Source organism: Ambystoma mexicanum, chromosome 1q (assembly GCF_040938575.1).
Source record: "Ambystoma mexicanum isolate Mex_15411 chromosome 1q, UKY_AmexF1_1, whole genome shotgun sequence".
In the NCBI taxonomy this organism is placed as follows: domain Eukaryota; kingdom Metazoa; phylum Chordata; class Amphibia; order Caudata; family Ambystomatidae; genus Ambystoma; species Ambystoma mexicanum.
The window spans coordinates 1,321,898,825-1,321,970,913 of NC_090922.1; positions in this window are offsets into that span (position 1 = coordinate 1,321,898,825).

Here is a 72,089-nt window from a genome sequence, read left to right on the forward strand (position 1 = left end):
TATGGGGGGGTATGAAATTTGAGGAGGAAGCCAGGAGACTGAGGATCAAAAATAAATACAGGAACTGGCTTAAAAGAAGGGGCATCTCACACAACCCTGGGGTGGCAACAGATATTTGCCACATTATGTGTGAAAATAAATTCTACTTCAATTTGGCAATTGCTATCAAAGGCAAAATGTATTCATTTTTCTGCTGATAAATGGTTGAGTTTCCTCAGAGCAAAATGTTTCCAAGCATCCATTACCGCAGGAGATAATGAGGCGGGGGGGGGGGGCATGGCTCTTGCCCTTTGAAAATTGGCTCTGCCAAAATCTTTAAGGCCATTATCAAACTAAAGAGTTCAAGAGCACCGGGCCCTAATGCCTTGTCTGGGGCGAGATTTTCGAGATGTTATTTAAGAAAGTTTGTAATGAGGGAGTGGTTCCAGACCTATGGCGTCAGGCAATTTTACTCCCTGTGTACAAAAAATGGGAAAGAGAGAGGCCAGAAAATGGTAGGCTTCTCTCTCTCCTCGATGTCACTGGGAAGCTGTTTGCTACTTTTGTTTTGGCCGCCCTACAAAACTGGGTTACGAGCCATAATATACTACGCCTTACACAGGCAGGATTTAGACCAGGATCGAACCGCACGCATAACTTCAAGGTTATAGACAAAATGATTTAGGAAGCAGCAACAAGAGGTAATTCAGCTATATCCCTCATATTTGTTGATTTCAGCACAGCTTTTGATTCAGTAAACCGGGAAATATTGTGGCATAAGTTGAGAACCTTGGGCTTCACCATTTGGATTGTGAACCTACTTATTATTCTGCATACTGATACCGGTGTCCAAGTGCGGCAGGATGATGCTTCAACACTCTCCCCGAGGGTTGACATAAACATGAGGTTCAAGCAAGGATGTGTCTTCGCCCCCCACTGTTCAACCTGTATTTGTCTGACCTTCCCTCTCTAATGGTCACTGATAGCAGCTGTTCTGCCAAAGTAGGAGATTCTTCTATTCCTAGCATTTTACATGCTGATGATCTAGTTGTGGTAGATCGCACCATAGCAGGGGTCAAATCCAAATATAAAGCCCTGACTCACTACGTTAGGAAAAATCCGCTGGCAATCAATATAAATAAGACTCAAATGATGGTAATTTTAGGTGGAAAGGTACATAGGGTCCGATTGGAAACGGAATTGGGACCCATTGAATATGTTGAGAGCTATGTTTATCTAGGCGTGGAGCTATCTGCTGGGGGTAGCTATTATGTTATCAAACTAAAAAAGCGTAAGGCCTGCCAATTGATATAAGCCATAAACCACATTTCGAAAACTACTGTAGGGTTTTCCCTCAAAGGAATAATCAAATTATACAATCATTGTTTTGCCCCTGCTGCACTATATGGCCTTGAGGCTTTGGCTATGGAAGACCTAAAGTGGCTTGATGCCCTTGAGGGAAACTTCTGGAGGAAATTATTGGTACTTCCCCAGTCTACATCGATGGCTTATTTGAGACTGAAACTGGGACTGATTTCCTTGAGAATGCAGTCTACGGCCTCATTACGAGTCCGGCGGTAACCGAGGCAGTAAAACTGCCTGGTTACCGCCGGACTCGTATTCCCATTCCGCCTCCGTGATTCCCGGAATTACCGGGGCATTACAACCCCGGTGACCTGGGAATTCCGGAGGCGGAATGGTGTAAATCCCCATTCCCATTGAGTCCCATAGGACTCAATGGGAATGGGGATCATGGAAACACCGGCACCATCTCGTGATGGTGCCAGTGTTTCCTCGTCCGCCTGCAGGCAGGCGGCGTTAAACCTGCCAGGTCAGACCTGGCGGGATTGACGCCTCCGCCTGCAGGAGTCTTGATCACCTGGTATGGAAACAACGGTGGCGGCGGGTTTACCTCCACCGTTATTTCCATACCGGGTGACTTGTAATGAGGCCCTATGACTCGTCGTGGACTGTTATACATAAAATCAAGGTCTAAACCTAAATGCCCTTTATTGAGTATACTTGAGTGTGCCTCTGTAGCAAATTATAGGGCTAAAACAAGAACCCCAGATGACCAGTGTCTTAATGAAAAATGTTTTCGTGAAATTTACTGGGTACCTGATTTTGAACGCGTACTGATTTCTAAAGCTAAAAACCATATTTAAGAAAAAGACGGAAAAACACGATTGGTTAAATAACTAGCTACATTTGGAAATGCTCCACAATCACATTTTCATGATGGGAATTGCCCATGAATATTTACAGACACAGCAGTACCTGTTTAAGTGCCTTAACTAAAAACAACTCTCTCTGCTTGTGACTCGGGCGTCTATACAAAAATGCCCAGAGAATCTCAAATCTCTCGCATCTGTAAAAGACCAGACAAACTGGAAAGCCCACGGCATGTTCTAACCCAATGCGAGAAACCAGAGTCAAGATATATGTGTTCACTGGGTCAATTTGTAGGTGAATATGACGCCATCAAGTCTGATCTATTTCCTAAACACAGACTCAGATGCCGTCCACATTGCATTGTTCAATCTATGAACACAGATTAACCCTTTACTTGTGGACTAATTTTAAATTTAATATGCAAGTAACTATGGGCTCAGATTAATCAAATCCATTCTGCACGCACTAAATTATCACGCTACTGTTGAACTCAATTGGAACTATTTCGTGTGTATTGGGGAGAAATCAACTAATCAATCATGTTCTTCAGGGTATTTCAAATAAAGTTGACTGACTAGATACCCATCTGTTGTTGTGTCATTGGCTGATGAGATAAGATCTATGAGATAAGACCTATGGGAGTCCACTGACACATTCTGTGAATCCAAAACCTGTCTACCTTCTGTCTATTATTTTAAGCCTTTAAATATTTTACCACTTTTGTATATAGATAGATTGACTTACATTTCAAAATGTTTAAGTATGCTATTGTGTATGTATTTGCAGAAGTTCATTTATGATCTAAAAACAAATACAGATTATTATTATTATGATTATTATGAATATTATTAATAATAATAATAATACTTTAGACATGTGATACATATGTATTGGATTCAAAACTGCTCGTAATCAGCCTAAGATTACTCTGATCCCGGGGCTGTATTTTTGTTTTTTTCCTGATAGATGGAGATGTGCCTGGTACTCACCGAGGAGCATTGTACAACACCGTGCCACGTGAAACTGCACTTGTGATCAACACTGCAATGGTACTGGAAGAGCAGTATTTGTAATAAAAGTTCAAGGGAAGTGGGGGTTGCCCATAGATGGATCTGGGGTCATATTGTCTACCTGTAGTACACAGGAAAAAGCTTATTTGGAAAAGATGTTTAAGCCCACATAGGAAGATCAATATGCAGACCTACATCTTGATCTCCAGGGTGTACAAGACCTGATACAAGATGTTGCTGAGCACACAGCATCTGTGGAAGAAAGTGATGTGGCCAGGCCAATATATGAAGCGTCATTGTTATGAAAATGCCTAAGGCTGTCCAAGAACACTGCAGTGCTCAGTAAATACCTCAAGTTTTGAGTATCAAGGCCAGGGGGATTTTGTAATTTATTTATTTTTGTATTTATAAAGCGCACACAACCAAACAGGTATCCCAGCACTAAGCTTGGGGGACGGGGGAAGGGTGACAGAGAAAAGACCATGCTGAATGGAGAGGGCTGGAGGAGTTACACTCACAAAGTGCATGAAGAGCACCCAATGGATAGGGTGAGTGAAGTTGCATGGTAAAGGGTCAAGTTAAAGTCAGTTAAACAGGCAGGCTTTCAGCTGTTTCCTGAATGGCCAGTACCGTGGCTCACACCGCAGGTAGGTGGGAAGGATTATTCTAGATGCAGGGAGCTGAGACTAGGAAGCTCGCGCCTCCTGCTCTGCTAGGTTTAAAGCGCAGAGTAGACAGTAGATTGCAGTAGGGCAGTCTTGTGTGTCTCAAAGACTTTGGGCCTCATTACAACCCTGGCGTTAAGGGGTTAACGGCGTCGTAAAAGGCTGCGGCGCCATTAAAACCTTAACGCCCGATTCACACTTTAACGCCTGCTTTTTGCAGGCGTTAAAGTCCAACCCGCTAAGGGGCCTTGGTGCTAATTACGGCACCGTAATTTACGGTGCCGTAATTAGCGCCTTCCCCATTCCCATTGAGCCCTATGGGCCAAAAATGGGAATGGGGAAGGGGCCATGGTGAATGGAGATTTACCACCCCGCCAACCTTGGAATGGGGCGGTAAATCCGCCATCCACCATGGCGGAATCCGGCATGGACCATGGTGCTAATAGCACCATGGGGTTGTAATGAGGCCCTTTGTCTTAGAAATCTTTTGCGAGAGGTAAGTAGGCGCAGTGTTGGTGAGACAACGGTGCGTGATGGACAAGATTTTGAAGTTAATCCTCTCTTTGATAGGAAGCCAGTGTGCTGCTTTTCTCTGGGTAGTGATCTGATTTCGTTTTGATAGGCCCAGTGCAGTATGGGTGGCATTCTTCTGGATGGACTGGAAATTAGGAGAATGTCCTTCAGTTGCTCACCTGGGCTTTAAGGATGTGGTTGATGCAATAGAGATGTTAGTGGGGCCACATATAGGTTGATGGGAGCAGCAAGCAAGGGATTGTCTAACCACAGAGCCTAATATGAAGATGACCTTAAGGGCCAGAAGGCATACTTGGGGGCGGGGGCCTTTCAGGAGCTTGGAGTTAATAACAAACAGTTTGATCAGGAGATCAGGAGGGATTTACAGATTCCATACATTTGGGGAATGTAGCACACTAATCAGCTAAGTAGTCTCATGCCATGCCTGCCACCTTCAATAAGTCCACATATGCCACCTTCCATGCTAGGACTTATATGGTCATATTTTAAATGGGAGATATGACATCAGAAGCCTCACTATGCAATGTGGAAAACCAGAATTGATAAAGGTAATCGCATTGGACCATTTATGAGCACAGCACAAACGGCTAGTCTGTATCCCCTGTTTTCACAGCCCAGAAAACCATTTGGAATTTCACACCTCCTAAATCATGTATGCTGGAATTCACCGGAAAACTGCCTGTTCAATAGCACAACAATGAAAGTTCGTTTGACGGTGTGAACAAAGTGGGAGTTCAGGGACAAAACAACAGAAATACATATAATAAATAGATGACTTACAAAGGTAGCATTGACCTAAGGGGCAATTGCTTCAATCTTTAGAGAGTAGTGTACAAATATACACAATTACAATCTTACACAACACTAGAGGGTGTGTCAGGGTCTGGTAGTGGGCATGTGGATGGCATTCTTTTGCCTTTGCCTTTGCTGTGACATCAGAACTTCAGAAAATGATTTCCAGCTTAATTGTATCTGTTGAAAGTCCATAACCCTTTGACTGGCTCCTGTCTTGAATGTGTCTTGTTTGTTGCTGTGTATATATGTCAGGAAAAGGTAGTGGATGTGATTAATTACATAGGTTGGTTTAAGCAATGTATTACCTTGTATTCATGTAAATTCATTTTATATATTTTATTATAATGAATTGCTATAATTCCTTCAGTTTTATGAATTACATTTATAATAAACTAATTGACTGACTCATCTGCTTCACAGTGGTTGTTCTCCAAAGGTCTATACTTGGTCAACTTATCTTCACACTCGCCACCTCCACACATGGCAAATGCCTTGATCCTCTGGTAAATCCAACATTTTCTCCACCATTATCTGCCTTGGGGTGACATTGAGGTGCCTCATGCTTAACTTTACCAAGATTTAATTTACCTCCCAAACCTCTTCCCGTTATCTTTTCCCCCTTTTCACCTCCTTCTCCCAAGGCTACCAACCTTGGGGCCCTGTTTGACACTAAACTAAATCTCCAGGAGTCAGATACCTCCACATCACCAGTTGTCAGGTTAAGCCTCTTGAACTTTCATAAGGTGTATCCTCCCATCAATTACAACTTTTATGAAACTTTTATTACCACTCTGTTCATCAGCGGCCTTGACTACTGCTCCACCTGGGACTTCCTATCTACTCTTTTCTCCATCATATTAAAATATGCAACTCTGCAACTTACATTCTGTACATCCACTGTTGCTCACCCCTACACCACTACAACTTCACACAGACTTCACCTCATCGCATACCCTTTGACCTCATGCCCTACTCCATCTGACAGATCACAACCTACCTGCCCGATGCCTGTGCTGGCCCTTCGTCTAATTCTTCATCCTCCTTGTACCCCAGTAATGGAAATCCCTAACCTGGAAGTGCAAAACAAAAACTCTCTCCTGGCAGACATATAGGTGGTTGGGCCTTAGCCCCAATGTTGGGTGGTTGGGAGCACACTGAAGCTTGAGCACAGAATGTGTTATTAAACAATAGTACATCTAAATGACCAGGTCCTTACACAGAAATTACACCTGTGATTAATCCAATGGAGTTACCACAGATTATCCGCCGGTAATCTCCTCCCATGTGACCAGGGGGAGAATCACATTGGAGAAGACAACTACTGGGGAGATGTCATGACTTAATTTGATGAGACATGTTATCCCCCTTTGTCCATGAGGAAAACCCCCTCATACCTAATACCCAAATGTCCTATTGCTATGTATCTGTTTCCACCCTGCAGGGAAAGTAGAGAAACCTTTCCCCAACATAATTCAGACCAACATTCCATTCTAAAAACCACAAGCACCAATTGCCCTTCAAATAAAACTAATTTGTCATATGGAACCATTGAGAAAATACATCAAAATGCTTGACATCAGTTAACGTCAATGGACTCTAATTCCAACAACGATCGAAGTACTGCGACAAGGAGGATGATGCAGAGGAGCCTCATGCTCCGTGGGAATTGTAGTTGTTTTCCATAAGAAACACTTGTGTATGAGCGTGATATAAATAAAATATCATATTATTTCATATCAAGCCCTGTTTCACAGGACATTATGGAGATTCAACTATGCAAAGGATGTCGATAGAGTCAAGCTGCTTGAGAGAGGATGTTACGTCTCCTCCAGAGGCATGTGGAAGCTGGAGGCACAAGCTGGGCTGGTGGAGCAGAAGTGCTTGCCAGAAGAGAAGGGAAGGATCGCTGCTAGAGCAAGTCATGCTGTGGAGCTGGCAGGAACCACGAGAGGGTCCCTAGGTGCTTGGCAGCTCAGAGAAGCTGTGTTGCCCTTACCAGAGCCTGAGAGGAAGCAGGTGTGCAGGAGTGGAGCCACAAGGAGAGAGCAGGAGCGATGCTGGAGCAGTCCAGAGTGGGAAGTAACTGGCAGAGCTGCCCCGCATATGTGTGAGCAAGTTCGAAGACACCACACAGCACCAGTGAGTCAGCCCAAGCAAAGTTGGGCCCCAGGGAATTTCGGCAACCGCACCAGACACTGTTTGAATATTGTAAAGTTGAAGAAACAGAAGTAAAGAGAAGATTGTTTAAGGATAAAACGAACATAGAACAAAGATGAATACCAATAATGTGGTGAAAGTTTGAAACAAACAATGAAGCAGAACGATGTACCATATCAAGGAGGGCATACACAATTTTGAGTATAAAGAGAATAATAGAAGTCCTAACAAGAGTTTATCAGGCAAGTGAAGTGCATGAATGCAATTTTGAATGTAAAGAGAAATCAAGAGAAGTGCTGACAAGAGTATATCAGGCAAATGAAGTGCAAGATAAGTCCTAGCTGGATATATACCAGGCAGTTGAAGTTTAAGAGAAATCATGGCAGGAGTGTATACCAGGAAGTGGCAAGTGTATAAGAAGTCCTGGCAGGAGAGTACACCAGGCAAGTGTAAGTGCATGAAGAGTCCTGACAGGTGAGTTTACCAGGCAAATTGACAAACTATAAAGAATGTCAAGACAAGAAAGTTGTTGTTGAACAAAGAAGGAACTTTTGTTAAAGAAGGACTTTACAGCTAAACATATTTTTATCTAACAGATTGTTATGGGCCAAGAAAGACACAAAGAACTGTTTGACCAAGCTACTTTGGTTATACCATTGGAGAATCCAGGGGAAGGGAAGCCCCCCTGGAATTAAAGTCATTTAATCTTGGAGAACATTTGCATTGAAGCTATTCTATTTTTATTTATGAACACTTTTTGCAAATTCCATGTTAAAGATATTTTCCTTTTCACTTTGTTATTTTGTTTGCAGTGTGAGGCACAGGATAGAATGTTTGGACACAAGGACGTCTTTTGATTTCTGACATCCTGACACAGACAGTTTCTTAGTTTATGGTTTTAGGTTGGGAAACTCCTCTAATGCAGGGTCATAGAGGCATTTTCCCAACCCCTTGCAGTTAAATAAAAGTATTTAACCAAAATCTTGACAACTTTGTGTCCGGATTTCAGTTCTGTCCCCTCACATGCCAGAACCTCAGTTAAGTCTCTGGGTTCCCAGCTCCTCTGCCAGGATCCTTGCATTGCTTGTTTAAAGGGCTTCTTTATGTCCTATCACAGAGAGTGTGCTTCCAAGTGTGTTTGTTTTCATCTGCTGTAGAGGAACGGCAGAGAAAGCAAGGTGTCAGGACCAACTGTGAAATCAGGTAGGGAGGGGTCCTTAGGTATTCTTGCTGAACAGGGAAAATGCTTCCAGGAGAAATTAGCATTATTTCAAACCATGTAGACTCATTATGTTTAGCGTAGACATGCAGAAGTTCAAGTCCCTCAGAATAACTCTGTAAGAGCAGTTCTAAACATCTCTAAAAAAGAACACAATTCGACAGCCAGTCGAAACATCCACTGGCTCCCAGTCCAAGAATACATCATGTTCAAAATGCTAGCATTGACCAACAAATGTATCTCAAACACTGCCCATCCCTACCTGTCGCAAATAATTTCCAAGGCCCAATCCTCCAGACCTACCCGGGCTGCCTACTTGCATTTACTTGATGTATCGAGCTAACGGTGCCAGAAAGCAGGGGGAGCAGATTCCAGGTGATCGCGGCCAAACGCTGCAACACCCCCCCATTACCCTTAAGGTCTAATGACTCCTTTTGGTCCTTTTTCAAAGGCCTCAAAACCTCGTTCTTTTCACAAGACCCACAAATTTAACGGAACATTCCCAATTCGACAAATCTTGATACCAAGCTGGTTCAGAAACATAGTTCTAGATAGCTTACACGTATCAATTATTATAACCATTGTAATCATTGACTTTAATTAATTTACTCCCTATGTCTGTAACCTTCATATAAACCAACACCCATATGCCCCGAATTTGGTGCGCTTTATAAATGTCAAAATAAATAAAATAAATAAATAAAGAAGCAAAGTTTAGTAAAAGTTGCATTACAGTTTTGCTAATGAACAGTTATAGATGACTTTATGGATGACTTCTTTCACCTTTCATTGTGCAAGTCTGGGCTTCGGCTAAGCTATCAGTTGTTTTGAAACACGGAAGAACAATGTAGTCACTGTAGCTTCTCGCCTGTGATCCAGTGGTCTGGGCTGCTTTCCAGTGACTGTTTTATTTATGTAAATAGTACCCGATGTTCTACTAAACAATACACAATGCTCTACAGAACGACAATGGACTGCAACGGAAGCGTGATGCTGCTTTTGGTGATGCCAGATGTGACATGAGGAACATCGTTAACAAAGTGATGAATGTGCTTGCAGAACATGAAGATAAATGTGCTCTCTGCGCATGTAGAAAAAAAAACTTTTGTTTAACATATTCCCAGGGAATATCATGAATAAACAAGCTATAAACAATGAAAAGCCAGGTTTTGGGAGGGGAGCTCGGAACTGTTCAGAGATTCAGGAGAAACGCCATCAGGCTGTAGGCAGATATGAGGGCCGAAAGCAGACTGAATATACCTTCCCCATTTGATGTAAGATGTTCCTATTTCATGTACCTTTCCCCTTTATTTCTGCTGAGGCTCAGAAAGCTTTTTCTTTTTTTTCTTTTTGTTTTTTCAGAGAACTACTCTTTTTAATTGAGCTGTATGCGGAAGCACTCCTACCTATAGCAGTCTGGTCAATACCCTAGGAATTATTTTAATCAGATTTGACTTATGTTTGAAGCATGGTCATATTCAGTTTACACCAAATCTTTTGTTAGGCTGTTTTACAGTTATTAAGAGACTATGGGGCCTCATTATGAGCTTTGCAGTATCTCAGCAGTAAATCCGCTGATATACCACCAAACGGATTTACTGTTACTGCAAGTTGTTCTGGCAGAATTAGCACTAGATTACAAATGGTGGTGGTAGTCCTCATTTATGGAGACCATAGGACTCCATGAGGATTGGGGCGGGAATTACCACTGGTAGTAATTCCACTAGTGTTAATTCTGCAGAAATGGCATTGTTTGGCTTTGAAGTAGCAGTAGTACCTCCAGCATTTTGCTGGAAGTTATTCCTCGGCCTTACCTCAAAACCCATAGTTCGGCCATGCAGTAATGCTGTGGTAACTCAGTTACCATTGCATTACCACAGTTTTTGGCCACACTTCCGACCTCATAATGGTTTGAAGGTATTTTTACTATTGAATTACTTTTTAGATTTTTGGGATTTTGGATTGTACGCACAGTAAACTTTCTTCCAACCCCAGGTTTCAGGAATTTAGCTTTCACCTCTCTTCTTATTATTATCACAGGAGACTGTAGTGAGTATGAGAGATGGTTTTACCCATTTTCAATATCACATTGGGAAAGAGGAGAGGTATTGAGAAGGCTGTTTATTTCATGATGCTGTTTAGTCGAAATTGATGAGCATACACATGCTTATAATGAGCTATTATGTTTTGGAATGGTTGACTCATCTTGAGTAGAGCAATGCTAGAAAATGATACTGTTCATTTCTAACCTATTTCATATGAAGTGTTTAATGTGTTGTCACAGTAATAGGGGCAATTCTGTTGTGTTACTTATTCATCTTAGTGAAAAGAAATGCTCTTTGCAGGCGAGTGTGAGAGCATTCATTGAGTATTCTTTATTGAGAATCAGTTCTTGAGCAAGTGCGGCAAAGTGCAGCCTAGCACTAACATTTTGGATGTGGTGTTTGACTCTGAACCAACATTTCAGTTCTGTTTTCTTTTTTTGTGCTGAAAAGTGAACATAGCTGTACCTGGACACAGATGAATAGGGCTGCTTAAGGACTACTATCATCACTGTGTTCTACACAGGAGTTTTGGCGGGGGCAGCTGCAAGTTCGGGACCACCTTCATCCACACCAGTCTGCCGAGAAGCCGAGCAAAGTGCAATTGGACAGTGAGGTTAGAGGTTCTTGATACTGTAAGAGCTGATTGAGATTACGGAGAATGGCTGGTTCATATAACTTGCATAGCAGAAAGTTAATTTTGACAGAAAGAACTTCTAACGAGACCTTTATTTGGGTTTGTAATACCATTAACAATAAACATAAACAGTGCCATATGTGATAACAAACGGTACTGTCTGTGCATCTAAGGAGAATCTAGTGCAAGCGCTTGTGACTTATATTCCCAAAAGTACTAGTGATAAGATTTTATCACTGTCCGAAGTCATGTCCCACCAAGAAGAGACAGACATCTCTTTGGTGCATTCTAATTTAGATTTGGATTGTGAAAGTGGCAAGCAAAATTCCTGTCAGACTCGTTTAGGGGGCTTGGTACGACAAAACTCTGGTTTAGCTAAAAATATTAATTACACCACAATAGTGCAGGATCAGCAGAAAAGGGGCTCATCTTTTTCGTTTTTAAGAGCCCTAAATTATTCGGCTAGCCGTACCATATATGATGTTCATATGGTTTTACAGTCCCTTCTGGCGTTACACGAGAATACAAAGAGAGACTTAGAAATCCACTCTGAAATGCTGCAAAGTATTCTTGCAATTTGTCAGTGGCTTGAATCCACAGTTATGCTGGAGAATGACTCTGCCATTGGTAATTTCAGGAGAAAATTGACATAATTGAAAGTGAAAATGCCCTTCTACTTTAGCCAGAACTTAACCATCCAGAAACTGTGGAGTGAACGTGTTGAATTACCACTACATGCTGAAATGCAGCAGGTGAGCCAGGGAATAGCATCCACAGTTTCTAATCTAAATATTGGAGTTAAACACAGAGAAACAGAGTTACAAAATGTGCTTACTAGGCGATTAGATAAAATCGGTGCTGATCACAAGAAACGAGCAAAACTTCATTGGTTAATACTAATATGTCGCCCAGCTCCATTTGCTCCATATATCATGAATAGAACTAGTCTACTTGCAATATGTGAGGAGGTTAGTACACTCCAGGACATAACATCTGCAGACGTTGAACAGGTTGAATTTGTCCAGCACAATGATAGTTCTATCGTTAGAGTATGGCTTCACTCGAATCTAGTTAGAAATGCCTTATGGCAAGCACGGATGGACATCTTTGCTCTGGGCTTTGTCCTGGCAAGAGATCCTTTTGTCTTTGACTCTGAAGGGAAGTTAACTTTCAAAAATAATCTGAACAAGTCAGGAATGCTTCAATTGCAGAAGAGTACAATTGGTGAAGTAAACTCCATCACCAGCAACCTCCAAAACCTGACTCTGAAACAAGCACCAACACATAACCCCGACTCATAACTAACAAATGATAAGAGAATGGTTCAAATTTCAATGATCAGTTGGAACACTTGTGGTCACTCCCACTTGTTAGGTAGTAGTGCAGGTTTTCTTGCCTCACATGACATGATTATTTTACAAGAAACGTGGCTAGTAGAACAACCTACCTGGGAAGGCCACACTATTGTTTATCATGCTTCAAAAACTGCCTCTCGTGGTCGACCTTCTGCTGGTCTTCTAGTAGCGATCAAGAATCATAAAAACTGTCTGTTATCTTGGTGGGCTGCTCCAAATATTTACCTTTTGTTGACCAAGCTCATTTGTCCAGTTGCGATTGTGTCAATTTTGAACATCTATCGCAACCCGAAAGGGTTAGCGGATGAGGTCTTTCTTAGCGATCTAGAATGTCTGTTTAATCTTATTTCTGAATCATCTGACATAACAAATATTATTGTAACGGGTGATTTGAATCTGCAACTATAACCCATCAATAATCCCAAATATAATCTATCCTGTCTCAAATGGCACCTACTTATGAAGGAGCGGGGGCTCCTCATGTGCAATGGGTCTCTTAGGGGAGATATTCCTCCTCAAATGACCTGGCAAAGAGGGAAAAGTGCTTCAATTATTGATTACACTTTTGTAGATCGCAGTATGTTTAATGCAAATATGAGGTTCAACATACTACCATGAGTTTCAATTCACAATATGCTGAATCTAATATGGTTGTCTGAAGTCCAAGCAAGCAACGAACGTGCCTAATATGGAATCTCCAGACTTTTAGAGCATTTCACCAAAACGTGGAGAGTTCCTGTTACGATGTTAAAGCTGTCCCTGGTGATTACACTTGTTTTTTACACAGTTATCAACAAAAAGTACAGTCATCATCCAATGTACAATTCAAACCTCGGCATGAATATGATGTGATGGTTCAATTTAAAAGTTGGTATTACTCTATAACTGTGAAAACAAACCCGAACGCATTCGCACACTTTCTTGTCAGTATAAAAACTGGCTATGTTCACACCAAATCCAACTGTAAAGATACAGTTTGATGAATCCATGTTGGCTAGCATTTTGCGCAAAAACACAGCACAAATTTGGACTATGATTTACTCTTCTAATAATATGTCACAAAAATCTGTCCAAGTTAACGGTGTCAATGGCTCTCATTCTGACTCAGGCGTTAAGGGGTTTACGGCGCCGTAAACGGCGCCGACCCTTAACGCCTGATTACAAGGTTCCCTTTGCGGGATGGCTTTTAACGGCTGCTTTTTTGCAGCCCTTAAAATCCATGCCGCAAAGGGACCTTGGCGATAATTACGGCACCGTAATTTACGGTGCCGTAATTATCGCCTTTCCCCATTCCCATTATGCCCTATGGGGCGAAAATGGGAATGGGGAAGGGTAAAATGGGAAATGGGGATTTGAAAAATGTGTAAAAATCCGCCAACCACCATGGCGTAAACATAGTTTACGCCATGGTGGTAAGGGTACGACCCAGGCGGTAACTTACCGCCTGGGTCGTAATGAGGACCAATGAGATGGAATGGGTTGCACACTTTTCCAACATGTATCAAAAACCGATGGGGGTCAACTCATATACCACCCTAGATTGCTCTAACTATGAGGGACTATCCATGGAGGAAGAAGATATTTTATTTTATATACTAAAACTGAACAACTCCCGTGCGCCTGGCCCGGATGGGCTAAGTAAGTTTGTCTTCAAACAATATCCATTACTTTGGTCTAAAATTCTACACACCATCTTAAGCCAAACTATTTCCAGCCAACAGCTACCTTCCTTCTGGCGATCTGCAGTAATAGTTCCAATCTTCAAGAGGGGTGACAGGGCTATGGCGAGTAATTACAGACCAATCTCCCTATTAGACGCACCTGGAATTTTTCAAAATTCATACTTAGGGATTTCAATAGGTGGACTTTAGAAACGGGACTAAGAGATCCTCTGCAAACGGGTTTCATGGCCGGTATGGGTACTGGTGTGAATCTCATGACACTTACATCTATAATCACACTGCACCAATCCAAAAAGCTAGCCGTATATACTACCGTTGTAGATTTACACAATGCGATCGGGAGAATTACTGATTCACAAGTTAATTCACCAGGGTTGTCCACTCTATTTAATTTCCTTAATTAAAGACCTGCATACAAACAACTCAATCTAAGACTCTCGGTGGATGGTAAATTATCAACCCTGATACCAACACATAGAGGGGTGAGACAAGGGTGTACCTTGGCTTCGGCCATATTTAACTTCTTTATTTCTGATGTGGGGAGTGCATTTACTAACATCTTAACTGACCTTCCTAAGTTGGCAAATAAACCAATACCCTTTCTAATGTATGCCGATGATCTGATCTTAATGTCGAAGACTCCAAAGGGGCTCCAGAGAGCCTTGAATTCTCTTGCAGATTATACCCAGGTGAAATACTTGTCCATCAATCTTGAGAAGACTAAGGTCATGCTGTTTAATCCATCTAGAAAACATGGCTATAAGTCTGGCGTTTGGACTCCTATGGGGACTAAATTACAAGTAGTACAAACCTATACTTATCTAGGAGTGCAAATAGTAAGTTATGGAGGTGTGCTTCTGTATGGTCAATTGTTATCTCATAAAGTTACCACGGCCATACAACAGACCAAGATTATACTACGCAAGTATGGCAGTTTACAGTTGCCCCTGCTTTGACATATTATCATCAAAAAACAACACCAATATTGCTTTATGCAGCTGAAACTAGACCCATACTGATGAAAACATCTGGTCAACTTTGGAGGGCAAATATTGGCGTGGGGTACTCAAGCTTCCATCTTGCACTCCACCCCCCTTCATATAAAATGAGCTTGATCTAAAATCTCTTTATATGAGATACATCTGGCAAATGGTGGCACTGTTCAGAAAATGCCTTTTGGCTTATCATACATCTTCTAATCTGGGTATTCTGGCGGATCATGTTTTTACATCGACCAATGCCTTTATCACCAAATGGCGGTCTCAGGTGGTTCAGGCGTTGGCATGGGTGGACGTTTTATTAACAACTATCTTTCAAAACACGTCACAGGTTAAAACTAGACTGTTTGCCTTTGATTGGGAAATCACCAGTGCTGATTGTTCAACACATCAGGATTTTGATGCACAGTTATTTTCAAGGAAAAAACTTAGCATCCCAGAAGCATATTTGATTAAAGCACCGTCTATAGCCCACATATATGACTTCTTGTGTTTGAGGTTAAACCTCTGGCGCACCAGACAGATTCTGGTGCGGTGCAAAATTCTCAAAGAACCTTTGACATTTTTTCGATTCTGGCAGCAAAATAATACTGAAGAAAACTTAAAGCATCTTCTAACTGAATGTGTGGCACTGGTCAATCAACGTAGAGCCCACTTTGAGTCAATAGTGGAGTTGTACGGAGTCCGTACTTCGGAAACTTTGTGGAAAATGATTTACTCTGGATATTCCACAATCGTAAGACTCCGAGCCATGGCCTTCTTACATGAGTTAAAATTCCATGAGATAAATGCCAACATGTTACAGGATAACTACAGTTAATCTTGCGTGTATTCCTTTATATTTCATTTTTATTATTTTACTTTTATCGACTAAGGTTGATCTTATTTTTTTCTTGTTTTTCTGGTCTTTTTCTTTTTATGTCTTATTTATGTTTTAAATGCATAATGTACTGATATTTGCCAGGGCGGTTGATGTGGGTGTTGATGTTGTTTGATTTTGACCCTGCATAATTTGATTTACATGAAATTGATTATTGGTTAATTATTAGTGTGTAATATTATATATTTCAAAACGTTTGTTTTAATGAATGAATTATATTGTAAAGTTGATTTAATCAGCTATATCAATATAAAAAAAAAAAGAAAATGCCCCTTGTCCACCTTCTCTAAGTGATGTTGTGAATTAACACCTGTAATGGAAAGTGCAGAGACAAATGAAGAGTTGATATATTCTGGACACTTGACACCTCAAAAGAGGCCAAAAATGGTCAATAATAAACAGGGAAAACAAATGGAAAATCCTTGCGAAAACATAAGTCTGGCAAACATGGCTCAAGATTTCTAAAATTCCCGTAAACAGGAAAAGCTAATATTCAATCAGTTTTACCAGATATAGAACCTATTACAGTGGAAACAGAAGCACCAGAAAATGTATTAGTAATGTTGAATATGCAACTTCCAGTTCTTAGTACCAACAAGAAATATAAAAAGTCAACAAAAAAAACAAAGGGGGCAAAAATGTGTGAACAGCAAGACATTCGAGGATATTTGGAAAAAGGTTTTAATATCCAATATCTTGGGGAGCATGCTTTAGAGATTGATGACAGGAAACGTGATTAATGAGAAAGAAATACCAACTGTCATCAATAATACCCTACTTAGCAAGCGTGAAAATAGGATCACTCAGAGAACTAAGAATGATGTCAGAGTGGACAGACTTAATTTACCTGAGAACATAAGCTTTGATGATCTAAGACTAAGGTTTAAATGGGACTGGTCGAGAAAGGAGATTCCCAACGTGAACCCAGGATCAGTGGTAAGTAAACACCACTGAAAGAAATGATACTCTTGGGAAAAATATCTATGTAAATAATCACCATGTCTCACAGTGCCTCGCCTGATGTCACCATAACAAATACAATAGAGTGCTAAGACACAATAAATGCATGTAAATGGCTGGCATAGTTAAATGTACAGACTTATTTAAGAAACATTCATATTACGAGCTGTGTGGCTCAAAAGCTGTATTATGCACATATTTTGTCATCAATCTGTGCACGTTTAAAACCACCACCAGGTACAAAGCATATTCATAATGCCTGTAAACATTCAGGCTTTTAATAGCTGTAAAGATGTTCAAGGACATGCCTGTTGAAATTCATGCTTTTCTGTGATTGTGACATAAAGAACGCACTGGTTTCGGCAATCCTTACAGGATATGGACGCCTTCCTCAGTGTGAATATAATAGTACATGTTCATTGTAACCAGCATTATGGCATATTCTCTATTTTATTTTTATTTTATTGTTTGCTTGTTAGGCGCTTATACAATAAGAAAATACTGCTTCAAAGTGCCCCCACAGGACAAAGAAGGGTTTATGAGTGAGAAATACATTAAAATACATAAAAAAACACAATATTTAAGAGCAATGCGGACAAGGAAAAGAGGACGAACCTACTATGCCTCATGAGTATTCAGAATGTACAGTGCAGCAAGGAAGAGGGCAGGGGGGTAAGTGCTAGCAATGTTTAGTGCTACAGAGTCTGGAGCTGCGGGGGGTGTAAGTGCGACCCTCTAGGGCAGAGGATGTAAGTGCAAGTGCAGTAATTAGACAGGAGCTGGGCTGATTCGGTGCAGGAGGTCCGGGTCTCGAGGATGAATAAGGGCCCAGGACACCAATCGCAGCAACTGTGAGTTTAGCAGGGGAGAGAAGAAGGGAAAGATGCGGTAAAGAGGAGGGTCTTAAGGAGCTACCAGAATTCAAGAAGATCATGCTCGAATGCAGAGGGAGGCTGTTTCATAGGAGTGAGCCAGCTGAGGAAAGCAACCATCTGCCCTCTGTTTAGCAAAACGCTTTACACACGGATAGTTGGAGCCAGAGTAGCATAGTGGTCTAGAGAGAGAGTATTTAGAAAGATAAAGTTGAACATAGTGTTGTCCCCGAGCCCAGACCGCCTTGTGGATGATGCAGAGGGATTTGAATTTAATCCGTGCAGCAACCGGGAGCCAGTGAAGACTTTTTAGTGGAGGAGAGATACGCCTCCTGGGCATAAGGCCAAGCATAAGTCTTGCTGCCCTATTCTGGATTAGCTGGAGGGGTCGCAGAGTGAAAGATGGTAGATTCAGGAGGATGCTACTGCAATAGTCAAGCCTAGAGGGTACCACCGCTTGGGTCACATTGAGGCTCTGGGGGAAAGTGAGAAAAAGAGAATTCCTTTGAGAAGTAAGGGCTGAAAGTGGGACTTCTTTGCAATTTCCTGAGTGTGAGGAAGGAAGGAAAGAGAGGAGTCGAAGATGACTCGAAGGTTTCTGGCTTCAGAAGAGGGTGCATGGGGAGAGCCCACAGAGGAAGGCTAGAGTGAAGGGAAGAATGAGGGAGCAGGGGTCTCAAAGGGAAGGATCTCCATTTTACAAGCATTGACGTAGCGATCGTTGGCTGTGCACCAAGACTGGATGGCAGATAGGCAGTCAGGGATGATGGAGGTGTCATCTGTGTAACACTGGAAGTTGGAAGAGAAAGAGGAGATGAGGCAAGCAAGCAGAGTAAGATAGGTTTTTAAAGATCCAGGGGGAGATGATAGAACCCTAGGGGACACAACATGTGGAGAGGGAAGAAGGAGAGCAGAAGGTGCCCAGGATGACTTGGGAATAGCGGTCAGTAAGGAAGGATGTCAGCCAGTCCAGTGGCCGTTCTGAGATACCAAGGTTATTGTGGAGCCTTTGTATGAGGATGGAATGGTTGACTGTGCCAAAGGCAGAGGAGAGATCAAGAAAGATAAGGACAGCTGGGGAGTTGGAGTCCAGAGATGCAAGCAGTTCTTCACAGGTTTTCAGAAGAGCAGCTTCCATGCCTCTAGAAGCTTGGAATCCAGATTGATGGTTGTGGAGAACACCAACAAGTTCAGTGTGTGAGTTGAGTTGGAGCAAAACCAACTTATCTAGCAGTTTCCCCAGGAAGGGGGTTATGGAAATAGCTTGGTAGTTGACAGGGCAGGTAGAATCTGATGTAGGTTTTTTCAGGAGTGGGCGCACAAGGCAGTTTTTAAGGGAGAATGGAAAAGATTCTGTGACAAAAGAGTGATTGCAGAAATCAGCGAGAGCAGGGTCAATAGAGCCGATATTATCCGTGATGGTCCTGGATGAGCAGAGGGAAACCTGCTTAGAAGAGGCCTTCATGGAGTGGACAACTCTGGTAACTTCTTCAGGTGTGACAAGGGTGAAGGAAGGAAATGAGGAGGGAGGGGAGATGAGGCGAGGGGGGTGGAACAGGTTGCGAGGGTGTGTATCAAGGGTAGTAAGGATGTGCTGGATTTTGGAGACAAAGTGTAAGGCCAGTGCACTGCAGAGGGCCTGGGAGGGAAATGGGAGGAGGAAACTGAGGAGGGTTTGGCTAATTCCCTGCCGATGTTGAAAAGTTAAGCCGTGTTATTGGATGCACTGGAAACCTGTGCCTGAACGTGGGCTCTTTTCTTGGCATGGATAGAGTGCCTATATTGCCTTGGGAGTAGGTGGCGGCCAGTTTGGCAGAGGCTGAGCCTGAGGTTTGCCATTTCTGTTCTTCTGCCCTGCATTTAAGTTTCAGGGTTGCAGGTTCGATGTTGTACCATGTGTTATGCTTAGAGGTAGGTTTCAAGTGGATACTCAGGAATGGGGAAAGAATGTCAAGAGTATTGCGATGGAAAAGTGGAGATTTCTGAGGGCAGAGTCAGAGGTAAAGTCAGAGGTAGGGTGAGGGGGCATGAAGGTGGAAGCGAATGCAGCCACATACACTCATTTCATCGGGTAAATGGTAGCAAACAAGGTTGGTGGGACTTTCGGGGGGGTGCCAATGGGGCCAAGGGGACTCAGGTTGGAGGAGAGGAGAGAATGGTCTGACCAGGAGAGACTGGTGACTAGTGGGGGGAGAGAAAGGTCAGAGTGTATGAGAGCATCCAGAGTGTGTACAGCTGAGTGGGTTGGCCCAGAAGGGAGACTGGAGAGGGAAAGTGAGGTGCAGAGGTCAGTGAAGAAAATGGATGCAGAGCCTGGGGAATCCAGTTGGATGTTGAAGGCGCCCAGAAGGTGGAGGTTGGATGTGGATGAAATAAGGAAGAGCAGAAGTCAGCCCATTCAGAGATTAACAGGGTGGTGTTGCCTGGAGGCCGGTAAATGGTGGCAATGGTCAGGTTGGAGATGGGATGGATTACCAACTTGCAAACCAGGCTTTCAAAGGAATAGTAGAGCTGAGTGGGTAAGATGGAAGCAGGAACCCACTCACGGAAGACTAAGGCAACCCCCTGCTAGTGCGGTGAGGTTGAGGCTTGGTGAAGATCGTGAAACCATCAGGGAGGAGGGATTCAATAGCATTGACTGAGCTTGCATTGAACCATTTCTCGGTAAGAGCGAGAATGTCGAGGTCAATGTCTTCAAGAAGGAGACAGATGTCAGCAGAGTAATTGTTGCCTGAGCGGACCTTAAGAGTTGCCAGGTGGAGGAGGTCTGTGCCTTTGAAGGTTTTCTGAGGTTGTGTACAGGGGTGTGGTACATCAGACAGAAGAGGGAGAGAGAGAGTAGAAGGCGGAGATGCAGGAGATGGAAGGAAGTTAATGAGAGAAGGCAGGATCCAGTCAAAGAGAAGGAGGTTGGGTTGTGGACCCTGAACCAGGACAGTGCCAGTGTGAAAGACATTAACAAAACAACATAAGGGTGAGAAGCCGGCCAAGAGGACTTCCCACTTGGTGCCACTGTTAATGATAGAGCATGTGTAAGTAGAGAGAGTATAAATGAGATGGGGGGTACATAGATCTGGAGAGGGGACAGAGAAGAGGATATCAGTGAAAAGTTCTGTAGAGGAAGCGCTGACATGGGTGTCTAAGATGAGAGGTCCAGGCTTTGCACTCAAGATTTAATTGTTGTGCTTTTTTCTACCAGACTATGTGAGAGAGGGGGATAGGTGATAGTGTAGCAGTTAGAGAATATCAGAGAAATGGAGAGAGCTATAGGTTGGCAGTGGATTGGACAAGGAAATAAAGAGGAGTGGCTGCACAGTACAGTTCGATCTATACTCACCAGGAGGCCTATTAGAAGTCAAAATGGGGCACAAAACAATGTAATGCAGGAGGTTCACAGATGTAATGCAAACACACCTAAATCCGAATTTAAAAATGGTGGAGGTTCACATATGGAATACAAACACACCTAAATCTGATTTTAAAAATGCAGGCTGTACACAGATGGAATATAGACATACTAAAATCTGATTTAAAACATGGAGGAGGTTCACAGTGGCATACAAACACACCTAAATCCGATTTAAAAAATGCAGGAGGTTCACAGATGGAATATAAACACACGTAAATCCGATTTAAAAAAATGGAGGAGGTTCACCGATGGAATACCAACACATCTAAATCCGATTTAAAAAATGCAGGATCTGATTTTAAAAATGGAGCTCAAAACAGTGAAATGCAGGAGGTGCACAGATGGAATATGAACACACCTAAATCCTATTTTTAAAATGAAGGAGGTTCACAGATGGAATACAAAGACACCCAAATCCATTTTATAAAATGCAGGAGGTTCACAGATGGAATATAAACACACCTAAATCCGATGTTAAAAAAATGGAGGAGGATCACAGATGGAATAACAGCACACATAAATCTGATTTAAAAAATGCAGGATCCAATTTTTAAAATAGAGGCACACAACAGTGGAATGCAGGAGGTTCACAGATGGAATATAGACACACCTAAATCCAATTTTAAAATTGGAGGCACAAAACAGTGAAATGCAGAAGGTTCACAGATGGAATATAAACACACCTACATCCGATGTACTTAAGAGTCACAAGTGCACTGGTGGAAGATGAGTGTTGATTGCAGCGAGGAGAGAGGAAGTGAAAGGCACAGTGGACCATAGGGGAGATAGTGGTCAAGGTCAGCCAAGCTCACTTACATGTCTGCATGGAGCTTAGATAGTCTAGGAACCCATGACATGGGGAGAAGTAATTATTCTGGAGGATGGAGCATAGTTTGAACTGGGGTAAGGCAAAGGTATTTGAATGGCGAAGTGGCTTCAAGTAAGGATGAACACCTTAAAACACACAATCAAAACATGTGCGCATCAAGGTGAAGATGTAAAAATATCTCCAACACAAAGAGACGCATTTGGAGCGCTCGCCTCCCAATTTTTGCTTTTTCTTTTTCTTTCCGTATATTGATCAGCATGAAAAAGACCAACAGGACTTACCTTCAATCGTGGCAGGGGTCAGCCCAAGTTTCTCCTGCAGTGACGATGGTGGAAACAAAGACCTTTCTATCCACAGAGCTTCTGCATTGCTTCTAGGCGATGTAGTGGATGCATACAGGCACAGACAGGAGCATTACTTGTGGAGCCCTGAAATAAGGGGCCTGCTTCCGCCTGCTGGTGCTCAGGATTGGGTCTTCAAGGAAAGAGCTTTCCAATCACAGCAGGGCAGCTGGCTAGGCTGAGGGTGGCTCCTCTACACAAGGATGCATCAGCCATTTTGCAGCAGAGATTCATAAAACATATTTGAATAGCCGAGTGGCTTCAAGTAAGGATGAACACCTTAAAACACACAATCAAATCTTATGCGCATAAAGGTGAAGATTTAAAAATATCTCCAACACAAAGAGGCACGTGTGGAGCGCTTGCCGCCCAATTTTCACTTTTTTCTTTTTCTTTCCATATTTTGATCAGCATGAACAAGCCAAACCGGGCTTACCTTCAATTGTGGCAGGGGGAATCCCAAGTTCCTCCTGCAGCATCCGACGATGAAAACGAAGAACTTTCTATTCACAAGGCTTCTGCCTTGCATCCAGTTCATGTAGTGGGATGCTTATGGATGCTTGTGGGTCACCCAGCCTAATGGAACCATCTGTCGTTTCACAATATCAATGATAAACACATGGTGGGTTGAACTGAAATCGAAGTAAGCCTGTTGTCCCGCATCTGTGACTCAACACCGGCGTGGGATCACCAATCTACAGGAAACGCAAGGTTTGAATAAGCTCATGACAAAAACCCCATTATACTAAACCGCTCTATGATGTTGTCTCTATTCAAGGAGGTGCCGAGATAACGAGTATTAGAATCCTCAGATGTGGAGTGGGTGTAACACATACAAGATAACTCTCTAAATTGTAACTATAACATTAGGATTTAGGTTAATAATGGTCGGGGTACCGATTATGAAATTAATCCATTTGAGACGCTAATATTAGTTTAACAATTAAAAGTAGCAGAAGGAAAGTACTGATTATTACTTGAAATACTTAGGAATTAAATAGTTTTAATGGTGACAGTTAATTAACATATATCCTAAGGGAATCAGATATTTTCTGTTTACAACAAATATGGTTAAAGCAAGAAATCGCAATTGATCGGTATACATGTATTTTAAATCCAGCTAGATGAGGTAAAATGAGTTTTCGATCTGGGGGTATGTTGGTATGTGTGAGTTACCTGCTTCTAACAAAGTTCTATTGCCCTCAATGAGGTCTGAACAAAGTACTTGTTGTTTGTTTGACGGGTGAATTTAATCTGATAATTATTAATGTGTACAATCCTCCTGTGGGAGAATATATCTGGTGATAAGGGTTTATCTTGGTAGTTTGTTGGAAGAAATATCAGTCATATGAAGTGATCAAGTTTGCCGATTTTAATGCCAAGTGTTCTGCAATCACTACCAAGAATCCCATTTATCTTAGGTAAGAAAAAATGATTAATGTACAAAAATCTATCATCTACCCTCAAATGAATAACCAAATGGGAGTTGAATGGGCAGGGTATATGCATGCTTGGGATATGGTCATGCTAAATGACCATATAAAAGGTGACATACCAGGATCTTGGATGTGGATGAGAGTTAATAGCAGATATACATTAGATGATATGTTTGATTCCTTTTCCTTGCTTGGCTGTGGAAAATAAACTCAGTGATCAAAAATGTATTTGGCTAGAAGTTTATACTGAAAGTGAATTGTTGAATAATCAATATAAAATGGGAAATCTTCAAGGGAGCAAAGCAAGAAATAGAACAAAATGGATGGATAATTTGAGTAAATGTAATGGGCTCATTAATGTGAAAGTAAACCATATGAAGAATGAGAGTTGTTGTGATCTTACAAATCTGATATAATGAGAAGTTGGTTTTTGAAATGAAACTGTGCAATGAATCTGAGTGAATGTGGTGAAAAAGGTATCAAACAAATATGATCCAGTAATAAAAAAGAAGAAATCAATGTTGGGAAGAGAATTAAGAAATACAGAAAAGGATCCAATGGAATTCACGGGCAAACAAAAATTGGCCAACAAAAATTCTTCTAATCAAGCTTATAAAAATTGGTATATATATATATTCAGTGAAAAAACTTTGTTAAAGGGACGTTATGGTTAAGTTGCGCTACTAAAAACCTATGAAATTCAGTGAAAAAACGTTGTTAAAGGGACGTTATGGTTCAAAGTAAAACCGAAAACCCCCTGAAATTCAGCAGTTATGGTAAGATAAGCAACCATAACTCGCGCCACTGTGCACTGCTCTCCCTTTTTTTCCTTTACTGACATATCTAAGCCACATAGTTTTCTTCAGTAACAGACAGGAAGTAAACATTGAAAAGGTACTATATTTGTAGACTTAGGGTCAAGTCAAATCATAGGTTTTTAGTAGTGCAACTTAACAATAATGACTTTCACCTTATATACATATCATATGGAACTGACTGAATCTCTTCTACTGTACTTGATGTCCCCAAACTCATTTAATGTTCGCGGACATGTTCGAAGAACAGTACCACTACCTAAAAAATTCTGGGGGGGTATGTTTGATTGTTATATCATAACATAGGAACATTTAACACATTAAAAAAAAGCACACAAACACATTATATGTACTAATACATAAGAAATGTAACCCATATATACAACACACTAAACATTCATTTAAATGCACTATGTTCTAAAATGGAATATACTACAAGAAAATAACTTGGCTTCCAACATAATTACCTCACAAACACAACAGAACTGAGAACAAGAGCAGACCCACTGAGTACATAGGACATATCTTACCTGAAATAGTAAGTGTACTTAATTTTATTCATATATTTATAAACTTTCTGTATTAGATAAAAAACTACATTATCTTTTTTGTTTCTCTCACAGAAATGTCTAGTACTCTGGAATGGCTAGAGGAACATTTCCCAAAGAAATGTCACAAGATAGTGAAACTAATGGTTAACACTTTATAATATAAACCATTTAATTATTATTATTTTGTATACATTTAACATATATATATAAATATTTTTGTACAGAGCATAACAAAATAGAAACTACCTCTGAAGAAGCTGTTATGGAAAACACGCTTGACAGCATAAAAGAAAAAATTGATTTATTGTTGACCAATTTTAATAATTTTAAAACTTTTGTTGAAGATCATTTTAAAACAAAAACGTCATACCATTGCCCCACATGTACTTGTCCCCCCTCACCATATCCCAGTCAATTATCCCCAAACCCTCTCTATAACCCAAAACGTTTTGATGAGACTTCCATCCCTTCTTCACCTAATAACAACCATGATGAAACCCCTAATTCTCCTGTTTTTGTTTCTGTTTCTGCCTCACCTTCTCTGTCATAAATTATTAATATATGTTAAATAAAGTTTAATTTTTATATTGTGTTGTAAATAGTTTCTTTTTTTTTTTAAACAATGTAGGTGTCCGCGGACAGTGCAGGTGTTCTAAAATGTTTGCAAATAAACGAAATTGGAGGTGTCCTGAAGAACACTATACCTGTTTGTACTGTTCGCTAGCAAGATGAAACTATTCTAAGAACACACGCGGTGTCCTGGAATGTTCGTAAAAAAAAATAATTAAAGTGTCCTAAAGAACACTATATCTGTCCGTAGTGTTCGCTAGCAAGTTCAAACTGTTCTAAGAACACACGCGGTGTCCTGAATTGTTCGTAATTAAACGAAAATGAAGGTGTCTTAAAGAACACTATACCTGTCCGTACTGTTTGCTAGCAACTTGAAAATGTTCTAAGAACACAATTGGTGTCCTGAAATGTTCGTACATAAACGAAATTGAACGTGTCCTGAAGAACAGTATATCTGTCCTTACTGTTCGCTAGCAAATTTAAACTGTTCTAAGAACACATGCAGTGTCCTAAAATGTTCGTTTCACGTGTGACGCAATTTTAATTAGTTCAGGACCCGAACAGTGTCCGTAGAACATCAACGCGCATGCGCTAGCCAATCTCCGTGCATTTGGTGTCCTGCGGACATGAGCTTCCTTCGCGGACTTGTTCGCGAACGGATCATATGACCGCGCCCACGCTGATCGCGTGTTCTGAATGCGGACACTGTTCGGGTCCCCGAACAAATTAAAAGTACATTTTCAATTAATCCATAATATTTTTCAATAAAATCTCACCAGGGCACAAGTCCCACATAGTAATGCTAAGTATCTACATACCTTTTGAAACTTTTCAAACTTTTTTTTGTGTTCGATCTGTCTGCGGACAGCGCGCATGTCTGCGAACCGCGCACAAGCACCCTTATAAAAGACCACGCCGTAGAGCTTATTCTCATTGTGTTTCTGGCTATTCTTCAGAGCACAGCTATTTCTCCAGCAACTTGCTGATTACACCATCGAGATGGCATCCCTGGCTGCAGAACTGCCACCTGGTGCTGCACCTGCTTCAGCACCACCCCCACCTCCTCCACCACCACCAGCTCCCCGAGGGCCTGAAGAGGGGAACAGGAGTGAGGATGTGGAGGAGGAAGAAGAGGATAATGAGAATGAGGTAGAGGAAAACCCTACTACCCGCACTAGGCGTGAGTCTTGGGTGTGGCGGTTATTTACCATTCATGGTAATGTTCCTAAGGCTCCTGCAAACCGTGTTACCTGCAATGAGTGCAAAATGATACTCAGTCGTGGGAAGCATGGTAAGTACATCTTTGGGACCACTACTATGAAGCGACACCTGATGTCATTTCACTCTGGGGCTATTCGCAGGGTTGTACCTTGCGAAGAACGTAGCAGGTTGATTTCCTCTACTTCATCCTCTGTTTCTGATCCTGTCACCACAAGGACCACCTCTGTAGGACAGCGTCTTCCTCAAGTTGCCTCACAGGCCATACAGAATGCTGATGACCCTTACCTTTCGAGGGTCACAGTTGTATGTATGTACTGTGACACAGTACTCTGCAGGGGGGAGCGACTTCGTAGTGCTTTTGAGACTATCGTCTCAGAGCACGAGAAGATCTGCTCACTACCCAAATAAAACCCACTCTACATCTTCCTCTCTCAGCTCGCCCTTTCTTATCCCTGTGGTTGGTGTCCCCCCTTTACCTTCCTTTCCCCTCCTCTCCTAGTGTGTCGTGTATAAAAAACCAGAAAAAATACAAAATATCAAAAATCTAAAAAAAAATAAGGCTCTTTTCAGAGCCGCCTTTCACAGTTAAAAAATAGAAGTGAAAATAAATGAAGCAGGGCCCTTTGTATTTTTTAGAAGTCCACGGACAGTTCGCGAACATTTAAAAAATTGGGTTGCTACTCCATCACAAACATTGCAATTTTCTCTGGGAAGAAGTGGTGGCTCTGAAAAGAGCCTTTGGGTGGTGTTTGTAAGTCAAAAGTTATAAATGCTTAACACCTACTTCAAAATGGTTGTTGTAATTCCAAAAAAGGTCGCAATGCATTTTGTACATTTCTCAGAAAAATCTGATTGCCAGCATAAGTAAGATGGACTCCATCTCTGCGAAAAATGTATGTATTACGAAACATAATATTTTCATTGTGAAAAGAGGACATGCCAAAATCTCTTAGAAAGGCACAGACAGCCTTATTAACATTGCGCCTTGCTTTTTCCATTTGTGAACCAAATGAAGAAGAACGAAGCCACATTTGTCTCTGCGCAATCCGTGAAAATATCACTTGAGAATTAGGAAACGTCCTTCCCAAGTCCTTCTTTCATAGCAAATTGCAAAAAAAAATCCAGTCACATGTCCTAAACTGTTCCCTCCACAATGAATTACAATTATGTCTGGATGTTGCTCTGTCTCCAAAGTAGCACAGAGAGGTAGCAAGTCCAACCACTTCATTCCACGTACTCCATGCCAGTGTACTTCCACATGTGGGAATCCAAGATCTAGAGCTACTCCACAACTTTCTGCATGCACCTTAAACCAATGTATCCACGAATCTCCCAAAATCCAAAAAATCTGTTTTCTGAAACACACAGCCATAGCTATCTTTTGTTCTCTCAGCAAAAAGAGTATCTGAGAAACTCTCTCCTGGCACAACACACCCACTAAACTTTCCTGACCAATCCCTTTCAGTGCTTATTCTAATTAGCATGACTTCTGAACCCAATAATCCCCGGATGTAACTCCCAATGTCCGCGAACTACCGCCATGTCCGCGGACATATCGTAACATGAACAGCCCTTCTACCATTTCCACTTCACTCTCTATGCCATTCCCTCATTGGATGTAGCTAAAAAATCACATGACCATGCACCAATCACATTCAAGGCCTCTACATCTAACTGCATCATCATAGATCAGCACTGCAAATGTACTGTGAATCTCTCTGAGTACAAGTGTCATATCATTGGCAAGCACCATCTACCAGAAATACTGTACAAGTCTCCAAGATTTCTACTTGCAGCTCCATGCATATCCATATGCATGATCACAAACTTCATGTATGCATATTTTCTGTACAGTAGATGAACACATTTTCAAACAGACTTTTAGCTTGTGCAATATGTAAAATGAATTTACTGTATTTTTTCAATATCCTAAAATCAACTATCACTTATAAACCTTTATGCTATTTACTTTCTTTATACACACTCACTCAAATCATGTTAAACTAACATTTTTTAAATGAAATATATAGACTACATATATTCAAACAAAATTGCATGCAAGCAAAATCTATGTTTAAATCTTTAAAAAAATACTTATACAATTTCATGTTTTTGTTTTTATTTATTTATTTACTTAATTACTTTAATTTAGACATGACATTGAGGCGCTATTACCTAGAACAGCTTACTTACAGAAATAGTACTATTCACTGGTATATTATAAATTTCGCAAGACATAGTAAAGATATTTTTTTTGCTACAGTTAGTCATTCAATACAATTTTTTCATTAAGAACATATCATATGTACTGGACTGATGCAATGTATCTTATGTAAATAAATTAGTTTAATGGTTTTAAAGAAGGCACTGAGGATTTCAATTAAAAAAATCAATATCTAAATTAAAAACAGCGCTATATACAAACAAAGTTACTAATTTGAAGCTTTTACAATTGCAGTGAAGACCAGTCTAGAAGCAGCCGAATTCGAAGAACAAAGAAGAACTAAGAAGATACCTGTTAATTTAAGAAAAAAAGTAGAATATCACCATAATATTTGTATTATTAATCAAACATACTATAACATTAATACAAGCTATTTTGGTGCCTAAAAATAGAGATTGTGTACCATTTTGTCTAAAAATCTCCATGTCTTAAACAGCGATTTACAGCCAGAATGGCCCACAAATTCCTATTTTTGGACACACAAATTACCCAACTGAACCGCTACAATTTTCATATCATAGAACAAACAACTGTTTTAATTGTATACATTAGATTTACTATTTGTACTTTTCCACACCACTAGCTTACTTTTTTTTGTCATCTGAACCCAAGTTTAGTAACACATAAATTCAAGAATACCTATCCCTACTAGTTGTAGTTCCCAATGCACAATCACACACCATTACATACATCTTTATCATCTTACTCAAACACTCATGCACACAGCACACATACATTCCAGAACACCCCAAACCATATCTTCTTTATTTTTTTCAACAGACCCTAAAGAATGCCTACCAAAAGTCAAGTCCGTAGAAAGCAACGCAAAAGTAGAGCAAATGAAAATAAAAGTGTCCAACATAAGCATCCATCTCTAGCAGAATTTGTAAAAAAAGTTGAAACAAAACAGCTAATACAGTCATTTAGTGAAACACAAGAAGTTTGAAGTACAAAAACTTTGCCTCCTCTATCAAAATGTAAAACAAACCAAAAAACAATTAACAGAAAATCAGCTATCACTACAGATAAAACTACTTCTTCAAATTTTAATATAGTGCAAAGTAAGCATACCAAGAAAAGTATTTTAGCCAAAATGTACCGTCACAAAGTCCTTCAAAATCTTATAAAAACAGGAGAGAAATCAGGTTCAATGCTTAAAACCTATCGTAGGAAATTAATCTTGGAAGCGTTGATGGACAGTGCAATTCTTCTGAAAAGAAAGTTATTTATTTTACTGTTAAACAAAATGAAACCACTAACAAAACTAATAACTAAATTACAAAAAAGACTTCTCAATAAGCGAAATGTCAACAGAAAAAACTTCTTAAGTATCTGCAGAGGTGAATGGAATCACACTACGAGCACAGAACCATATTTTAATGAAGAAGCGTACAAACAAAAGCAAACAAATACAATTGCCATACATAGCAGTGGTCGTGGTTATGAAAAAGTGAATAATACCATAATGGAACAAGAAGTACTCCTTACAAAAATATAGCCTGAAAACTTAGAGTTAACCCTCCATTCAACTGAATCAGAACGTCTAGTGCACAAATGGCCATGCACGTCAAAGTGTAACATTCCCAAACAATGTTTCAAATCTTTACGCCAATTCCTCAATAAATATGTAAAAAGCAAAGACAAATCAAAATTAAATTACTGCAAAATTTAGATACCTGTCCAGTGTGCAAGTACACAGGACTACAAGGACATTCATTGGCCTGCATTACAGGACCTACTTGTAAAACCACTTTCCATGATATCAAAAGGATATCAACACATCATTCAACTATAAGAAATCTAGTCTATAAACTGTACTATGCTAAAAGTTCTGCTTTAGCACTAGCAAAGTTAAATAACATCCTTCTACATGTTACAGCAAAAGACCTACTTGAAGAAATTCACTCTATCCAGAAAAAATATTTTGGATGTGAAAGCCATTCACAGAATGAAATAGCGTTAAACCAATTAAGCAACAATTCTACATATGGCAACTTTTTGCTAAACACATACAAAAAAAGAAATACTAAAATTCAGCTGAAGTACCAAACCATGTATGTGTATGTTGCCGTAGAACTTTTTTTCATAAAAGAAACACAAAAACTGTAGACCTATCATACAAAATAGAAGACAATGAAGATTCTAAATGGTTTGAATTAGCTCTCTACCTTGTAGCAGAAAACAAATACGAAATAACTGAGCCCTCAATACTTTGCAGTTACTGCACTACAAAACTTGACAACAACCAAACTCCTTCACGTGCTATCACAAATAATTTGGAATTATACCCAGTACCAAAACCCCTACAACAACTTAATTTATATGAGAGCATCATATTTCAAACAGTATGCCCATTTCAAGCAATAATACGCCTTCAACCAAAAACAGCAAAATTACCTCCTTCTCAATTGGTAAAAGGCATTCGTGGAAAAGTAGTTTATTTACCATTAGATCTAAAAGAAAATGTGCATACTCTAGGAGTGCAACATCCAATGCAGCAATCTTTAATTATCTTAGTAAATGGAGTACCTACAAAAGACAAAAAAATATGGCAACAGCTGGTAGATTTATATAAAGTTAGACAATCCTTCCAATATCTTAAAGAGAATAATGAATATTACAAAGAAAATAATATTGAAGAAAACTTGAAAGATACAACTGAAATAATTCAAGAAACACAAGAAGCTGGTCAATTTGAGCTACTAGATCCTGCTACAATATGAAATACTTTAGAGCATTATACAATTCATCCTTTGCACTGTAATGACACCGTAGAAGATGCACTGGAAACTTACCAAATGCATCAAACAAAAGGATTGCCAATCAGCATATGGGAAAAAAGTATAGAAGCACATGCTGTTCCTCTACTCTTTCCTACTGGCAAAGGAGGAAGGTATGATGATAGACCTATCAAATATCAGCTTCAGAATACCGCTCATTACGGATTTATTCTGAAGATCCCAGATTTAGACAAAATGTGGAATACATATTCCACCTACTCTTTGAAAGTGAACTAGCAACTTTATGTTACGGAGTTGCACACATATTAAAATCAGGATCACACTTTCAAAATATGACAGCTACACATTATTAGAAAAAGTGCAACAAAAGGATGAGGTTTTACAATCAAATATTACAAATCTATTAGCAAATATGCGTGGTACTAAAGAGTACTGGTTTCCACGTCATGGAGATGTACGTTGTATGATCAGAAACCTTGGCCCACCCACTTGGTTTGTTACATTAAGTTGTGCAGAATATGCATGGGAAGATTTACATGATTTCCTACGCATATCAAATAAAAACAAAACAAACATAGATATAATAACACCTGGAGAACTTTGTTCTTTGGATCCTGTTAATGTTTCAAGATATTTTCATCATCGCTTCATTGCTATGCTACATTTTATTTGTAATAAAACTGTTCCTCCCCTTGGAGAAGTGCAACACTTCTTTTGGAGAAAAGAATACCAAGCCAGAGGAGCACCACATATCCACATGCTTTTAAGGATTAAAGATGCTCCTAAAGTTGGTCAAGACAGTGATGCCACTGTTTTACAGTTTATTGAAAAATATGTCACTTGTGAAATTCCATCAGAAGCCACAAATAGTGATCTTCATGCACAAATTTTACAATTTCAAAGACACAAATGTGGAAAATATTATCGTTGCAAATACAAAAACAAAGGGAAATACTACACCAAATGCCGATTTGGTTTCCCTAGACCAGTTACAAATGCAGGTCAAGTGAACAACCTCATGTCTTCAGTTAGACATAGTGTTAAAGGTAAGTCACCTAAAAATACATATTACATAAAAAGAAAAGAAGAAGAAAAATATATCAATGATTATAATGCAATCATTGCCCACTTATGGAATGCAAACATAGATGTGCAGTACATTGCAGACAATTCTACTGCAGTTGCACGATATGTCACAGCATACTTAACTAAAGCAGAAAAGACAGTGCTCCAAGACCTCTGGAATGACCTGTCATCAGATAAAACAGTATCTCAGAAATTATACAGCTTGGGCATAAAAATGCTCACCCATAGAGAATGTGGATCATATGAAGCAGCTGATCGTTTAACTGGTACTGCATTGTATGGTAAATCTGAAAATATAGTATGGCTAAGTCTTGGTCTAGCTAAATCTAGAAAATAGTTCTAAAATCATATGAAGATATAGAAACAATAGCCAAACATGATCCCAACAGCCAAGACATTTTAAAAAACAATTTATTGGACACATACTACCCAAACAGAAGTAATACTTTGGAAAACATGTGTCTATACCACATAGCCCAAAATTACACATAAACAAATAATATAGAGTAACATACTGTGAAGGCAGCTTAGTTAAACTCACTAAACCAAATTTAATTAATCATATCAAATTGTCATTAAAGACTCCTCAACATAAAGAAGTATATTACATGTCCCTGCTACAACTCTTCAAACCATGGAGAAAAGAAGAACAATTACGAGATAACTATGACTCATATGAGGATGCTTTCAAAGCAAATGAAAGCACTATAACTGATGTAAACTTTACACAGTACAAAACAATGTTGCACAATGAATAGCAACACGAAGAAGAAATCCAAGCCCAACTAGATAAGGACACTCCTGACAGTAGTCAACCTTCTGTAACAGGAAGCCAAGAACCACTGGGAGAACCACTAATAATAAATGATGCAGAATTAGCTATGATAGAAGTAGAAAACAACATGTGTCAGTATGAAGATAAGGAAGACGTAACTATACTACAATCAAAACTAATCAATGAGCAAAGTAGCATTTTTCAAGAAGTAACAAAACAAATTGCACATGAAAATAAAGAATGTTCCTGCCATAATTATAAACCTATACTACTGTACGTCAGTGGTGAAGCTGGTTCTGGCAAAACATTCCTAATCAAAATCATTAGTAAGTTCCTTCAACAATTGACAAACAACAAACTGTCAGCTGTTGTCACTGCCGCCACAGGTTTAGCTGCCTACAACATAGGTGGTGTTACATTACACAGATTACTACTATTACCAGTAGAACACCAGAACAAATTAGACTATTACAAACTTTCTGCAGAAGCTGCAATGGAATTACGCAGAGTATTGAAACAAATGGAAATGCTACTAATAGATGAAGGGAGCATGGTCTCCAACCTGATGTTAGCTTTGATTCACCTCAGATTACAAGAAGTACTCAAAACAGACTATGAAGAGCTCTTTGCAGGAAAACACATTATTGTTTTTGGAGATCTGCTTCAATTAACACCAGTAAACGGTGAGCCTATTTTTAAAACATTAGGACACAAACTCTGCCGTAAAACTGTTGGCAGCATTGGAAATGTCAACCTTTGGCAACATTTCCAATACAGAGAATTAACAGAAAACATGCGTCAATCTGCAGATCTCACTTATGCCAACATTTTAAAAAGTATCAGAGTTGGTATACTTTCTAAAGAAGCAGAAGCAATATTGAAAACCCGGCACATTAATGCACTTTATGGCGATAATGCATGTGCTACAGATGTTATGGAACAATTAGCCCACAAAAATGTCAATTGTATGGCCTTAATGCCAACTCTTGCAAGCTGTTTCAAATTCAATGAAATCATGCTAAGTAAAGAAATGCAACCAATCATGGAAATTAGCGCCACAGACAAACTAGATGTACATGGTATAACACTACCCATGTGTGACCAAGCCACAACAAGACTAAATAGTGTAGAAAAATCAATCTCAAACACAGCAGGCTTAGAAAAGATATTACAATTATCCTTAAATTGCAGAGTCATGCTTAAACGTAACCTTGACGTGGACCAAGGACTAGTTAATTGAGCACTGGGTACAGTTGTTGGCTTTCAAACATACCCACGCGACAACAAAATTCAGTTTGTCAATATACTCTTTGACAAACTTTCAGAAGTAAAACGGATAGGACGCTCAACAGTTAGATTCCTTCTCTTCAAAGATATGTATGTACGCAGAGAACAATTTTCTCTAACTCATGCATACGCAGTCACGATTCATAAATCACAAGGTCTTACCCTAGACAAAGCAATGATAGATATTGGTAACACAGTCTTTAAAGAAGGCATGAGCTATGTAGCACTATCACGCTTACGTACACTTGATGGTCTATTTCTAATCAACTTTGATGCCAGTAAAATAAACGCTGATATTCCTTGCATTTTAGAATACAATAGACTTTGCTCACTATACACCACACACCTAAACACATATTCTGAAAAAGTAAAACGTTATAAAAGAAAAATAAATCAAACAGAAATGCAACAGGATGTCATTGCAAATCCTCCAAAGAGAGTAAAAGAAACTAATACTTCATCAAGTACCACAATCAAAAAAGAATCAATTAGGGAAAGTAAACCAAGTACTTCTTTAAAGATGGAAGACACACTCCAAAAAAAGCAGTTAGATAGAGAACTACCTGGACCATTTAAATTCTCAAATATAGTTGGTGTAAGTTGCTACGCAAATGCAGCAATGAATATTCTATTTCAATTACCACCAATTGTTGACAACATTTACTTACACAGTACAGACCCATTGTGTTTGCAAATGTTAGTACTTCACAGAAATGCAGCAAATAATCCTGACAACACGTATAGTGTTTTTGGAATAAGACAACAATTGGACTACTGTGCTGGAATGGTGAAATTCACTATAAATTCACAGGAAGATCCACAAGAATTTCTAATGTACTTACTACAAGTACTGGAAAACAAAAACATACCTATACATGACATCTTTCAGATTTCATACATGTGGAAACATACATGCACTCTCTGCAACAATGTGACACAAGAAGAAATCCCCAATGAACTCTTCATATATATATCAATACCTAATTGTGAATCCATTCCATTTCAGCGACTTGTACAAAATGCAAACCATGGTAGATTCACACATGGTCAAATATCACTTGGTAAGAAAACCTTCACAACAATAGGTATAATCTACCACGCAGGAGCCACAACCAATTCAGGGCACTACACTGCATATATAAAAAAGAAATGTGAATGGTTTGAATGTAATGATAGTACCATTACTCTAAAGCAGAGATTACCAGGAAATCTTCCAAACGCTTATTTGATGTTCTTAAAACCAAAATTTGATAACTAAACTGTATTTAAACCCTAAGTAAACTTGTGTTAAAAAATATAAACTGTTAGAATACTCCAAAAGATATCTAACTGCTCAAAGATTCTACACCAACTAATTAGATAAATGAATACCACTAAATTAGACCAAAAAATAGAATACGCCAATTGGTATCTAACTGTCCCAAAATTTAACAATATCCAAATAGATAAATCAATACCACTAAAATATATAAAAAAAATAGACAGTTAGAATACGCCAACTGGTATCTAACTGCTCCAAAATTTTATAACATCAAAACAAATAAATAATATGTTACTGCTCGAAAAAAATACAACAAGCCAAAGTATTAAGCATTAGCCAGAAACAACAAGTGAACACTGAAAACAAACAAACAAATAAACTGCAGCATAACAGAAAAAGATTTTTTTTTAATCCAACATGGATTTTTTTTTCTCCCACAGAACCAATGATTTTAGCAACAAATACAGAAACTGAGCAAATTGCACAGTACTCTGATTTGTAATCTACTAAAAAAAAAAAGTATATTGATTATACAATGTAATAAGTCATTACAAAATACTAATACTAACATGCTATTTTCTTTTATCACAGAAATTAACAAGAAAAACATGGACTCCCGTTACTAGACCAAACAGTAAGTATACAATAATAAGGAGAACCATAGCAGTATATCACATCCATAGTATCTAATACCTTTGTTCCTTAAACATTTGTTTTTCACCCAAAGTTATGAGCAAATATGAATGTGATATGCTACAGAGGTTGTTGCCAGGGCATAGAGTCTTGGGTGCATGGCCAAATGGCTCTCTGTCTCTGCCAAATGGCCATGCACCCAAGACTCTATGCCCTGGCAACAACCACCGCAGCATATCACATCCATAGAGTCAAACATTTCAACTATGGTCTATGGAAACTTTTAATGTCCGCGGACATTATGAGTGTTCTTAGAACACTCAACTTGCTAGCGAACAATACAGACAGCGTTTTCAGGACACCCCCTACGAACATTTCAGAACAACGCAATAGTTGTTAGAACACTTTCAACTTGACAACGAACAATACGGACAGTGTCCTCAGGACACCCCCATTTTGTTTATTTGCGAACATTTCAGGACACTGCGAGTGTTCTTAGAACACATTCAACTTGCCAGCGAACAATACGGACTACGCCTTCAGGACACCCCCTACGAACGTTCCAGGACACCGCAAGTGTTCTTAGAAACGTCTTCAGAACACCCCCATTTTGTTTATTTCCGAACATTTCAGGACACCACAAGTGTTCTTAGAACACATTCAACTTGACAACGAACAATACGGACAGTGTCCTCAGAACACCCCCATTTCGTTTATTTGCGAACATTTCAGGACACCATGAGTGTTCTAAGAACACATTCAACTTGACAGAGAACAATACGGACAGCGTCCTCAGGACACCCCCATTTTGTTTATTTGCAAACATTTCAGGACACTGCGAGTGTTCTTAGAACACATTCAACTTGCCAGCGAACAATACGGACTACGCCTTCAGGACACCCCCTATGAACATTCCAGGACACCGGGAGTGTTCTTAGAAACGTCTTCAGAACACCCCCATTTTGTTTATTTGCGAACATTTCAGGACACAGCGAGTGTTCTTAGAATACATTCAATTTGACAGACAACAATACGGACAGCGTCCTCAGGACACCCCCATTTTGTTTATTTGCGAACATTTCAGGACACTGCAAGTGTTCTTAGAACACATTCAACTTGCCAGCGAACAATACGGACTACGCCTTTAGGACACCCCCTACGAACATTTCAGGACACCGCGAGTGTTCTTAGAAACGTCTTCAGAACACCCCCATTTTGTTTATTTACGAACATTTCAGGACACCGCGAATGTTCTTAGAACACATTCAACTTGACAATGAACAATACAGACAGTGTCCTCAGAACTCCCCCATTTCGTTTATTTGCGAACATTTCAGGACACCATGAGTGTTCTCAGAACACATTCAACTTGACAGAGAACAATACGGACAGCGTCCTCAGGACACCCCCATTTTGTTTATTTGCGAACATTTCAGGACACTGCGAGTGTTCTTAGAACACATTCAACTTGCCAGCGAACAATACGGACTACGCCTTCAGGACACCCCCTATAAACATTCCAGGACACCGGGAGTGTTCTTAGAAATGTCTTCAGAACACCCCCATTTTGTTTATTTGCGAACATTTCAGGACACTGCGAGTGTTCTTAGAACACATTCAACTTGACAGAGAACAATACGGACTATGCCTTCAGGACACCCCCTATGAACATTCCAGGACACCGGGAGTGTTCTTAGGAGCGTCTTCAGAACACCACCATCTTGTTTATTTGCGAACATTTCAGGACACCGCGAATGTTCTTAGAACACATTCAACTTGACAACAAACAATACAGACAGTGTCCTCAGAACTCCCCCATTTCGTTTATTTGCGAACATTTCAGGACACCATGAGTGTTCTCAGAACACATTCAACTTGACAGAGAACAATACGGACAGCGTCCTCAGGACACCCCCATTTTGTTTATTTGCGAACATTTCAGGACACTGCGAGTGTTCGTAGAACACATTCAACTTGTCAGCCACAACCCCATTCATATTTGCGAACATTTCAGGACACAGAGAGTGTTCGACAACGTCTTCAGAACACCCCCATTTTGTGTATTTGCGAACAATTCAGGACACCGCGAGTGTTCTTAGAACATATTCAACTTGACAACGAACAATACGGACAGCGTCCTCAGGACACCCACATTTTGTTTATTTGCGAACATTTCAGGACACTACGAGTGTTCTTAGAACAGTTTCAGTTTGCTTGCGAACAAAACGGACACATATTGAGTCCTCAGAACACCCCCCCATTCAGTTTATTTAGAACATTTCAGAACACCTGTGATGTCCGCAGACAAATCGAACACAAAAAGAACGTCTAACACATAAAAAACACAACTTTCATCCTATCTCATACACTCCCACCCTCCCCAAACACTCCTACACACCAACACACTCTACTAAATACAAATTTTGAACAAAGTTTCACCGCGCTGTCCGCGGACGACCGCGAATCCAAGATGGCGGGCGCTACCGAAAATCTGACGCGCTTCACGCTCCACGCCGTCCAATCAGTGAACACGTTGCATGTCCGCGAACATGACGCAAGCCGATTGGCCAATCAGGACACTGTCCACGGAGCGAACAGGGAAGTCCGTCCGCGGACCGTACACAGATATCACTAATTTTTTTTTACCTACTTTTTGGTCATTAAAAAAAAAACGACTAGACGGATTTTCACCAAAATCACGCTTTCGGGACCAAGCCGCTGCCCCTGGTCCAAATTTGGTGAAAATCCGTCCAGTGGTTTGGGCTGTAGACGCGAGCAATAAAAATAAATTCCCATTCAGTCTATGGGAAAAAAAAAGTTTTGGTACCCCCCTATAACTTTGCCCCCCCTGGACGAATCCTCACCAAACTTTGCAAAAAAATTCAGAGTGACCCAAATACTTTTTTGCAAAGTTCGGTAAGGATCCGTCCAGGGAGAGCGAAGTTATAAGCCACCCAAAAAGTGCTCTTCCTATGGAAACACCAACTTAACCATAACTACATGGCCACTACCGTGGCCATGTAATATATGTATATATATATGATCACTTTGTCATTTCAAAGCGAGGGAAATGTTAACCTGTTTTAAAAAATAAGATTTATACCAAGTTTTGGAACATGATTTCACAATCAGTGAAGTGGGAGACTGCCAGATCATACTAATACATCTAATATCTGAGGAGGAAGAATAGCCTTCTTCCATAAGAACAATTCTCGGGAGGTCTACATGGAAGCAGAATTGTAAATTAAGACACTATTCTCTCTGAAAACACAGGTGAGCAACAAGAATATCATGTACATCATATCAGAATTAAAGACCATTGGACCTGATGGTATCCTGTATATCTTCTATAAAAATTAATGGAGATATATGGTCCCGCATTTTAGCAGAGCTATTTAACAATTGTATAACACTTACCCCAATTCTGCAGTCATGGACCACAAGCCTAACTATTCCCATGTTTAAGAGAGGGTCACAAATACATCCCATTAACTATCATCTGATCTCCTTCCTAGATAGTTCATGTATAATATTTGACTCTTATGGCTCACGCCTCTGGGGACTTGGTCTACGGAAAATCATATTCTAGAAATCAAACAAATGGGATTTCGTAAAGGGGTGGGAACAGAGGTATGCAGTCTAGTCTTCAACTGTCTGATTCAAGAGTCCAGGAGGAGGAGTTAACCACTTTATATGGCCTTCATGGACTGCAAATCTGCATTTGCTACGATAAAAAGGAATCACTTATGAAGGAAATTGTCTGGAAAGAATCTTCCTGAATTAGTTTAAATGGGATGGGGTTCTTTTCGAGGGACATTTCGGTCAATAAGGGGCTGAAACCAGGGTGCTTCCTTGCACCTTTTCTCTTTAACTATTATTTGTTAGACATTGATAAAGGTTTTCGATCACTTGAGATTTTTCCCGTAAACTAGGGCGATTGTAAGATCCCTTGGACCGCATTTGCTGATCATATTATCCTTTATGATAAAACACAAGAGTGATTACAAAAGAGTCTGATGGCTATGAATAAATATTCAGTAGAAAATATCCTAGTTTCGAATTTTGAAAAACGTAAAGATAATGTAATTTGACTCTAGTCATATGAAGAAAAGAAATGCTTTGTGTGGTGTTAATAAGGTCAGATCTTGGAGGTGGTGAGAGATTATTCTTTTCTGGGCTTTCAGATTCACTCAAATGAAAAGAATCAAACTGGTTGATTAGATTGAAACATGTAATTCAACCTTCTTTGTGTAAACTACTAAGATTGGACAAAGAATATGGAGTATATTTGTGAAAGCCGCTCAGAGAAATGTATTTGTCAAAATTAGTCTCACTACTCATGTATGGGTGGGATATTCAAATGAACCTTGATTGGAAGAGTCTTAATAAATTGGAGGGGAACACTTTAAGATATTTATGGAGACGTGCAGGGGATACGCCTGTCCAACTTATGAGAAGTGTGTTGGTCCTGGGCTTTTTGAGGACCGTTATTTGTAAACGTAGATTGATGCAGTAAGCAAAAATAAGATTTGCTGAAATGGAAAACTCAATATATGGTATTTTGAGGCAGATACTACAAAAGGGAAAAGGTTATACTTTGTTTCTCTTTTGTAAGGAAAACCAAGATCTATTGGATTGCATAGGTCTTGACAAATTGAATCTTGATAATATCTGTATCTTTAGTAGAGAAATTCTCTATCCCTCTGGGATAGAGAACAAAGTTGTTGTGTACTATTGAGTAAACAATCTCTCTTAGAAAACGCATACATTTTCCCTGCCTATAAGCAAATACAGAAATACTCCATTCAATTCCCTTGTAAGGATAAAGCTCGTACATATAAGAAGCTTGGGAAACAGTTCATAAGAACCAGAGAAATTTTAAAATCTGTGAAAAGAAATCCTGTAGAAACATCTGTTTATTGTGTGCGACTAATTGAATGAAATAAGACAAGAATATTTGGAATATGTGTACCCAAAATAAGATTTCTCAAACGGTCGATATGTGGAAAAGAATGTTAAATGGCAATCAGATACCTTTGGTTTTAGATTTTCTGGGATATTATAAAAGTTACATGTTTTGAAATGCATATCTTCTTGTCCTTGAGCTTTACTAATGAGATTTTAGGGTAAGAAATGATATAAAGTTATTGATTTAATCTATTTGATACTATTTGAATATGTTTTTATATGTATTTGTATGCCTCTTGTGGGATTTTAGAACATTACTTAGCATTTGTATTTGTTCCTGTGATGTAATGTGTGTATTGTGTAACTATCTTGTAATTGTATGCATTTCAATAGATGCAAGGTTTAATATAATCCAGCTCACTTTACAATAAATAAATAAATACATTCATGCACATTTGTGCATGTGTATTAAGTGTGAGGCATCTATATAAAGTACTGTATATTGTATAACTGTATATGGTGCATGTTTTGTTAAGGAACGGGTTGGTAGGGGTTTTAACAGTAGACCCTCAGTAAACTACATGACATTAGTACATCAGTCCTGTGTCGATGCAGGGGCTTGCCTACTCTCTCTTTTGATGCATTTTGACAGGTGTATGGTTTTCTCTACCTCTTTTCCTACCACAGGCCCTACTGGGGATGATGGATCTAGCACACTCCCTTTGGATTGCAGGAAAGGTTCTGTGAGGTGAAGGTGATATGAATATTGTCATTTGGTGGCCACAAATGGATTCAGCTGTTTAAACAACAATCCCACATCCTAACATATTCTCCCTACTTAGTTACGAAAGAAGGGCTAAAGCGGTTGCTACAGGCCTGTTGATAGACATTTTTTTAAAGTCTTAAATATATACTCTAGTGAAGAGTTGCTGTGTCTGGATGATTGCCGGGGGAAATCCTTCTAACATATATGAAAACACCTGACGTCAAGCCAGGGGACAGGTTCAATACCTATACATTAGGAGGCGCCTGGACCAAATAAAGTATGCACCTTATAGGTAACCTGCATTAGCTTTGCAGCAGGTAGACCACCAGAACCGGTTTCAAAGGAATTTGCGATGTCCGAATACAGGGCTAGGCATGGTATTTTGCAATGGAAGGTTGAACCTTAGAACACATCCATAGGTACCACCCACATATGGAGGCACATTATCCTACACCAGACAAGACTATGGCATTCCGCGGAGACACTTTGACACTGTTTATGCTCAGGCTGTAGAGGTAAAAGCTCTGGGGGCTACTCCAGCTGCACCTAGAATTATTTTAGCAGGGGAGGAAAGGACACTCCCATTCCAGACCCTCAGAGTGTTTTATAGGGGTACCTGCCCCACAAAGCATGTGGAGAGCCATACATGGTATTCCAGTAAATTAAGCCAGCTTGGGGCTGCTACCTCATGATACTCCTAAGCAGAAGCAGAGGGCTTTAGCAATCATAATTCCAGAAGGTTGTAATCTACTCATAGACCACTGTGATAGCTATGTTTCAGTCTATAGTTGGCTATATCTTCATCTAATAGGAACTCCCTCAATTGTACCATTAACTTCCATTCTGGGAGAGATATTGAGCCCTATGGAGCAGAAGCAAAGATGGGTTTAGGACAAGCAATAGCTGAGGGTAATTATCCCAAGATAGAGGGAGTAATCATGCCACTAATAAAAGGAGAATCAGTGAGACAAGAAGTCTTACGGCGCCGTGCCATGTTGCCTGGTTAACAGAAAAATAAAATTCAATGGGGTCACATTTTGACAGCTACCTATAGGTTCCTAGATAAACATAACCTGGGTAGATACCCCGGCAGGGGACAAAGAAGGAAGTAAGTGAGAGTAAGCCAACTAAAAGAGCACCAACTACTGGTACTAGTCAGAAACCAGGAAGAAACACCTTCGCAGCTAGCGGTAGAAAGGGAAAGACATGTGCTTCCAGCCTGCTCCATATTGGCGAGGAAGAGAGTGAGACCTTTCATGGCACAGCAGTATCTGTAGAGAGGGATATTACCAGCCCCAGGCAGCAAGCCAGTTGTGGCAGAAGATCCTATGAGAGCAGAAGTACCTATCACCTCAGGAATAGGGCACAGTTTAAACAACCACAAAGATACAGAGGTGAAGACTATTCTTCTCCTTCACATAATGAGAAGAAACAGACTCAGCACTGCAGGAAGAAAAGACACAAGTCAGGAGAGGAAAGGAGAAAGCAAGCAAACTTCAGCTTTAAAAGTGGGCAATCATAAAAGCACTAAATCAGACTCACAGGATAATACCAGTGACTAAAAAACCAGAGGATTAGCTAATAGTACTGTTGAGCTCTGGCACACAAGCCTCCATATTCAGGAACTCTTAAATCACATTCCTACTACAGAATGTAGAAGTTACTACTCCCACTTGCAAAGACGTTCAGGACAATGAAGTGTACTTGTGTACAATACAGCTGTAGAGAACGACCAAAACAAATAGAGCTACTATTCTGGTCTACGTTGCAAATAACACAAGTTGATATTTTAGCAGAAAAAGACTGGCCTAGGCTTTATGTTAGAGAAAGCTCTAGGAAGAAAGAGGTAATAAAGTCAGCCTTTTCAGAAGAGGTTGGAGAATGATTTGTGAACACCTATGCAGCATTATGGGCTGTTTTTGGTGCAGCACAATTATTCAAGACTCATGTAGTCATGCCAGTGATTGCCCTCCACATAGAATGCTAGTGTTTGCAACACCAAATCCTCAAAGACAGTATCCAATCAAAGCACATGCTTCTACAAATTTATAGATCATAGTGGATCAGTTAGTAGACCAAACGGTCTGGTTTTCAGTTCCTTTCTAAATCTTTCCAGAGTGGTGCAAGAGCGGATGCTAAGGGGCATCTGGTTCCAGAGTTTAGGCCCAAATACAGAGAACCTTCTGTCTCCTTTTGAGATGCATTTTGTCCTCGGAACATATACCAATAGTTTATCTTCTGAGCGAAGGACTCTGGTTGGGTAATAGTGTCGAATTCTGGTGTTCAAATATCGGGGTGCATGTTTGTGATAGCACTTGTACACCAGGCATGCCACCTTAAATTTAATGCGATCTTCCACCATCAGCCAGTGCAACGTTTTCCTGGCTGTGGACACATGATCTCTTTTGCCAAGGTGAGCTATTAGCCTAACGGCCACTTTCTGGGCCCTCTGCAAATTTAGCATTTGTTTCCTTGGGATCCCTGTCAAAAGACTGTTACAGTAGTCAAGGTGGGAGTTAACCAGAGCTCCCACCACTACTGGGATATCCTGAGATGATAAGAAGGGGAGCACATCTCTGAGCAGTCGCAGAGAATAATATACTGATTTTACCTTTGCCCCTGTCTGGGCTTCACTGGCCAGCTTTTCTTGCCAAATGCACTCGAGATTTTTCACTTTCCTTGAGTAAGAAGAAGCGGGAGCTAACAAGGGAGGGTGAGTGTGGGCAATTGGCCACACGTGCTCTATAAGCAACCAGGGGAGTAGACAGTGAGAAGATCACTGAGCCTCAGGTAGGGTGGGGAGATAATTCTGCTTGAAGAGGAAGGTCTTGAGCACTTTCCTGAACTGTAGAAATGATGGGGCAAGTCTGATGTTGATGGAGAGGAGGTTCAGGAGTCTTGGAGCATAGACACAGAGGCCCTGTCTTCTGTTGTTTTCTTTCCTGCACAATCGTAATTCAATTCTCCGTATTGCCTTACTACTGGTAGATTTCAGGCCTCTGGTGATTCTGAGTTTCTCAGTGAGGTAGCTTGGGGACTTCAAGATGACAGCCTTGTAGATGGTGCAACATGATTTTAAGATGATACAGGCTTTCAATGGGATCCAGTCAGTTTGATGAGGGTTGGGGGATGTGGTCAAATTTGTGGAGTCCTTTAATGAGTCTTGCTGCAGCATGCAGGACACATTTCAGGAGTGCTATGGTAGGCACCAGAAGGCCTTCCAAAAGGGAATTGGCACCATCCACGTGGGAGAGGACCAAGGCTTGGACAACAGATCTGAAGATGTTTTCTGGCATGCAGGGCTTCATCATCTGCAGGGGAGAAAGTTGGTAACAGGCCGTTTGTGTCTTCCTTGCTATCTGCTGTTTGAACGTGAGGTGTCTGTCAAAGTTTATCCCAAGGGACTTTGCACAGGTGGTTAGCTACGGTGTTAACCTCTTGAGGTTCATAGCAGAGAGACAGGTCTGGGTGTCAGGGTGTTCGGTGTTGTTTTGTAAACAGCAATAATTCAATCTTGTAGGAGTTGGTTTCAGGTAAGCACTGGACATCTAGGACTGGATCAATGTGAGGCATGTCTTGAGCCTGTGGACGTCTTCTATGGAGGAAATATTGTGGTAGATCTGCATGTCATCTGCGTATTGGTGAATGTGGATGTTGCGTGGAGCCAGGAGGGTTCAGAGCAGTTCAATGTAAATATTCAAGATCACGGGGGACAGGATTCATCCTTGTGGGACTCCACAGGTGATGGGTAGAGTTGGTGATCTGGAAGAATCCATTTATATGAACTGTTGGTGATTCAAAAAGTAGGATTTGAACCAGCTGAGGATAATCTCCCTGATCCCCATGCAGCTATGGAGATTTTAGCTGAGTGTCTGGTGGTCTACTGTGTCAAATGCTGATGAAGCTGTTCATTAATCGAGGGATTGTCCCTTACTAAATGGGATACTGGGATCTACCCCATAACGACTTTTCAAAATTGCAATAGAAGATACCAGGTGCTACGACAAGATTAATGAACAGAATTTAAGCGGCTGAAAACTAAACATTGGACTAGACCTTGAGGACGACCACAGTGGTCGAAACACGTGTCGGCTATATCATTTATGCACTGGATGACAAGCACATAAAGAAAATAATATGTTGATTCCAATGTGTAGACTTTTTACTGTGTGGAATTGCATAACATGATAACCTGATACTGAACACAATTTTGAAATATTAGATCCAAGCGCAGTGTTAGTCTTGCAATACTCAATCAAATATTGTCACTGTATGATGAATCTTTTGTGGAGGATTCTCAGTTTGTAAGACTCCCGCGGCTGGATAATTTACACCTGTCAATTGTATTAACTGAATGTTAATAAATGCATAGGCTGGGTGACTAGCGCACAGGGTTGAGTATCTATCCACTACTTTCCCATAAATCTGATCTCAATATCAGTTGGGATGTGGCGGCCATGATCATAAGTATCATCATGCCTAAACCCAGGCATAGATTATTCCTTGAGATTACCCTGCCACCAGCATGGGGTACTAACGATCATCATGATTTGGGTACCAGGAACGTATCTTAAGTGTCGCCCCGCTGCAACAGTGACTCTGCTGTCACTGCCGCAGTGAAGTGTGCATCTTGTGACCTTTGGACATGCATTGCGCCACAAGCAGAGCAGGTGCTGTGAATCGGAGACGTCATTTAGGGGTTGCCAGGGATCGCATTTGCAACCCCTGTGGTCTCCCTTGCAACCTCTGTGGTCTCCCTAGCTACCTCTAAAAAAATGCAAAAAAACTAAAGAGGTTTTTTTTTCTTCAAATTGATGATCCTGGGCTGTGGCCAATGCCATGTGGCTCTTTGTTTCTAGAGTGGTTAGCTTTCTTGTTCAGGCCAGTGGGTTCCACAAGTGTAACACTGTGAGCAGTGACCCTAAATAAGCAAGAATAGGAATAACACATAATTTGTCTTTCTGGACTTCTATACAATAACTGCTAGACTCATTAAAGTTTATTACAGGCACACTTCAAGGGGTGAGTCACTGATTTAGTCTGTTCTTAAACACCTCAAATTCACAATGGAGACAAAATCCATCAAAAAGCATTTAAAGTAGAATAAGCATCCATTTCAGACTACGTATTTTCGTTTTTGCAAGTTGCAGTTATAGCATGTTTTTTTTTCTGCCGATACATATGGTGATCCATTCTTGTATGAAATGCATATACATCATGTTACAGCGATATTGTAAACATATTTTTCACAGTGTAACTAGGAACAATGCTATGTGATGCCACTTACTGTTTTGTCAAGGGGTAAAAGGTTGTGTTCCATTGCTTCCTGTGATGTCACTTTGGGACGGAGTCAAATGACATCTCATCCTGTGATGTCATCACAGGTCAAGGGTCATGTGATGTCACTTCCACTACCCCATGAATTTTGGTGAAATGACGTCCCTGCTGTGGATCGGCTACTGATGCAGCAGGGCACAAGGGCACTATGCTTTTGCCGTGGAGTTGTGACAAAGGGGGGTCTAGTTAGCAGATTACCAATTGGAGAAGGAATTACCTGCATCATTTCATGCATTAAAAAAATGGCTTCGCACCCTCGCCAGTTGTCCATTCCTCACAGTTACAATTGGGCATTGCAAGGATTAAAATAAGTGGCATTGCATCGCATTAAATCACCACTAAATTGCTTTTCACTTCATTGAATGTGTTGCAGTGACTGCAACACGAATTTTGGGCCTGGGGGTTGCGCCGACTGAGCCTGGTCTAACAGGCAAGGTAGGGCACTCAGGCCAGGCTCTTCAACATAATTGCATTTGCCCGACATGCACTTGGCTTGTCAAATTCCTCAAAGGAATTTCAAGTGCAGAGGGAAACAGCAGAGTCAAGACTCGGTCCACTGCTGTGACTTATAGGTTTAGGGAGACGGAGCAGAAGAAGAATACTGCATAATTGATGTAACAGCCATATGTTGTGTCAGGCGCGGGGGCTACTTTGTTTTTTGCTACTGGTCTGTTAAGCCTATTGAAGAAAGGCAGGTTTGCAGTTTTTTTCTTTGACCAGGACACTGAATGCTGAAGTGTGAGATTGCAAAACATAGAGAAGGCGTGTTTTACCTAGCCTTTTTAAAAATATGAAAACACATAAATACACTGTATTCAAGAATGCTTATTCTTAAAAATAAACTCCTCAGCTGTATTGGGTGTAGGGCAGGGGAAAATATGTTGTGTCTGCTCCGACGGACCCCAGATCTGTGGGGATGCGAGGGGATTCATTTTAGTCACCAATTTAAACATGGATTTTGATCCCAGCACTCCACAATGAGGAATGCAATGTTTTTTTCATTAGTAAGACAGCGTTGTTTGGTTTCTTTTTTCAAAGACCATGTTACACATGCTTAAGTGTGCGATCTGAACTTCGGGAAAACAGCAGTGATATTTTACCATATCTTAATGAAAATTCCTGAACAAATACATACTTTCTTTGCAAGAACTCATGCTAGTTTGATGGCAAAATACTGTGTGAATGGAGTCAGATAACATACTGACGGGGCCTTCCCTGCTGGCCTCGCTGCTGGATGTGTCCCTTTTCTACATTTGTGTATTGGTTTTAAGGGCCAAGTGCACCTCAACTGAATGGGTCGGTGGAGTGGAGGGGCAGCAGCTCTGTTGGTTAGTTTCCGGGGTCTCCAGTGTTCTCTGTTTCTTAAACTACGTTTGTTATCTGTACCTCTTTCCAAAGTGAAAACCTCATACAGTTCAGTTGGCTGCTTACTGTTTACTTTACTTTAATAAAATCAAATTAAAAAAGAAAGAATACGATGTCTATTCAATTTCCATGTTGATTTATTGTGACATAAATAAAACTGCAGCTTTAATGTGCAACAGCAAGCTGTCACCCAGTGTCATAGGATTAAAAAGGTTTGCCTTTATGGCAGCGTCTTAATTAAGTCGATAACGTAGTAGAAGAGTTTGGACATCTAAGCTGTCCATGCATGCAGAGCAAGTCTTAGCTTTTAGGATCACATCATATTTTATTCTTGCATTTGTAGTCTTATATTTATAAAGGGAAGGCAACATGAGCTAAAAGGCAAGATATTCAAAACATCCCGTGGACCTGTTTAATTAAAACAAAATAAATGAGTGTGAAATAAACCAACTGTACTACAGTCCATTGATTGCAAATTACTTTCAATTCCATAATGATCTAACTAAATTGCCTATCATGTAAATTGGATTGCTAATCAAAATATTTGTATTCAGCAATCTTGACTCATCAAGTTTGGAAAACTACTGTATGGTTTGTAATGAATGTTTTGCACAACCTCCAGAGAGTACACAGCAAGAACATTTACACAGGTGCAAAATAGCGCAGGGATTCTTTTCAGGCAGAATTCAATCCCATTTAGAAGGCATTCAGAATTGCTGGGCACATGATGATTTAAATGAACACTTAGAAATGGTGAATATGATCATAAGAGCACTAGCTGCTAAAGGGTACAATTTCAATTAAATCTAATCTAAGATCGCCCATAGAGAAATCATATTTCTGGGGCTCATTCTCTCATGAGGGAAGCAGACTTGTGTCATGCATGGGAGATCATTGAGTATTGTTTCCTTCCCATCCAGAAAATGGCCACCAACATCTTCATGGAACATCCTTGTTTCTTCAACACGTCCATGATGGCATTCACGCTGGAGTTCGTGGCACCGTCCCGGAAGATCGGGTTAAATGGAGACCACACACATCGCTCTCTGTGTCATAACGACTTTGGTGAGTCACTCCATGATGCTTTTTTCCTGGACCTTTGCTCCTATTCTACCTTCTCTGTTCTCCGGTTGTCCCCCTTTTCTGCTGCTTTGCTCTTCAACCTTCCTATTTCCAGTATTGCTTGCTGCCTGGATCCATCATGCTTCCTGAGCCGCTCTGCTGTCCGCTGCAATCCTAGCAACGATTGACTTTAAAGATTTTTCCCCGGGTGGGGGTTTTTACCTTTTTTCTTGGCATTTGCCAGACTGTATGGCCCACATTCCCGTGTTCTTTGCATGGTGGGTTTCCACGCTGGTCGTGGCATTTGTCCAAAGCATCAAGGTACCCATGTAGACACTCCATAGAGGTACGTGTGTAAGTGCTTGCAGATAACTTTCTCCACAGTTACTGGAGAAATCTGCACATTTGTAGAGTCCACGTACACAGACTTTTATAGGCCTTGCTTGATCTTTTGAAATTTGGGAGTTCATTTGTTGCAGAATATGCAGCTCTAGTGAAACCAATATATATAACCTGTTGAAACGCAACTTCCACCCATCAGAATGGAAGGGAGAGCACAGACACATTTTGCACCAAATTCATCAGCAAATTACTGCGAGCAGTCGTCTTGAGAAAAGAAACACAGAAAGTAATCAGATTTCATGGTCTAAATTCCTATACATATGCACTATGTAATTATGGTGATAAAGCCTATAGCATACCATTTATAAATATCTATATTATTCCACAGCAGAATTTTGCTCCACATGAGACGATTCTGGCTGCAGTACAAGTAATAGTACGGAAGGAACGCACACCAGCTGCATACATAATCATGCACATAAACACACCATTAGTGCAGTTAGAAGAGCAGCTACAGGCTCTCGAGTCTTAAATGAACAGGCACTACACTGAAGGTGGTGAAGCGATTTAGCGCTCTATGGGATGGATGGGGATGCAGAATGTACTCTGACACCAATAATAAGACTGACTCAGGAAGTTGGCAAACCTCTAGCTGTTTTATTTGCAATTGTCTAAAACAGAGAGTACAGCGGACATCATCAGACGTCGTACAAGCATTCTCAATGTTTCACAAGGCGTCATATAATATGTGGCAAAATAAGAAAAACTTCTTGGAGTTGTGATAGGTTTAAGGGGAACATCTAGGTATACTTTCTATGGGGGATAGGATTATGATTGAATCTCTAACATCAGGTGGACAACTTATGCCCATCCCTAGTGCAATTCATCTTCGCTGTCATAGAAGACACGTTTAATTGGCTCTCAAACTATGGGGCTCTTTACTACGTGGCCCTCTGCAATTGGTTGGCACACTTGTACCATCTGGAATATTCTACTCGCTAGCAGCACGCAAGCTGGTACCCCAGGTGCTGGAGGGTTGGACTTGACCATGCCTCCCCACCCAATTAGCCCAACATCCATCATCATTCCTGCTATCTGCCATTCAAATTAGTCTTTGAACTCAGCCTTGAAATAGCATCTCGCCTCCCGGAATAAAAGGGAGTGTGAGCACAGCATTATCTTCAAGTCTCGTGTAGCTTACCTAAAGTCTACTTTCATCTAGACCATATGAGAGGAGACCGTGTTTTTAGCCCTTTCTTCATATTTAATTCTATTAAATGAGTAAAACCTGGCGCTTCTAGTGTATTTCCATTACACCTCAACAGGAACTTGTCTCGCTTCTCATGTTCATTGCATCTTCTCGAATAGATAACCAGTTACTTGGCTGCTTCAACCATTGACACCGGGCCAGACAAACCTTCTTGATTCTTCCTCCATTGTCAGCTGTTTTCCTCTACTGAGCCACACTTTTAGCTCTTTTCGCTCATGGGATCCTAGTTTGCTAAAACACATCATGGAACATCCATATTATATACTCACAAATATATATTGGTGGCACCGCCTGCAGTCTATTCACTACGTATAGCCAGTCTTATGATTTCTTAGTCTAGGTGCGTTACAGTATCTGTACCGTTAAAAAGGGATTTGCATTTTCTTCAGTGCTTTTGTTCATGCAATATACTTTTTTCTTTGGCATCTCTTCTTGGAGCGTCTTCGCTGCTTAACGCCACATCACCAGACTCTTGCATTTGTCACTTCACAAGTCTTCAAGAACTTCTTTTAAGAGGCTGTCATTTCTCCACGGGTACGTTACATAGGGCTTTCTTAATGGACACCTTGTTTTGAGGATCCTTCATGGAATAGCTACCAATACTGGAGTTATGCATTTTGCAATTTCCAGCTTCCAACATAAATGAAGAATTGGGGCAGGACTTCCGAGAGAGACATTTGGCTCCTCCTCTACACTGCCCCCTCTGGATGATTCATCAACCACTCTCCCATCAGTCTTCACATCTAGACATCCCTGTCTGAAAAAGTGCTTCTTTGGAGTCCATATCTTCATTACTCCTTCTAAAGATCCTGTGGATTTGACATGTTCATCAACACTCCAGGACATGTGACTACATAGTCCATTTGGACTGCAGTAGATCCATCTTCCCACATACTTCTTGTGGTTCCTCGAATACAGGAAATTCGTTCCCTCAGGTGCCAAGATACTAGCCTTTATATAGTCTCTTACTTCTTCATTTGTCAGCTCTTTGGGTCCAAACCCTGACTCAACATCTTTTATTGCTACTGCTCTACACACAACCAGGCCTTCCTCCCAACCGTCTGGAGAGAGTACTGTTCCCTTGATTTGCATCGGGCCTCTCTCCCTGCATCTTCCTATTTCTTCATAATTATTGCCTTGACAATTGAGCTTTTTGTTTACTTCCCATCGGATTCCTGCTCCATTCATTCCAGGCTGTCCATATCTTATCACATTATCTCTGGTGTGTGGTCTCTCTCTTGTCTTTATTGCACATAATCATCTTCTTCTGGAGCTGTCTTCTCTGTCACCCATACCAAAGATGTTGTTTGATCCTGGACTGACCTCTCGTATGGCAGAGTGCAAGGTGCATCAAACAATGAGCTTTCTGTACTGCTACGTCTATAGCTATGAATATCTTAGAGTTCCCCATGGCGTAAGGTATGGGAGCACAGACAGCAACTCTCCTTAGAGGTTCTCTCTCCTACCTTTTTCATGTACTGATACCACATGTTATTCCCCAAGTGTGCTGTACTGTCTCAGTATGTGTCAATCCCATTATCATCTTCCTCTGCACTTATACTGTGTCCTCCCAACATAATGGTTGCAGCCCATGGAAACAACTCTAAAGCAGCTCTGCTCTGGGCAGAAAACACTTGAGACCTAGGCTCATCTGTAATGGGCAAATCTACACAAGTTACTGGAGTGGGGAGAATCAAAGGAATTTCTGCTTTCTTTAGATCAATAAAATAAGAAATCAAAAGGAAGAAAAAGGTACAAAGCATAATAATGCATATGTATATTGCAAACTAACATATCAATCCCCACCACTTGTGCCCTTCTAGTACTTCTTGGGCTTGCTCATTTTCTGAAATCGTACAATTTTCATGATTCCTCATATTTTCTAATACTTTTAAGGAATAAAAGACCCTACTCCGGCAATTGCAGTATATTTGGTACTTACAGTAACTCCTCTATGATTGCTATAAGCAGCCTTCTTATTATTGGGACATTTTTAGTATCCTGTAAAAACATGTGGATATCCACATCTCTTCTAACAAGTGCAGAATAAGCTTGGAGAATAAACACAGAAATAGCAAGCACAATTCGATGAATATCACTCTCGGGGACAACCATAACTCAGTAGAACAAATATTAAGTAAGGAACGAATCAGGATACTGCTCCCTTATCCAATTGTCAAAGGCACATTCAAAATCCAGCTCAGGCATAATTATAATGCATCAACAACTTTCTAAAGTTAATTTTAAAAGAATTCTGTGTCTCAGGAAACACATTTGCACACTTACTATAATACCTATAAGGAGTGTCCAATGAGAACCACAGTCCAAATGCAAATATGCATTTATTAATCAATCCACTGGTTTATCATCCTTCTTCCTCATCATCAATCAAGTCTGCACACGCTGACATTCTTCTTCTTGTCTTGCTTCTGAATTGGTTGTTGGGGGTGCAACTGTCTCACCGGTGTAGAGGTTAACGTTGTTGAGTTGAATCCAAGCTCATCTGCCTTGAACTTTTACTGCTGAGGAAATGATGTCCTACACAACATAGGGCCTCATTCCGAGTACGGCGCTAACCAATGGCGCTATTAACGCCTTGGTTGACGCCGTACCCGGACCAGCAGCGCCTTGGTGGATGGCAGAATTACCGCCCCATTCCAAGGTTGGCCGGGCGGTAATTCCCCATTCACCAAGGCTCTTCCCCATTCCCAAATGAGCCCCCATAGGGCTCAATGGGAATGGGGAAGATGCAAATAACGGTGACCGTTCATTACGGTCACCGTTATTGGCTTGGAGGCCCCTTTGCGCCCTCGACTTTAACACCTGCTCAAAGCAGGGGTTAAGGGCGAGGGCGCAAAGGGAACTCGGAGTATGGCGGTAAGGGATTACCGCCACCGGTCTCGTTACCGGTGGCCGCTATCCCTTACCGCCATACTCGGAATGAGGCCCATAGAGTCCACAAATCGTGCCTCATGCCATTTTTCTAGTAAAGTTACGGATCAGCACTGTATCTCCAGCAGATAGTTCAGGTGTTAATAATAATTTTGAAAATCCGGTTGCTGAATGGTTTTCATTGGTGTTTTGAGACCAATGCCCCTGCCACTTGAGTTGATCTGAAATGACAGAGATACTAGCGGGCATACATGTCAAATATTCATTTAATTCATTTCATAACAGTTTAGCAGTACTCTGGCCATCAGTTCTAGGAGTTAAAGGCATTCTCATTCATCTTCCTGTCAGTAGCTCGTGTGGTGTGAGGTGGTGGTCAGACCCGGGCTGATTCTTTAGGGCATATAGGGCTAGGGGTGGGCAATATAGCCATCCCTTTTTCAGTGTCAATCTAAGCATGGTAACACTTTCCTTAAGAAGGCCTTTGAGTCTCTCACATATTCCATTTGCTTGCGGGTGATAAGCAGAAGAAACCTTGTTCTTAATAGTCAACAATAATCCTATTTGTTCAAATACTTCATTAACAAAATGTGTCCCATTATAGGATCTCAGCACCTCACACATTCCCCATCTGGGAAGGACTTCATGGTGCTAAAAACATTGCTGCACAAGTGGCATCAGGGTGTGTACAAGGACCTGCTTCGATCCACCTGGAGAAGGGACACACCACCTATCAGATATCAGATACCTATATCCATTACATACTTGCAGCATATCAACATAATCAATATGTAAATGCTAAAAAGGACCATTTAGTTGAGGAATTACTCCTCTACTCATTTGCAGTGTATGCCCAGCAGTAAACCTTTGACATAAGATGCCATAAACTAAATAAAATGCAACATGTTATAGCAGGTTCGGTACAAACCAGTCTTCTGCAATTGCTGTAGCGAGACTCTCCCTAGTAACATGTGCAGGGTAGTGCAGCTGTTTAAGCGTTACCTTTAACAATGCTACTGGCATCAATGGCTTTCCAGTACTGTCTTGTCACCATAATGCTTCTGTGGGGGATAAAGAACACCCCTTTCGCTTCCAGAGTTCCGGCTCTTCCTGTAGTGCACTGCCTTGAATCTCCTTTAACTGGGCTCTTGGTAAATTATTAAATCTGTCATTTACTACCATGATCATAACCACCTACTCCTTAACATCTGGAGTATCAAAACTTGAAATATCTGGTGAATACGCAACCCTTTTTGCTTCTGCATCTGCGGCTTCATTCCCGCAAGAGATAAAATCAGTTTTCTTACTATGCGCTGTGCATTTAACTATTGCTATGGCTACTGGGAGTTGTAGTGCCTTAATGAGCCTGTCCAATAATGAAGCATGCTGCACTGGATTGCCATCCGCTTGGTGGTAGACCCTCCTTTTCCAAAGTGCTAGCCCTATGTGTATCATCAATGTCAAATAGGTGGAGTCAATGTACACTATCACTTCCTGCTCTTCTAGTTTCTCGAGCACTTAAATAAGTGCTAACAATTCTGCCGCTTGCGGTAGTGTTGGACTTGCTACAACCTCAAATTCATTGTTTGCTCTATGTCTCACTAGAGACGCACCAGAATGCCTTTCTCCACTTGTTTGATACATTTTTGAAGAGCCATCAATAAAGAGAATCTCCCCTCCTGATAACGCATTTTCTCTTATGTGCAGTATGTCGTCATAAAATTCTTCATAGTTCGCACAGTCATGCACATGCTCGCCCTCTGCCACTGGCCCAGCTACAAATGTGGCAGGGTTTACTATTTTACACCTGACAATTTCAATTGCTGGATTTAATATGATCACTTCATATACAGAAACTCTCTGAGATGTCAATGCACCCTTGGGTTTCTCCAAAATAGCAAACAGAGCATGCTCCACAAAAAGCATCATAGAACAACCCATCACAATACTTGTAGATTTCTCAATTGCGAAAACAGCAGCTGCCAATGACTGTTCACAAGGAAAATGCCCTTTCATAACGGTGTCTAAAATCTCACTGTCTAATATGACAGGTTTGTACCCCAGTGTAGTCCCCTGTGTAATTACTGTTGTAATAACTGTCCCATTAGTGTGTAAAAATAAGAAGAACTCCTCAGCATAATTGGGGATTCCTAAAAGAGAAGCCGCCTGGCAACCAGTACTTCAAATGCAGTTCTGTCTGTAAAACAGCCACCTAACACCATGGTACTGATTACTGAAGACTTGAAGTCGGTTGTGGAGTTAGTAAACCCCAGAGGAGAGCTTCAGCATCTTGAGGGGTCTCTCTTTTAAAAAAAAAATATTTTGTTTATTTTTTATTATTGAATCTTTATTTTGAAGGTTAGAATTATTATAAAAGATGCAGCACAAGTCAATACACACTATAAAATACAAACATTTACAAGAATTAAAACAATAAGTCTTGTAATACAGATTTTAAAAGATCAGTTTCATTCTGACAACATGCTTCAGTCAATGATAAAGCTTCTAAAAACAGCAAGAGAAACTTGGCAACATAAATATTGATTAGCAGATTTTGCTAATAAAAATGTTTTTGATTAGCAAACAGACCCATTGGTTTAGCAAATTTGCACTAATATTGTTAATGTCACCAGACGTTATTTGTACCGAAGACATGACATGAGCAACAATACAGCAGTTTTGCGAACTGCTGAAATAAGACATTAGTGAGAGGAGTCGCACCTTGCAAATTCTTTAACCCCTTAAGTGCCAAGGACGAGGTATCTCGTCCTTGGGATTACCTCCCTGTTGCCAAGGACGAGATAGCTCGTCCTTGGCACTTAAGGGGTTAAACTTCAGCTAGACCTTCAGGTCCTGTAAACTAGTTTAACTATTCAACCTAAGAGAAATTCACTCAACCCATAGTAACGGAGGACAACTAATATAAAATGCTAGTCACTACAATACCACTATGTTTGGCACACTGCTGCCATCCAGAGGTCAGCCATGGACAGTGAAACATTTATTTGACATCTAGTGCAAACAAAGTACATGTTAAATCCTTCAGGCGCTTCACACTCTGTGCTCAGAGATTCGGACAAGGATGCCCCTGTCACTAGCAAGAGACCCCACGACACCTGGGCCATTGGGGAAACCCCCACACAAGAGTAAGAGTTCATTCTCTCCAACTCCCTACCATCCATTGCCTCCTCCTCCCCCCTCTGATGGACGAGGCAGAGCGGATACAGCGATGATGGGGACGGACGATGGAGGATTGGACCTCCCATCCCTGCCACCCAGAGCATCGCCGCCCGACGAGATTGGCTTGTTTCACGCCATGATATTGCGGGCCTCGGAGTTTTTCCAGCTGACTCGAGAGGAGTGCTGCCTGTACCAGCGCCGGGAGGCTAAGAGGAAGACCGTGCTGTCTATCCCGCTGTTGGATGAAATTTGGGGTGCGGGTTTGATTTTACAATGCAGCGTTCCCAGGTGAGCTGGTGTGCCCCCTCTGTCCCATCTGGACCTTTTTTAAACACAAATCTGGTGGCGTGTCTCCATGTGCACCCAGGCACCTGCGTGCAGCCTTGGCCCGATCTTTTCCCCTTCCTCTTCCCCTCCCTCCGCCTGCCGCTCGTCCCCCCTCCACCCGTGATTGGCCACTCGGGCATACACCTCCAGAGGCATACAGGCACACCATAGGACAATGCCATTTACAACGCGGCGTTCCCAGGTGAGCTGGTGTGCCCCCTCTGTCCCATCTGGGCCTTTTTTAAAACAAATCTGGTGCCGTGTCTCCATGTGCTCCCAGGCCCCTGCGTGCAGACTTGACCTGATCCTTTCTCCTTCCTCTTCCCCTCCCTCCGCCCGCCTCCCGGCCCCCACTCCACCCGTTATTGGCCAGCTCTCCAGTCTTAAATGAACCTCCCAAGGCAGCCCTCTGCCTGGTAGCCCCTCTGGCTAAGGGCCCGAGGCAAAGGGAGGCTCCTACACTAGCGGCTCCAAGACGCTTCTGCAGGTGTCAGCAGGGAAAGCCAATGAAGCCGGAAGTCAACAGACACCAACAAAAACTGTAAGTATGGCACGGGTGGGCTGTAGAGCAATTACTCTACTCCAAAAAGCCCCTGCCTTTCGATATTGTGGATTGCCATGTTCTCACACCATGCATACTTAGAGAGATTTGTGACCACCAACCGAAATCTACTCAAGGCTGACTGGACTATAAATGTTGCCTGCATTACATGCTAACATAACTACTTGCCAATGTTAGCATGTGCCACACTGAGATGGAATTCTTAATTTTAGCTTGCGTCACATCTAGACAGGATTATGAATTTTAGCATGTACCACACTTAGATGGAATTCTTGAACTTAGTCTGCGCCGCATCTAGACAGGATTGTTAATGTTAGCATGTACCACACTTAGATGGAATTCTCAATTTAGCTTGTGTCACATCTAGACAGGATTATGAATTTTAGCATGTACAACACTTAGATGGAATTCTTGAATTTAGTCTGCACCGCATCTAGACAGGATTATGAATGTTAGCACGTACCACACTTAGACAGATTTCTCGATATGAATGTTAGCAAGTACCACTCTTAGATGGAATTCTCAATTTAGCTTGTGTCACATCTAGACAGGATTATGAATTTTAGCATGTACAACACTTAGATGGAATTCTTGAATTTAGTCTGCACCGCATCTAGACAGGATTATAAATGCTAGCATGTACCACACTTAGACGGATTTCTCGATATGAATGTTAGCAAGTACCACACTTAGATGGAATTCTTGACTTTAATCTGCTTTGCATCTAGAGATGATTGTTAATGTTAGCATGTACCACACTTAGATGGAATTCTCAATTTTAGCTTGCGTCACATCTAGACAGGATTATGAATTTTAGCATGTGCCACACTTAGATGGAATTCTTGAATTTAGTCTGCGCCGCATCTAGACAGGATTGTTAATGTTAGCATGTTCCACACTTAGATGGAATTCTCAATTTTAGCTTGCATCACATCTAGACAGGATTATGAATTTTAGCATGTACCACACTTAGATGGAATTCTCAATTTAGCTTGCATCACATCTAGACAGGATTATGAATTTTAGCATGTACCACACTTAGATGGAATTCTTGAATTTAGTCTGCACCGCATCTAGACAGGATTATGAATGCTACCATGTACCACACTTAAATGGAATTATTGACTTTAATCTGCTTCGCATCTAGACAGGATTGTTAATGTTAGCATGTACCACACTTAGATGGAATTCTCAATTTTAGCTTGTGTCACATCTAGACAGGATTATTAATTTTAGCATGGACCACACTTAGATGGAATTCTTGAATTTAGTCTTCGCCGCATCTAGACAGGATTATGAATTCTAGCATGTGCCACACTTAGACGGATTCCTCAATATGAATGTTAGCATGTACCACACTTAGATGGAATTCTTGACTTTAGTCTGCTTCGCATTTAGCCAGGATTATGAATTTTAGCATGTACCACACTTAGATGGAATCCATGACTCTAGACTGCGTTACATCTAGATAGGATTATGAATGCTAGCATGTACCACACTTAGATGGAACTCGTGACTTTAGCCTGCGTCGCATCAAGACAGAAATGTGCATGTTAGCATGCGCCACACTAGCCCTCCTCACATCCAGACAGAATTTTGAAATTAGCAAGTGCCACACACTCAGAAGGAATAGTGAATGATAGCAAGCATCATACCTAGACATAATTGCAAGGACAGAAAGGCCAACTAATCAATCCACTAACAATCTCATCTCTCTGCATACACCGCTCAAAGTCTAACCAAACACAACCACAACCCTAAAACGCAGAAATCAACACAAACTTCACTACACTGCAACAACAAAACAAACCGCACATAGACTTGCACAACAGCACACGACGACTACAGACCATAAAACACCCCAAGCCCAGCCAACGGACCCACCGGGCTGAGGCTGCCAACAGCAAATCACTGCTCTCTTGCACTTTTCCAGCTTATTCCCACTAACTCATCCCCCCTCTCCCACTTTCAGAGCCGCCAGAGTGCCAGGGGACCACTCAGGCGGTGATAGTGCACGGTACAAATATCCTTCAGCATTAACATTAACATTAAAACAGGAGCTGTAAAAATTGCTTTCTTTCATTCTTCAAATCCTTCCTCCATGTCTTCAGTCCATTCTATTTTCTCTTTATTCACCTGTGCTTTCTTTAAAGCCAGGAAAATCGGTCTTGTGTATGACCTGCAGTGAAACACCCATGCGCTCACAAAATTACATAATCCCAACATTTGTTGTTTCTGCTTCAACGTGTATACTTTTGCAGTTTTCATGATTGCTTCAGCTCTTTCAGGTGTTACCTTCTTTCCCTCATGCAAGATCAACTGGCCCATGTACAATACTTCTTCTTGACAATACTGTAGCTTCTCCTTGTCTACCTTGTATCCCTTGTCTGCTAGTATAGTCATTAATTGAATTGAGAGTCTTGTCTACACTCATCTTCTGTTATGCTACAGGTCAAAATGTCATCTACGTAAAGTATCACAGTGCTTTACAAATCAATATTGTCTAGGTCCATCTGAAGGACTCGATTAAAGATCGATGGAGACTCACAGTACCCTTGAGGCAGCCTTGTGTGCTTCAAGCAGATTTGACAAAATGAAAACAAAGTCAAGTCTTGCGAGTCTTTATGCAACTGGATTGATAAAAACACACTGTTCAATTCAATCACCATAAAATATCGCGCCTCTACTGGGATACTGCATAGTATCATTGCTGGATTAGCAACTAAAGGAAACTCTGCCTCTACAATCTGGTTAATTAGTCTCATGTCTCGTATGAATCTCCACGACCCTCTATTCAATTTCTTCACAGGGTACATCGCGATATTGCACGATGACTCTGACAGTACCAGGATATCTTGTTTCATCAGTGCTGAGATAGTCTCAAAAATGCCTTCATCTGCCTCTCGAGACATTGGGTATTGTCTACCTCGAGGTAAAATCGCTCCTGCTTTCAGTTTAATCTTAACCTCCCCCACTCCTTTTAGTAGGCCTACATCATAAGGGTCTGTAGTCCATAAAACACTTGGCACTTTCTCCAAGTCTTTGTCAAAAAATGCTGGATGCTCCTGCATTATTGCCATGCGCTGTGGGATCTCCCTTTTCTCTATTCTGGTCCAATATGTGATGCTCATAAAGAACACTACTTCATAATCTAATGCGCCATCTCTAAACATGTTGTTCTCAGTGACGTCAGCCAATCTGCACTTTTCCGTAATGGCAATCACTGTTTTCCATGGCCTGCCCTCATCATCTGTTCCTTTCGCGCATTGCACTTTCCCCCATACTATGGGTGCATCTATTTCAAATGGGATGGTCTGTACCCCCTGGTCGTCCATAGGCACCTGTGGTCTAAACAAAAATTCATCAGGTATCGACATAGTCTTTCCCACTAAGCCAGGTAGCCATGTTAACAGAATGCTCACCCCATACAGAAAAACCTCTGGCTCTATCGGCACACCTCGCAAACCCATTTGCCCTGTGAACACCAACATTCATTTAGTGTATTGCAGGAGTGGAGCACACTGGAGCACACTATCCTCATAGTCTTTCCCACTAAGCCAGGTAGCCATGTTAACAGTATGCTAATCCCATAAAGAAAAACCTCTGGCTCCATCGGCACACCTCGCAGACCCATTTGCCCTGTGAGTGCCAATAACCAATTCGCCAACATTCATATAGTGTATCCCAGGAGTGGAGCACACTATACTTTCGTAAGTAAAAGAAATCACAGTGGGATCTCCCTTTTCTATATTCTGATCCAATATGCGATGCTCATAAAGAACACTACTTCATCATCTAATTGGTCATCTCTAAACATGTTGTCTTCAATGACATCAGCCAATCTTCACCCTTCCTTAATGGCAATCACTGTTTTCCATGGCCTGCCCTCATCATCTGTTCCTTCGAACATTGCCATTTCCCCTTGTACTATGGCTGAATCTAATTTTAATGGGATGGTCTTTCCACCCTCTTCGTCCATAGGTACCTGTGGTCTAAACAAAAACTCATCAGGCATTCTCATAGTCTTTCCTACTAAGCAAGGTAGCCATGTTAACACCTCGCAGACCCATTTGCCCTGTGAGCGCCAATATAAATTTGCCAACATTCATGTGGTGTATCCCAGGAATGGAGCACACTATACCTTTGTCAGCAAAAGAAACCGTCATGTTAAGTTTTGTCATTAAGTCTCTTCCTAAAATATTAATCGGTGTCTGCCGTGAATATAGCAGTGGAACAGACATATCACACTTTCCTATAGATACTGGTAATTCATCAGTAAAAATAAATCGACTTGTAGCTCCAGAGAATCCTTGAGCATTCATGGCATTTCCCGTCATTGGATATTTTCCCTCTCGTATTCATGAGCGAGTTGCACCAGTGTCCACTAAAAATGAAAAAGATTTGTCTCCTACCGTCACCTCAACCCTTGGTTCCTCTTGAGGGTCTGGTGTCACAGATAGTACTGAACACATCAAGTCGCCCTGTTAGCTGTCCTATTTTGGATACATACATACCACTATATCTGTGAAAGTATTCCCTCCCACCACAGTGACACCCCCTATTCTAGGTATCAGTAACTGTCCTGTGTTTGCATTCTGCTGTATCTGCATGGGGGCATGTTGCGATTGTCCTTGTGGTGTATTCAATGGTGCATGGTGTGATTGCAGTGGCTGCTGTGCCTGTTGTATATGTGTAGCGCTTGTGCCTGATACACTGTCTGATCTTGGGAATCCTTCCCTAGCTTGTGAGCTATATGCTGGAGGATAGGCTGTCCCCACTCTTGAGAATTTACCAATTTGTACATATCCTTGGCTTCCACATACCCATGCAATGTGCCTTGTTATCCCAATGGCCAACATATAGGAGGACCCCATCTGACAAGATTTTCATTCTGCTATTCTGAAACCCATTTTGAGCGTTCAGATATCCACCCCTTCCTCTGTAGCCCATGCCTTTCCTCTGTGGTACAAATCAATGTCTTCCTCGGTCCATCGGGCGCTGATTATTCTCCTGCAATGTACCCACTGCTTGCTGTGCTCCTAGCCCTTCTCTGCTTGTCAATACCACCCCTTCTATAGCATACTTTGACAATTCCTTCTGGACTAACTTGGCTTCCTCAAGTTTTCTAAAATCGTCTGTCTTCCAGTTTTTCTCATGTAACAGCCGGCAGTGATGCACTATAGTCAACTGTATTATAGGCCATGGTTTTGCTTCCATTTCCACTTGCTTCTTGAGTTGCCTCTGTACCTGCTCAGGTAATCCCTGAAATAAAATGTGGTTAAATACTGCCACTGTCTTTCCCCAAGGCTCACACTTTTCAAGAGTCCAGCGTTCCTGAATGTCCTGAATGTAAACAAGCTAATCCTCAACCTCTTTCATTTTTCGTGTCATAATCGCAACCATGTCTGATACATCAGGATATTGTAATTTGAGAGCTCGCCAGACATCAGCCCTACAATTATTAAATGGTGCTCCATCGTGCGTGTGTTCTGTGCCATGACACTTGAATATCCTGCTCCTTAATATCCCCTATTGCCAAGGTATTTCATCCTGTCATTTTTCCTAACTCATAAATTCATTTTCCCGCACCAGCCGTTAAATCTGGAGAGTTTGCACCTTAAAATGTCCATATCCATCTGTGGCCATGGAATATTCTGCAATCTTGCATCCCCCTTTTTCCAATAAGGGAAACTGTGTAAATATTGATTCGCAATTGGCTCCCATCGTCTGCCTATCCATAGTAGGGACAATAGTTCCTGATCGCCTTCTTCCTGGCAATGACCTTAACCTGTTTACATATGGCAGTAATTTTCTCTTTTCACTATACAATCGTCCTTTGGGATGCTCTAGATAGGCTATAGTATCTGGCATTCTTTCTTAGGTTGCTCTAAATCAGACCATCTTACTTCCTTGTCTGCCTCCAGGCATCCCTCCAGGGCACATGCACCTCCTCCCTCTTCCTCATGGAAGGATCATCTCTCCTCATCTGACATATCTAGTCCCCAACTAGTATGACTGTCATCCCCTTCACCTTGCCTAAGGTCAATCTACTTAAAGACAAGGCTCTATGCTCAAGACTGAATGGATTATTCTCTTTGCTTTGGGATTGGAAGACCTGGGTTTGCTCTCCCTTCCCTCGGCTTCCCGATTTACCACCTTCTCTTAAGGCCTGATAGGCTTAATCAATTCTATCTCTGATGCTTCCTATATCGAAGTCCTCTTCTAGGGTTACTCTAGATGGCCCTGACATTTCTCCCTGTAAAGGGAGGAACTCTTCTATACTGCTCCATTGTATCACTGGACTTGGCTAAATTAATTCTTTCTGAATGCGATCAATATCACATTCCTATTACCTCCTTTTTTGTTCTAATTCTTCATCTACTTCTCTTCACTTATTTGCTTCCCATCTGACTCTTTCTTTTTCCTTTCTCCTTTCTTCTCTCCTTAACCCCACTCTTCTTTCTTCCTCTTCTCTTTGTCTTTGTATTCTTTTATCTCTTAATTTCTGCACTTCTTCCTCTTCTCGCTTCATTTCTTGCTTATCCTGTTCTTCTATTGCTCATACTTCCTTTGTTCTTCTGCCCTTTCTTCCTTTTTTGGTTGCTCTTCCTGGTACATCTGTTCTCGCCGCTGTCTGCTCTTTCTTTTATGCTTGTCTTCTCTCTTTTTCTCATTCCCTGTCTTTTATATCATGTTAATCTTGATCTTCTGTTTGCCTAAATTCCTCAATGCTTTTCCCATCTAGCTTGAGTAATATCTGTCTTCCCATCCATTTGTTCTGTATGAGCGTTACTTCATCAGCTTTGTCCCTCTCTCCTTTCCATCTCTTCATCTCTCGCTCTATGTCTGTCGATACATTTGATCGCTTGCTTTTCTCTTCCCTATTTTGTAAGACCTTAAAGATCTCCTCTTTTCTCTTAGTCTCCTCTTGACTGTCGTCACTACTGTTTGAGCTTGGGCATGTGTTTTCGGCAATGTTTTCAACAAATGCATCAAAGGATAATGGGCCTCATTCCGAGTACGGCGCTAACCAATGGCGCTATTAACGCCTTGGTTGACGCCGTACCCGGACCGGCAGCGCCTTGGTGGATGGCGGAATCACCGCCCCATTCCAAGGTTGGCGGGGCGGTAATTCCCCATTCACCAAGGCTCTTCCCCATTCCCGAATGAGCCCCCATAGGGCTCAATGGGAATGGGGAAGATGCAAATAACGGTGACCGTTCATTACGGTCACCGTTATTGGCTTGGAGGCCCCTTTGCGCCCTCGACTTTAACACCTGCTCAAAGCAGGCGTTAAGGGCGAGGGCGCAGAGGGAACTCGGAGTATGGCGGTAAGGGATTACCGCCACCGGTCTCGTTACCGGTGGCCGCTATCCCTTACCGCCATACTCGGAATGAGGCCCAATGTCTCCCATTGTGACGAGTCTCAATTGACTGTCAATTCTTACAAGTGTTTACAAAAATACCTTTTATCAAAACAACAAATATGAGCCCGCTCCAACAATCGCATACCTCTATTTTTTTCAATAATCTCAGCATACCTCTGAGTTGCTACCCACAATTTCTTTAAATAGACACTATGGGGGTCATTACGAGTTGGGCTGTAAGAGTTAACGGTCACCGAAATGATGCTGGTGCTGGTAAACCCTTAGCGCCCTATTCCGAGGTCCCTTAGCGGTTCCCAGCAGGAACGGCTAGTCTGACCAGCCGTTCTCTGTGGGTCCCGTTAAGGGACCTTGGAGCTAATAACAGGCCTGCAATTTGCGGGCCCGTTATTAGCACCTTCCCCATTCCCATTGAGCACTATGGGGGCTCAAATGGGAATGGGGAATGGTTTACTGAATGGGGACTTACCCGATCCTCCAAGGAGTCGTAATGACCCCCTATGTCTCCTTGCCCTCTTTTCAACTCTTCTTACACAATTCACGCTCTTCGACACCTTAATATACCACAAAAATACACAAACATAAAAACTAGGTGACTCTTCACATTTATCCTCAGTGATCACTCCGCTTATTTCTGCCCCTAATTATACCCTGATCACAGGATTTGAGTTGTCATCTTGTATGGATCTTCGACTGAAGTGTATGACAACTCCTTCGGAATCCCCTTGGGTTAGGACTCCTGGGCCTCCTTTTCTCGTATTTACACATAAAAAATCACACGTTACTTTTCCTGGTTACTTGGTAGCTACCCAGTACTTTAGCCATTACTTTTAACTATCTGTTATTTTAACTACATGTTACTTTTAACTACCCGTTACTTTTAAAATACCTGTTGCTTTTAACTACCAGTTACTTTTAACTACCACAATCCCATTCCCTCAGTTTTCCATTCGCCTTAGTCTATTCACCATTCGCTCTTTTAGCTTGAGGCCTTCGGTATCGACTCCCCCCTCCAATCGACCACTTTCGCCAACCATCCGCAAAGCGTCTGTGGAAACCAGGAGGGATTTTGTCAAAGAGGGCCCCGTCCCACCTGTCTCGATTTTCTTGCAAGTATTCTATATCAGCCGCTCTCCACAGGAAACCTCGCAATCTTCTGGCTAGACGGCAGAGGGTACTCAATTGTCCAAAATACTGGAGTCCTGCTGGTCGATGGGTGTTGCTATCCAACTATTCGACATGCTACCAAGTGAACCCTTATGGTCCTTTTAATTAAGGTAAAACATTGTACGATGGATGGGATGAAGAATAACTCTCACACCAGATAAGAAGACCGACACACGAAGTTGGCAAAGTGTCTGTTTTATTCTCATTTGTCTAAAATAGAGAGTACAACGGACATCAACTGATGTCGCACAGCATGATCTCAACACATTTCATAAAAAACAGCACTTTTATAATGAAAATTCATCATAGGTAATGTCATACTACGTGGCAAACTTCAAAAACCTATGCAGAGAGGGCGCTAGAGGGCCACCCAAGATGGCCGCTTCCGAGTGAGCTCCCGCATCGTCGCGAACCAATCCTGATAAATCCTCTGTAAGTCAGTAACTTGCTGCCTTGGCAAACCATCATCCCAGCAGAGGAGTCACTGTCCCACACACTCACCAAATCTGGGGCCAAAACGGGGAAGCCGCGACCCCCAACACGACCATCCTGTTCCGGCGCCAACGGCAGATGTGGGAGCCCATCCTACTCGGAGGCGCTGTGCGGCAGCCCGAGGCTGCGCTGGGGTCCGACTGGCAGAGCCCCCCTTCTTCCAGCAGACTCCCGTGGGGAGCAGGCCGAGCGATCCAGGGACCGGAGAGTGAAACCCCCCTCCCTCCCCTCGTAGAGACGTCTTCGCAGCCTGACGCCCAGGACCGTAAGGGCAGTGGTCCCCTGCAGGCCGCAGCTTGCGCCCACGAAAAGCAGACCCTGCCACCAACAGCAGTGGGGGGAAGCGAGAGGCGAGTCGCAGATGTGCGCTCCTCCCCAGGGCCTCCCCTCCCGTAGCTCTTTCCTCACTCGCGGTGCCGTGGCTGACCGAGGCGCCTCCCGCTCTCCGCGCCTGTGAGGGAGAGTGTGCGCGGAGGAGTGCGGGAGCTGTGATCACCGCCCCCAAGGCCATAATCCTCAAGCGACCGCCGCAGGAAGACCAGCAGAGCTTGGCGGCAGACATCCCTCCAGCGCCTGGATATAACAGGCACAGCGCGTGCATGCACAGTGTGGGCTTGGTGCCCTGCGCTCCTGCCTAGATCCCTCCGCACCCGAGCAGCCTGCCTCTCCAAGGTTAACACCTACTTGCCAACTCACCCTCCATAGGATACATCATCAGCGCAAATCCACGCAAGTCTGGGCCATCCTTTCCCAAATCTAGCGAAGCAAGGAGACTCCTTGCCCCCCGGCTTTCCTCCTCATCCACCAAGAAAAATACCTCTGAGTCTCTCCTTCTATAAAACAGTACACTCTCAGCCTAGAACCTAATCCCAAGCCTCTGAGCCCTCCCGGCAACCTCAGGCCTGCAGGCCAAACCTGAGCTAAATGCTGCACCCTGCCACCTAGCCCTGAAGAGTCTCGGCTTAGCCGTTGGCAGTCTTCCAACCAGTTCAAGCTCTGTCCCGGCACAGAGGCATCGCCGGTGCTCCGATATACAGCGGTGAACCCCACTTACCACACAAGGCCACCACCAGCTACCCAATACCAATGGGTAAAACGGACAGATCCCAAAGGAAGCTGACCTTTGGGACCGGAACTGTCCCCAAAACCCCCGGACACCAAGAAGATCCAGAACCCCCGATGGCCAATTCACACCTAATGGATGAGGAAACCTCTGCCACTGACATCAAAGGACTCCTCCTCGACCTGAAGGCCGGTATAGGTAACCTAAATAACAAAATGGACAGTCTCTCCTCCAAAGTAGATCCCATACAGCACCGCATGGACACCCACACCGAACGCCTGAACTAGGTGGAGCAGCACGTATCTAATCTACACGACGGCGCAGCGACCCTGGCAACAAAAGTCGCCCAACTAGAAACACAAATTAAAGCAGCCAATGCAAAATGTGAGGACTTGGAAGGCCGGTCGAGAAGAAATAACATTAGAATTGTCGGGGTGAGAGAACATACACCGCAATCCACAATGGAAGACTTCATCGAGGCGCTCTGCACTACCCTGTTTGGTAGAGAAGCACTCTCTCACATGTTCGTAGTAGAGAGAGCCCATAGAATTCCATCCTCCAAACCCGTTCCAGGCGCGCCCTCGAGGCCGATAATAGCGAAATTACTTAACTATAAAGATCGCAATACTATCGTTCGGCTGGCCGGAGAAAAAGGTGAAATACACCATGACGGAGACAAGATACACTTTTTCCCGACTTCTCCCTGGCAGTCCAGTCACAAAGAAAATCCTTTACGTCTGTCAGACAGAGTCTTAAAGACAATCAAATACTCTACTCCATGCCATTCCCAGCCCAGTTGAGAGTGCAACATGGGGGTAAAGTTCACTTTTTCAAGACACCGGAGGAAGCAAACAAATTCCTAGACCGTGCAGGCTGCCCCGGTCCAACTTCCAATCAGACATGCGCGCAGAGGGAAAGATTCCACAGAAACCCAATATAACTAACTCAAGATCGGAAGCACAAGTCCTATGGATACAACACAGCTTCTAAACTGAAATAACCACAGGAGTCATGTACTCCGAGGCCGTGCAGCCTGGGAGGCCCCTTGTATCCCTTGCAAAGCAAAAGTTAACTCAGTTGTTCACTGTTAATGGGTGGGATTTCAGGTAACGGACACGCACCATTGCGGCCCTTACTCCGTTCAAGCACACGAATGGGCGAGTTGGGGGTTGCCCGTGTAAGGAAGGAAGTTGAAGGAGGGGGATGGGCTTGCACTCCTGAGCCACCCGCCCGCACCAACCCCCGGACCACCAGACCACACTATGCCCTCTCTCTCGCGCAATGGAAACCTCCCACACTCAGGCGTTGAAGCCGTCAATGACACCCTGCGCCCTCGCAACTCAAAAATATCAATATCAGCTCCAACCAACAAGCCGAGCGAACAATTCAAAGTCACCACATGGAACATTAGGGGAGGCAACCTCCCGTCTAAAACCAGGAAGATCCTGAAGTACCTGAAAAGACATGTCATTGATGTGGCCATGCTCCAAGAGACGCATCTCTTACCTGAAAAAGAACACCAATGGGCCCGACACTGGGGCTGCCACAGATATTTCTCCTCATTTTCGTCATACGCCAGAGGAGTGGCGATACTGATCAACCGTAAAACAGGCTTCAGGCTGATAAGCACTGTGAAAGACACTGAAGGCAGATCACTTTTGGTGAGAGACATCACCCTGGTCAACTCCTACGGTCCCAATGTGGAATGGGCTAACAACTTTGACTGGGTGCTCACAAACCTATCGTTACACACTTCCACAATGATCATCTGGGGAGGTGACCTGAAAACCACCCTAGACCCATTGAAAGACAGGTCGCAGACCACGAGATCGACCAGGTCCTAAGCCAGCCTCCAGATACAAGAAATATGTAGAACCTCCGATCTCGTAGACGCATGGAGACACAGCAACTGTGAGCTACGCGAATTTACATTCCACTCAGCAGTGCATAACACTAGCTCCAGAATTGATTACCTGTTCATCTCGGCCAAGGGCCCACTCTGTTGGGGGCCATGTCAAATCCTTCCCAGAACTTTCTCAGATCACTCCCTGGTAGCCCTTATCTGCAGCCCGGCAATCACCAAATCTCACCTACTGCACTGGCGCTTCAAACCTGGGTCCCTACAAGACCAAGTGTTTGCCTCAGAACTCCGGTGGGACGAAATTTTGGCTTTCTTAGAAATGAATTTGGGCACCGTGAACTCGATCAGCACAATCTGGGAAACATTGAAATGTTTTGTAAGAGGCATCTGCCTGGCTAAGGAGAACGGCATCCTTAAGCTGATCAGACGGGAACTGTCCTCCAGCGAAGAACGACTAAAGCACCTAGAACTTAACATTTCCACCATGAACAATCCACACTCCCAAGCAGGACTTAAAGAGGAGCTGGAAATGTTCAGATCCACGGCTGAATGGGAGGTAAAATTCTTGAGAAGAAACAACCAAGTCCGTCAGTACGGAGAAGGCCAAGAGCCAGGTGCCCTCCTCGCTAGACTTCTGAACGCTGACAGGAAACCGACGACAGTCGACAGGATACGGACCAGACAAGGTACGCTGGTGCACACTGATGAAGAAATAGTGGAAGAATTCAAAACCTTTTACCAAAACCTGTACTCCTCGAAACACAACTCAGACACTGCCACCCTGAAAAAATACCTCAACGACACCGAACTCTACTGGGTGGAGAGCGTGCTGCGCGATCCTGTACTCCTTGAAACACAACTCAGACACTGCCACCCTGAAAAAATACCTCGACGACACCGAACTCTACTGGGTGGAGAGCGTGCTGCGCGAACCCCTCAACGAACCCATCACCCCAGACGAGATAATAGAAGCTATT